This window comes from Chaetodon auriga, chromosome 24, assembly GCF_051107435.1.
Source record: "Chaetodon auriga isolate fChaAug3 chromosome 24, fChaAug3.hap1, whole genome shotgun sequence".
Classification (NCBI taxonomy): domain Eukaryota; kingdom Metazoa; phylum Chordata; class Actinopteri; order Chaetodontiformes; family Chaetodontidae; genus Chaetodon; species Chaetodon auriga.
The window spans coordinates 1,259,019-1,331,107 of NC_135097.1; the positions used below are offsets into that span (position 1 = coordinate 1,259,019).

At 46.7% G+C, this 72,089-nt stretch overlaps 1 protein-coding gene across 2 annotated transcripts; it reads left to right on the forward strand.

The window, feature by feature from the left end:
• Window positions 1–17,215: 17,215 nt before the first annotated feature.
• npy2rl (neuropeptide Y receptor Y2, like) lies at window positions 17,216–55,353 on the forward strand. Of its 2 annotated transcripts, none has more exons than XM_076724835.1 (6): window positions 17,216–17,784; window positions 36,480–36,731; window positions 36,985–37,117; window positions 47,073–47,238; window positions 49,692–49,845; window positions 49,961–55,353. In XM_076724835.1, the coding sequence occupies exons 2-6, from the start codon at window positions 36,549–36,551 to the stop codon at window positions 50,531–50,533; spliced, it is 1,209 nt and encodes a 402-aa protein (XP_076580950.1). In that variant the 5' UTR covers window positions 17,216–17,784; window positions 36,480–36,548; the 3' UTR covers window positions 50,534–55,353. The 2 variants fall into 2 exon arrangements, with proteins under 2 accessions (XP_076580950.1, XP_076580949.1); XM_076724834.1 differs by having other exon boundaries at window positions 17,216–17,778.
• The last annotated feature ends 16,736 nt before the right edge of the window (window positions 55,354–72,089 follow it).

The window sequence follows — 72,089 nt, forward strand, 5'->3', positions numbered from 1 at the left end:
AAGCGGGACCACACCTCGCTGTCCTGTGGGCTTCATGCACGCTTCAACAGGCTCCGTTTAAGAGATGCTCTGCACTGCATAAGCTCCACGTTCTGCCTATTACACATCCGGACTCCTCCACAAAGCTGCAGATCTCTGCTTGTTATGAATCTGAGCTTTTTCCTCAAGGACTCGCCGATCGGCGAATATAACCGGATAAGAACTTTTATCTCCTGTGCTATTAACATGCATGCAAAAAAAAGTTAACCTGAGCACTTTGACACAGTTACAGAACAGTTTCTTCTTCACTTGGATCACAGCCCAAACGTACTGCGGGTGGACGGACGAGTATTTTTAGTCCTGGTCCAACTTAAAGCCTGACTTCTGGCACTGATTCTCATGTGCTTGATGAGACCAGAACGCTCAGCAGGAAGACCAGGGTTTAGCTACGCCAACACCTTCGCTCTCTCCACCCACATTCACAACTCACACACAGACACAAGTTCAAGCCCTCGAGCTGTTGCAAGGCATTCTGGGATTCCACTATCAATGACTAGATGCACTGTAAAGTAAATAACGTTTCATGTGGAATGAATTAACATAATCAATTGATGGTGAAAGGCAGCATAGCATCCACACAGTGATCGTGGCTTTAATTAAACATATTTCATTTAATGAAAGACAATCTGTGGTCGCTGTTTGATGTTTGTAGATTTGGTTTAAGTGCAAAGAGAATTCCCCACAGCCTCCATTCGCTTCAGTCGAATTCAGCAGCTCACTGAATGCTGAATGTATGTATGAGAGGATTTTTTTTATTTTGAGCAGACGTCAGAGCAGGTGGTGTGAAAAAAGCACCAGGAATAAAGACCTTTGACCAGATTACTGTCAGATGTTCACAGGTCGCGCTGCTCCTTCCATATGGGACTCCAGCATGCTAATGGATGCTAGAAAAGTATTAACGATGAGTATTAGGAGGGTGTAGAAGCAGCTGAGCAGAGCGTGTTTGAAGTCCATCTGTCGATCATGTGGTCAAAAAAGAAAGTAACTGCTGCTTAATGGCCTCAAAACATTTTCCCATAAGGACACAAAGGGGCTGCCGTTGGTTGTTTCAATAAAGGTCGACCAGTAAAATGGAGGAAACGCTCGCTGAAGTGCAGCTTAAAGGGCCAGCGTGTAGAATTTAGGAGGGTAATATTCCTAATCATGTTTTCCTTCTCCGCCATGTTTCTACAGGAGCCCAGAACGGACAAAAAAAAACTCAGGAGAGGGACGTTCTTGCACTACGGTAAGGAGGAATCCCTCACTGACTTCTCCTCTAGCGCCAAAATCAGGTCGATCTTTGTGCTTTTTGGTGAAGTGCCTCAACAACTATTGGATGGACCGCTACTAAAGTCTGATCACGCATGTTCCCTCAGAATAAGGCGTAATAACTTTTCATAAGCCTCATCATCAGGACAGCCCCCCCCCCCCCCCCCCCCCCCCCGAAGTTGGTTTGATGTCAGCTGCGTCAGTCAGAGGGTGTCGTTCATCAGAAGCCTCAGTCGAGTGCGTTCGCTTGGCCTGGAAACAAAGTGATCCAACACCTGCTGGGTTTTGAGTGTTCCTGTTTTTAATGAACTGACATATGAACTCTTAATCACACACAAACACATGCACAAACATATTCTCTCATCATTGAGAAACATTGTGTTCATGGTCTTGGTGAGAAACACCTGCACTGTTTTGAGCATCCTTTGGGTCGGCTGCTGCATGTGTGACAAAACGGCTTTTGTTGGGATATCTTCTGGTCGGCATCACAACACGATGGGCTGAAGGCCAGCGCAGCCTGGAGGACGTTTCCTGAGCTTGGACTGTTGGTTCAGCAGAGCAGCCAGCAGCCTTTAGCTGCACCTTGTGTTCATCATCAGCTCTTTGTGTTCCACATGCAGTCCCATCACACCAAACTGTGTGTGAGGACCCTCGCTGTTCAATGACAGGTTATTCATGAGCAGGTCCAAATACACGTTTGTGGTTGGTTCATACTGCTGGAACCTGCTTTTAGAGGCCTCAATGAGCCTCTGTCTCATCCTCAGGAGTTCTGTCTGTCTGTGCTGTGCTGTGATTGGAGGAGTGGGATCAGGTGTGCAGGCTCCAGACCTTCTCTTCTTAAATGCTTCAGGTCCACCATGCTCCCAGCTCTTAGCTCCAGCCTGTTCCAGCCTGTTCCAGCCTTCCTGGTCTGAACCTGCCTCAGACCCACTCCTGGACTTCCTGAACCCTCTTTGGATCTGCACTCTGAACCCCTCCTGTTCAGTCCTCCGTCACCAGTTGATCCGTCTCACCTTGATTATTAAATCACTGACAAAACCTTTTATGAAATCAGTTCAACACCATTAATGACTGATTTTGGGTAAAGTCTTTATCCTTTCTGTTTGTAATAATGCAGTTATAAATGCATTAACAAAGAATAACTTGTTCATACTTGTATTTGGGTCAGATCGCCTGCAGTCCTCTCCCAGAGGGTAAGCGGTTGGATCTGAAATTTATTTTGGTCTGTAGCTGTTACGTAAACAGTTTGGGATAAAATTACTTCAGACACAGCGGTGTAGGTGAAAACAATGCGTACAGAAATAGCTTAAAGATGCCTCCCTCTGGACGGCACACTACCTACTTAAATGTGCTTTTCTGTTTTAATCATCTTACCAATTTATTGTTCTCTGATTCTTGACACTCAAATATTGTTTCTGGCCTCAGAAATCCATCATCAGACAGGATCCGCTCTGTAGATACACAAATAAGTCCAATGACTTAGAAAGTGAACCTGTGGAACGAACAGCAGTAAACATCTCACAGTCACTGAAGTACGACTGTGTTTTCTCCAAAGCTCGGGGCCAGATTGGAAGTTGTTTTCTCTAAACGCCACAAAGGCCGTTATATAAGAGAAGCAAGTGTGCCAACATGTACAAGTAGGACGCACAACAACGCTTTCAAATGGAAATTAAAGCTCCCACACATGTCTTAACACACACACACACACACACACACAAATAATTAAAAACAAGCTGGTGGCATCCTACCGTCACATCGTCAGAACTGAGAAAATTTGGCTGCGACACACCAGCGTGCTCCAACGCTGACTGATGCAAAACATGACAGGAAATGAAGTGAAATGAATGGGCTGCATTATAAAAACACACGCTCCAGTGCGGCGAGCGACACCTCTGCTGCTGCTTCTCTTTTGTCTTCGTCTTCCTCTTGAGATAGCTGCAGGAAATACACACAAATGCACAGCACCTTCGCTGGTTTCCTGGAGCTTTATCCTCAGCCTAAACTTAACCCTCCATACGAAGGACGAGTCCCCGCGAAGTGACCCTGTCGTGAAGACGCCGTCCGTCTTGGCCTTCTTATCTGCTCTCTGTACTTCTTTTTGTTTCACCCTCACTTATTGTCTCCATCTCCTCATCTCTTTTGTCTTTGTCCTCTTGTCTCCTGTTGTTCCCGGTGCAGGGGGAACGTCCAGAAAGACAAAAGCTCTCTTATCAACTCATTCATTCATCATAACATCTGCGTGTTCGACGCTGCTCAGAGAGAAAAATTACTGGCTTTGTGTAAACATCAACATAGAAATGAATAAACTGCTTTTGCGACTTTTTTGAAACTACGATCCGATCAATCCGAAAATCAATTTTCATTTCAGTTCATATTGATCACCTCAGCAGCCACAAAGGCCCCTCTGGAGTAAAGCATGCAGCATTATTCACTTGACTCATTAACATAGGACACTTTATCCTCCTTCAGCTTCTTTTAATGTCGTGTTTTCTTTAGTATTTTCCTGAAGTTTTTTCCATTCATGCACCCAGCCAACTAAACTTAGTGGGAAAGTATTGACTGCAAGCCAAAGACTGCACCGGCTGAACGCAGCCAGAGCAGATTCAAGAGCAGCTGAACAGGCCTCCAAAGGTTCAATGTCTCACCTTGATCCTGTGATGCAGAAGTGTTCTCGAGAGCGTGCCAAGAGAGGTGCAACAGAACGCCAAATCTCGTTTCAAGGTTACACCAATCGTTTATTTGTTTGCCAAACAGGCTAGCTAGCCTTCGCTGTAGCTATCACCTTAGCCAACGCTGGGACCGTCTGTGATGGAGCGTGCCAGAAGACACCTTTTACTCTTTGGTTCATATGTTCCTGCAGATGCAAAACTTCCCTGAAATCCAAGGCCAACCACAACAACTACTCCACTAAACTGACCACACTGTGTTCATCCTTTTGGATCTTCTGGTTCCTGATTTTCAGTCAGCAACTGAGACAAGAACCCAGTTAAACTCAAAGATCACACTCATTTTTTTCTGCATAACCAAACACATTGATGGAAAAACGTTGGGAACCTTTGCTGTTCAGTAGCTGCTGTGGCGTTTTTTAGTGTCAGTGCACATTGGCTTGGCGGGATTTTTTCCCACTTGTTTAACAGAACAGCTTCAGATTCAGTTCCTTCAAGAGCTCATGTCAGGTCTTTGAAAACAGACGAAAGTGAAAACCAGGGAGATGAGGCAAATCCAGTCGGATCAGGCTGGAGAGCAGGAGGGGGTCATAACATCCAAGACTCAGTTAGGCAGAGAAAAGGGCTGGACCACGACCAGATGGGGAAGTGGGAACAGGTGTGAGAGGTCAGGTGAGAGGGAGACCGGAGTTCAGAGGAGAGTTCTCCATCAGTGCGCTGAGGCGAGAATGGTAGTAATGAACAGACAGAGTAATTACAGCAGAGGCCGGGACCTCCACATCCTGCTGCTGCAGAGAAGCAGCAGTGAAGATGAATCCACCTATTAATGCCAGAAATGATGAAACAAAAAACCCTCTGAGCTGAAATGTGTCTCTACGTCCACTCGTGTCTTTGCATCGTGCAGTCGTTCAAACCTTTCGTGTTCCCTCTCTCCGCTGCTCGGCTTTAAATACCAGCTCCAAGTGAAAGTGATGTTTATGGTTTAAAAGTGCTCAAAAAAGAGAACAAAAGCAGAGCAAAGCTCCCACATCAGTGGCACAACACAAACATTTTCATATTTTTATCACTCTAATCCTTCTTGCATTTTCCAGTGAAAACCATCTTATCCTTCATGCATCTGACAAGAAAACTGTAAACCCAGCAAAACATCATCCATCACTGCATCCTAACTAAGCTGCTTTTCTTCAACTCAGCCGAGCATAAAGCTGCACACGCATTCAGCCGTTCATTTGCATTTAATCTATATTTTCAGCTGATGCACTCAGAGTACAAGAATAAGACGAGCGTCTTCTGCCCAGAGCTTCACTGTCCCTGAAGAGCAATGACGCTTTCTATTACATTCTACATATTTTGTATCATCAGCAGCATCAGTGAGAAGTGTGGGACAAATCTGTGACCCAGCCATCACGTTACAGAATCATACCAGGGATTCATCGTAAACAGCACCTCATCAGCAACAGCGACTCAGAAATGCATCATGTATTTCCTTCATCCCGCCCTCGGACTGATGAACGTGAAGCCCTGAAGACGGATACGCTTACTTCTGATGGCGAGGCCTTAAGCTGCAGAACCGTCCATCCGTAGGATCATTCATCTACAGACGCTCTCAGTAAGCGACTGACTCGCTGAAGCAGAAGCCGACAAACAGTATGTGTTTAGGAAGATGAAGGCCTGTGCAGTCTTCTGGCGTATGGTTCCATTTGTGCAGGAGGGAAAAGAAAATCTGCGCTCACGTCGATGGGACATATCATCAGTCTGTGTCTTTACACTCTGTGAGGATGTTCAAGATTTGTGATGAGGACTCATCAAACTCCACCAACATACGTAGACACACTTAGACAACACACTTAGACACTCTGCTTTTCGTCGGGCTTCACCTTTTGTGTTCGAGCTGATGCTCATGCATCAAAACGACCCTCTGCTGGTCTGAAGCGACGAAAGGTCGTCCGGGTTAACGCAGGTCACTCAGCACGAAGAGCAGCATGCAAGAGAGAGGAAGTGACTGAAGGAGAGAAGGAAATGGAAACTGGAGTCCAATATGCTGACCAACCAAAAACAGGGCTGCTTAATCTCAGCCATGACGTGGGCGGTCCTGAGCTGGTGTCATTTGGAGCACGTTTGGGTAACCTGGAGCTACAACTGTGTGGTTTCACAGTATTAAAGGACAAACTGGACTGGACAGTCCCTGTGTGTGTGTGTGTGTGTGTGTGTGTGTGTGTGTGTGTGTGGCTGGATGGGCATCAGTCTTGCTTGTTCTTATATTTCATTCATTTTATTGTCATTTCAAGTGTTGCTGTATGCACTGTAACAGAAAGCACATTGACAGGCTGTTGGCGCCTCGTCCAGATGTTTGGATCCACACCGCCGTCTCCCTGGAGCTTCAGCCTCCCCGTCCTCCCTCCCTCGTTAGTATTCTGTCATGCCTGTGTGTGTGTGCGTGTGTGTGTGTGTGTGTGTGTGTGTGTGTGTGTGTGTGTGTGTGTGTGTGTGTGTGTTCGTGGCCTGTCGTCCTTCCAGGTCTGCATCATCTTCATTCAGGCTTTACAATCTATGCATTTCTGTATTTTCTCACCAAAACACGTCTATTAATTCCATCTGTTTCCTGTCTGTCCATCCTGGCAGAGGAATCCTCCTCCGTCACTCCTCCTGAGGTTTCTTTCGTCGTGTGAATTGCTGGTCTGAGGACAGAGTGCGTTGCATGCTGCACAGATTGTAAAGCCCGAGGGGAACTGTGGCTTGTGAATCTTCTATATAAACAACGTCGACTCGACTTGTAATGAAAAGCGATTCATGCAAATAAAAAGAGAAAAATATTCCAGCATCACTGAACTGTGTTTGGTGTCATTTGGAGAATTATTTGATGAGCTTCTGTGATTTAATCAATGCTTTTATATCAGCTTTGTCTCTGAAAAAATGGTTTTGCAAACATGGATGCAAAGAAATGAACATCTGAAGATCCTCAAATTAAAAGGAAAGACTGTTCCAGTGCTACCTGTGTTGAATATGCACCAAATTTTTCCTGTTTTGTGAAAAGTGATGTTCCAAAACATGATGGAAACGTTGGCAAAGTGGGCTGTCACATGCTTATGAAGAGCGCTGGTCGTGAATCACAGCTTGCATGTCGCAAATTTAAAGAAACAGACTTTTAATGACGATCAAAAGAATGTTTTGATCTCTTTGAATAAAGAAACGGTGAGTTTTCTGTTGTGCTCATCTGAACGTCGCTTCCCTCATAATAATCCAAGTGAAATCAGTTGCCTTCCTACGTCGCTGGTGCTTGAATACAACAGAAGGAAAAGTGATGGAAAGAAAGAAAGAACAGGGAAGCGAGGGATGGGAGAAATGTCATTTCACTGCTTCTGGTTCTATGTGATACATCAGCTGTGAGTCAGTGATGATTTTCCACAGGAAAGCTTTTTACATACATGTTTGATGTTGGAGGTAATTTCACCAGCAGACCAATGGAAAGGCAGTGATGGACAGGAAAATGGATGGAAGGCATCAGAGTGGAGGGATGAGAGGGAATAATGGGAAGCCTGAGAGAGAGGGTGGAGGGATGGGTGGTAATGTGAGGGAGGAGGTGGAAGCAGTGAAATGACAGGAATCAGGAAAGTGATGAAGCTCAGAGTGAGGAGGTGTGACAGGCAGGAGAGTAATAAAACAGCAGTGGAGGAGGAGGAGGTTATTAAAGGAGAACAAGACCAGGAACACGAGGAGGGCGATGTGCAATTAAAAATTAAGAGACGTGTAATTATTTTCAGGCGACACACTTCCAACTCAGGAAAGACAATCTAACACAGACATCAGCAGCAGTGGGATCCCCAACGGGCCTCGCATTGATGCAGCCGACCCTGGAGAGCCCCAGAGGGAAATCAGCTACCTGAGCTGCAGGTCCAGGTGTTAACGTTAGCACTAGCATTAGCATTAACATTAGCGTGGCTTATCCTTTCAGTGCAGCAGAGACGAGCAGATGTACTGTGAGACAGAAAATGTCTCCCTCAGTTCTTCTTTATGTTAGCATAGGAGCTAGCCACCAGTCAATGCTACACACTGAAAAAAAAGAAAGAAAAACTGATTTATGGTTGGATTGAACTCAGTATTGCACATGACAGTTGTTAATAGTGACACTTCAGTTTTTCAAAGTCTAGTTTATTATAATGGTTAAAACTGGCAAGTTAGTGGCAGAACATTGAGCTGAAGCATCAAACAAATTAGCATCCATCTGCTGTCCTGACCCACCTGTGCCTCCAGGTCAGACGTCGTGACAATCGGACTTGTAAATAGCATCTCTGTGTGCCATCGCTGCCTGTGATTCATTGTTTCCTCAAACCCTTCCAACCGTCCTTCAGCGAGACGAAGCCATCAAGGGCATCGGCAGTGACTGTCCAAATGTATGGAAATCTATTTAAACCAGTGAAACCCGGAGAATATTCAATGAGTCTCGCGTGTCTGAGGACATGATTAGTTTTCTCACTGAGCGTCACGGGGATGAAGATGATTATGTTCCAGTAATGCTGTGAGACACCTGCTTTCATATCGAATGAAAACAGTGGATTTCCTGACAAAGTGAGAGTCTGCCACTGACGGAGAGCATCCTCGTATGCAACGATTAACAGTAAAAACTAATAAATAAACAGAGACTTTTCAAGGGGACAATTACAATCAGTCATTTGTATCAGACTTTTTTTTATCCACAGCGACATACATATGGATTCACACGGCGATGGCGCAGCATCAGGGGCAGTTTTAGCGTTCAGTCTCTGCCCAGGGATACTTCGGCAAGCCAGGGATCGAACCACCGACCTCCTGATTGGCAGACAACCGATGTGGTGAAATTAGGTAATTTAAGGGGAGAAGCAAACGTAAAAATGATCAAGCGGCAGCAGTTGGTGTTTGTCTGTATTCATTTGGTGTCTCATAATGTTTGACACGCTCGCTGATTAATGGCTCCACACACAGATGTTGACATGCGCAAATGAGACAACTTCCTCAGAGTTCTAACATCTTACTGTGTTTTCCACACAGACAAACCTTTGCATCCAGTACCTGAATATTTCAGTGCAGAGGTGGAGCACAGCAGGGTGCTGAGTCTCATTAGTACTCTGCCACAGTCTGCGACGTCTGAGCAGAGCTGCATTTATCACTCGACCTTGTGTGGAAGTTGTACAAGTTCATATTTGATCCATTCCTTATTGTGATTCAAGACACCTCCTGGAACTGACTTCTAACTCACAGGCGCACTTTAGGAGGCTCCACAAGGAGGAGGTGCAAGCTGCCTGCCAGTTTTCCTGTTGTATATCTCAGCTGATGCCTTTGGATCCCCCAGGAGGAGCCGGAGAACACTGCTGGAGGGAGGCACACCTGGACCACCGTGCTCAGTCTGCTGCCACCTTCAGCCAGTCCAGGTGGATGGATGGATGAATGGGTAGATGGATGGATGGATGGATGATGATGATGGATGGGTGGATGGATGGATGGATGATGATGATGGATGGGTGGATGGATGGGTGGATGATGGATGGATGGATGGATGATGGATGGATGGATGGGTGGATGGATGGATGAATGATGGGTGGGTGGATGGATGGGTGGATGGATGGATGGATGGATGGATGGATGGATGGGTGGATGGATGGATGGATGGATGGGTGGGTGGATGGATGAATGATGGGTGGGTGGATGGATGGGTGGATGGATGGATGGATGGATGAATGATGGGTGGGTGGATGGATGGGTGGATGGATGGATGAATGATGGGTGGGTGTATGGATGGATTCATTGTGACCAGTCAGGTGTGTTTGATAAGTCGGTCTTATACAAACTCCAACATTTTGTGTTTTATTATAACATCAGAATATATAATTCTTTCTTGAAGGACACGTCTGGCATCATTCTATAGTTTTGTTATTGTCAAGAAATCCCATCAAAAGACCAACAGTGTGTCCATCTCTCAACACGTTTGGACTTCCTCTCCTGTCTGTGACACTAAGCCCGCTGGTTGTAGCTGAATACGTAAATCTATAAAACAAAAACAGACACGTCTGTTTTTTTAAAAAAGGCTCAGAAATCCCTGAAACAGCTGCCTCAAACAGGAGGAACGAGCATATTTGCTGGGGACTATTTCCAGACACAGTTGGTGTTGTTGTGAGTAATTTTGGCAGCAGAACAGTTCATGTTTGTCTTTTTGTGGAATTCATCGACAAGAAGAAAAATTTGGAATGTCATCACATGATGTTTGATCATCAGTCCAAAAAGCGTGGCGTCGTCCTGAAAGTGACACAGCTGCAGTGTAACACTGCAGATGTTGATGCTGTCTTCACGTCTTTGAAAGCCTCAACATGTTTGCAGTAGGTGTTGCATCCTGTGGAAGCATTGTGAGAGAGGATGCGTCAGATGCCGTTGCCTGGAAAAAACACAATAACCTTGCAGCGTGAAAAAGAAAAACCAGGTTTCCTTTTCAGAGTGCTCTTCGCTGTGCCGACTGCTTTTCGCTCCTCCTCACCGTCTTTTCTCAGCAGGTCAGAGTTTCCATTCCACAGCCAAACTCGACTCCCTGCCGCTGCCACTAATGATTACGGCTCTTTAGACGACGTTCACAGGCCGGCTCGGATCTGACAAACGCTCACAAAAGGCTCGAGAAAAGACTCTCATTAACTGGAGTTTAAGACGTGTAGAAGAATTAGTCTGAGCTTTGGATCGTCTCCGTTTCAGAGGGGTGACGATAAACTCAGAGACAAAGAGATGAAAAGCCTATAACCTGATCACGTCTGAGCAAACAAGGCTGTAAAAGTCATTATGCACCATGAAACAATGAGGAAAAGGCCCAGATGTTTCCTACAGCAGCAGGGTTTATCGTCTGTATGGTGGCCTTTTTAGGACATATGTACAGATGAGTCTGCTAACGTCGGCGTGTTCAAACACTGTTTGTTCATTTGTATTCTACGCACCAGGAACCAGTGGAGGCACAGTCAGCTGACATTTAGATGATTTCCTCATTTAACTGTCAGCAGGGAGTTAACAAGCTCATTTACAAAAATGTCAAACATTTCGCTGAACTCTGCTGAATTACTCGGCCAACGGAAGAAATCCATGCATATGCATGGGGAGAGAGCAGGTGTTGTGCTTTAACCCTCAGAGCTGCCAGCTCGAGTATCAGGGAGAAGCCACCTGTCCCATGATCAGCCTGAACATGGTACCATCCAGTAACAACAGCGCACACACGAGCCAGCAGCACAGTTTGTTCTAAACTCATCCACACTGACAGGACCGATCCGCTCGTCTGTATTTTGTCCGTTTGGCAGACTTTTTAAAAAAATCCACATCCGATTCTCCGTAACCAGAGCATGATGTACGATGTGTATGTGAAACTCTGGTTTTATTGTTTCTCGTGTCGTTCCAGGTGAAAATGTCGAGTGTGTATTCGAGCAGGGTGTGGACAGAAATGCTGGACAAATTATGTCCCGTGTTGATTCAATAAGACACAGAGCATTTTGATGATCCCGTCTTGTTGACGGGACCTTTCATAAAGTTAACTGTCACATTTGACCGTGACGAAATACACTGAGGGACTCAAAGTTAAAACATGTGGTTCCCAGGGTGGCTTTTCATTCGCTCATCTGAGCGCAGTGTAAGAAGAACCGGTGAGCCGGCTCTGCTGATTGGTCCGTTGAACCTGACATGCTGGATTTGATTGGTCACAAAGGAAAAAGAACTGACCATCATCAGTGTCAGGAACAAGTCGTGAACATATCATCAGCTGACAGGCCGAGCCTGTTAGCGAACAGTTGTTTATTTAAGCATGCAGCAGCATTATCATTCATTCTCCGTCTCTCCAGCTCCTGAGGGAAATATCTCCAAATGCTCCGCTATGTTCACGTTAGCCTCTAATCGTCTGTCTGCTGTTTGTGTGTTTGCTGCTCAGCAGTTGTGTTCTGTGGCTTTTTACTGCCTTTTCCCTGAAAACAGAGCAATGAGTGCCGTGTCCAGACGTGAGGTCGAAGTAATGCTGTGGAGAGGAGAAACAAGAGCAAAGAAAGCCCCAAAATGAATGAAGAAACACGAGATGTGTTTTTCTTATCATTTAATGTAGTTCACCTGAAGCCGTCCTGCACGTCCTTTAACATTCACTCGTCTCGTCTGCAGTGTTTTCCTTCTCTGTGCTTTTCTTCCTGTGACAAATGGAAGCTGGAAAACGAATCATCCACCTCAGCCAGCGACGCTGTGCTTATTTGAATATAAGACATGAAATGAGAAAAACCTGACTAAATATTTGGAGTACACTCTCAGGACATTTATTCTGGTTCTGACGGTCTTACGTTCTGCTTCTTCACATCACTTTCCCCCCTTTTCATTTACTCTTATCCAAACAAGTCGGGCCGTGCTCTCTCTGTCGCAGCATCTTGTGATTGAAAAAGGGGATGATGGATGACGTTCATGTAACCTTTGTATTTAAAATGTGTCCGAAAACAACACGATTTTGAAAAAAATCTAGCCTCTGTTAGATGAAATGTCCCTTCAGACCCACTTATGTGATCATGTTACAGTTATTCTGTGACAATATAGACACAGAAATGCATTATTTCCAAGAGTCATAAGACTAACAGCCTGAATAAAAGTGGAGCATTAAAACAGAATATTGTGTGAACGTTTTGATGAAGGAAGAAAGAGCTCGTGCTGTCGCTGAGCTGCTGCATCGTTGAAATTTTGTCAATACGTTTCCAAATTCTATATGGAAAGTGGACTCAAAATTGGACATGTGGGGAGCTTGGATCCTGAAAAGCCGATCAATAAATGTAAAAGTGTCACTGTTAATGCGAAGGCCAGCAGCCAAAAGCACCAAGCTGATCCCTCCTCACACACGTTCAGGCGGCGCTGCTGGCAGCAACATTAGCAGCTGTCATTCAGTGAGAGACAGAGTCTGGTCCTAAATTCAATGTGTTGGAGCTTTAAAACGTTGGTGTCCTGCAGAGGACGCCAGGGAGGACAGATGCAGTCAGAACAGCTGACGTTGGATCAGCTAAGGCTTGTTGAGGGTACATTTTCCACGTTCCAACGTGACGAGTCCCCACAGTGCAGCGTGCGATCAGGGTCCCCGTCAGCCATCGGCCTGCAGACACTTTGAGACACTGAACATGACGTAGAGCTTGACATGGTGCAGCAAAACATGAGCTAACAGTGGCGTCGTTAGCTGTGATGTTGACTGACAAAGCTACGCCGAAGGCAGCGCTAACGTCGTCAGGACGGCGATTTACTGTCACTGAACACGACGCACGGTGTGAGACGCAGCACAGAGCGCTTTGTGATGGACGGATCTTCAGGCTAATCCTGCACGCCGGCAGCACAGTTTGATTGTAGCAGAGGAAGAAAAGCTCCATCACTCACAGACATGCAGCTTTTCTGCGTGTTCACCGTGTGTCCAGGTTTAGCTCCCTTTAATTGTGTGTGAGCTTTAGAAAACTGAACACGTCTTCAGTGAGAGCGTGGGCGGATCGGCATTCGCTGATGCCGCTTCACGTTAGCCGACACGCCACAAAACAATGCCGGCTTCATCCTCCATTCATCCATTCATCTTATTTTGATATAATAGTTCAGGGAGGATGTGTGTGTGTGTGTGTGTGTGGGTGTGTGTGTGTGTGTGTGTGCATGCTTCTCGGAAACTGCGCGGCTTGAACTCATCCATCAGATGTGACTGAACGCCAACACAAGACAAGCAGCCATTGAGCTGTCATTGGTTTGAAAAGCGAACATTTCCCTGAAAGCTCACGGCTGACGTGCAGCTTCACACGAACATGACAGCACCGGCGACACGTGGGACGTTCACTTTACACGGACGACGAGCTCTTCTGTCTTTTCAAATCCTCCTTTTCAGGGAAACTTGTTTGGCAACGTTGGGCTTCATTCACAGATAAGATTTATTCATTGTGCTGCGTTATTGTACAACTGGACTGCTGGACAGTCGAGACCATTTCATCTGTCCCACGAGGCCGTTACTTTTGTTCCAGTGATAAAATAAAATAAGAGAAAATAGCAGACATTCTTCTGAGCAGTCCCTGAACGCAACATGAAAAATGTATGCAGAAGCAGAGTGCAGTGCTTTGAGGTGAAAGGTGAGCCAACGTGAGGTCTCCGTTGGTTTGTGTGGACAGATGTTAAACTGGACGAGCTGCAGGGTGCAGAGAACGCTCTTCAGCTCAGTTTGATGCCTAACAAGCAGCTTTCACAGACCTCACAGAGAACGCTGCAGAACGCTGACAGACAGCGTTCTGCAGGCAGGTTCGTGCTAAGCTAACAGCTAAGAAGCTAACACCTCCTTAAGAGCCTTAAAGCAGACGTCTGCACCACACCAAGGAGCGAGAGTAAACAGACAGCATCAGCTCAAAGTCCAGCTTTCATGAAGGTTGGCCCAAGTCTTCCACAGTGAACTTGTGTCTGACAGTCTCAGTAGAAAACAGAAATACTCCAGAAAAGTACCAAAGATACTGAAGTACTGAAGTGTACGACATGACGGTGTTGCTTCACATCCAGCGTTCTGTGCTCCGGACTCGAGCAGCTCGCTGCCTGCAGACAGGAAGTTTCACATTACAGCTCTTGAAAAGCAGTGTTTGCCTCCATCTTTCCAGCCTCTCTGCTCTCCCAGGCAGCCGTCACCATCGTGTGTGCTGCGTCTTCTCCGGGCTTTAATCCACATCCTGGGACTGGCAGGCTCATTACGGCCGAGCCTCAGACGCTGCCGCTGAAAGAATCCGCTGCGCTGCGGCGGCCACAAATATAGATTACAAAGTTTCAACCAGAGCGGATTTCTCTGCGCGCCTATTGAAGTGTGTGTGGAGGTAGAGTGTGTGTGCGTGACAGTGAGATGGTGCTGGCGTGTGTGTGTGTGTGTGTGTGTGTGTTTGTAAGCAGAGTCTTATGACAACCGTGAGAAATGAAACTCCCTCACACTGACTGATGGATGTTAAAGCATCCAAGAGTCTCAGTTTAACGGAAAGAAAACTCTGTGTGTGTGTGTGTGTGTGTGTGTGTGTGTGTGTGTGTGTGTGTGTGTGTGTGTGTGGAAATGAAGCCTTAGGTCTGTCATTCACACTCTGCTGGTGGTGCAGTCCTTCTGACAGAAAGGGTCCAGACCACCAGAAGGTCGTTTTCTGTGTCTGCTGCTCGCTTCGGTTCAGAGGACACGTCAAAGGTGCAGCTCTGACAGATTTGAACACCTTCGCTCTTTAACTACAGTCCGTCCAGTTGAAACCGACATGTCTCCACATCTTTGTCCTCATGGAATACAACGCAAAGTCACGGCTGAACTCCTTCTGGTCTTTTTTAGTCCTAAATGTCCACTTTGTCCAGTTTCTGTAAATGCTGCACTTTCTCCTCAATTGGCCACTTTTAGGTCACTTCCTGTTGGCACGAGGCGGCGGCGGAGCAAATGTTCCAGAGCAGCTGGACTGTATGTGGACGAGATCCCAGGTTACACCAGTGTCCTCTCCAGCCTGCACTTGATCATGTCCACATGTCTTCAGAGATGGACAGAGGTGTCTCCACACTCTCACTCTGCTCCTGAACGCTCCGCTGACTCCGTCCTCAGCGACACACACACACACACACACACACACACACACACACACACACACACACACACACACACGCTGACATGCCAAGACACCGCGCACCTCCTTCACTTTGCATGAGCTCCACGCCAACAAGCACACGCTGTCACACGTGCACATGACACCTACATAACACACACACACACACACACACACACACGCAGCAGGTATGGACCAGGCCCCCTGACACTGTGACCACAGCAGCTGGTTGACCCCCGAGTCTTCACATTCCTCAGTGAGTGTCGCGTTGACCTTCGTCAGCAGCCTCTTCAGGCGACGCAGAGTGGCTTTAATCACCCTCATCCATATTCATGAGCGCCGCTTCATCCTGGGCTTTTACACGACGTGTGTGCATCATGCATGTGTGCTGCTTTCATCTGACTCTTTCATAACACGTCTCAGTCTCATTCTTATCTTTTAGTTGCTTTTAGTTCCTTTATGTTGTGTATTTCAGTTCATTGGTGAGTTTTCTCAGAGGAATGATTTTGACTTGATGTGAAGTTTACGATGTGTGTTTTTCCAGTAAAACCAGCAGAGACGCTGCGTCAGACGATAAACCAGAATCGATCGTCAATAATCAAACTGTGTTCACTGAGTTCATGTGTTCATCTCCTTCATCCAGTCATGTGTTCACAAAGTGGTGAACCTCGCTCCATCCTCTGTGATCGACTGAGCCTTCCTTTCCTGTTTCTGCTCAGACCTCCAGGACGTGCAGGGACAGGAAGCTCAAACAAAGGTGCAGCAGACAACAGGAGCGCCGCGCCTGGAGGCGGTTTCTGCGCAGGTCTTCGCCAAGACGTGGTCGTGTGCACCGAGGCAGCCATTTTCCTGACTCGCTCAGATTTTGCTGATTTGGTCATTTTTCCTCGATGTTTGTGCGTCAAAAACGTGTCTCAGTCACATTCTGCGCAGGCTTTTATTTTGCCTTCCTGTGTCTGACTTCCTGTCTGGTTCGATCTGCTCTGTGCAGACTGACGCGTCGTCTGTAATCACATCATAGACTTCCATTCATTTCCGGGGGACTGACCCCCGCCTTGACCCCAGCCCCCCGTAAGGGTGGTGAGTCCCCATGATGTGAGGAACACAAGCACACACACACACAAAGTCTACTTTAGCTGAGACATGAGGACGTTTTAACACCTGAATGTAAATATTTTCTCTTCTTCCTCTGTAGCCGTCATCAAATCCTCTTCCTCCTCCTCTCTCACCTTCCTTTGCCACCTCTTCCCCCCCCCTTCCTCTCCTCTTCCTGCCAATATTCTTCCCTCCTTCCTTTCCTTCATACGCTCCTCTTCTGTTCTTTTCTCATCTTCCTCCTTTCTCCTCTAGCTCCCTCCGCTCACCTCCTCTCTTTCTCCTCATCATCCTCACTTATTTCCTCTCTCTTCTTCTCTCCTTAACTGTTCTTTCATTGTTTCCTTGCCTCCTCTTTCCCCCTTTCCTCTCATTCCTTCCTTCTTCGCTTTGTATCCTTTTCCCTCTTGTTTCCTTCTCCCTTGCTTCTCTATCTTCTTCTGTCTTCCTCCCTCTTCTTCCTTTCCTCCTTTCCTTCATCCATCTCCCAACATCTCTCTTGTTTCTGCTTTCTCACTCTCTCTCTTCTCCTTTTCCGCAAAACCCACCACCTCTTCCACCCATCCCTCAGCTCCTCATCCTCTCTCAGCTCCTCCCTTGCTCCTCCACTCGGCTTCCACGCGCCACGCGTAAAGCGCTTCACTCTGGTGTCTGTGTCCAGAGCGCACGGACGGAGCAGAGAGGAGGGAGAGGAGGAGGACGTCGCCGTTTCTCTCCTCTTTTTCGCCGTCGATGTCGTCTAACATTTCTTTAAATCTTCGGATGCTCTCGGGTCCTTCGTTCGAGTCCCGCTGATCCAGAGTGACAGAAACGTGGACGTCGTCGCTGCTCTGAGGCGGAATTTTCTAAAAACAAAAAACAAAAAACAAACAAACAAAAAAACACAAAAAACGGGAAACAAACTGAAGACCTGGCAACCCGCTCAGCTGCGAGTGTTTTTGACAAATTGGACCGAGAGGAGCGCGAGGAGAGGTGGCTCAGCTGGGGCGGAGGATGGGGATTTAAACTCGCAACCTTTCGGCCATGTTCAGCCCTCAGACTCGTTTTTTATTTTTGTTTTACAGTCAGTTTTTAATGGCGACGACGGGCGCGTGCGTGTGAGCGTCCGCACACCGAGAGGAGCGAGACGGGATCTGGAGGCACGCGGAGAGGTCAGTGTGCCAGCCACACACACGCACGCACACGCACGCGCACACGCCTGCTGTAGGACACACGGCGACAAAGAGACACATGCGCGCAGAGTTGTGAGCACACGCGCACCGACAGACGCACGTGCATCTGTCAGCTATCACTTCCGCACGCGCGCACCGTGCACGCCTCCCATCGGCGCGTGCACGGGCAGACACGTGGGAAAACGCACGCGCGCACAGAAAAACAAAATACGATTGAAACGTCAGATGAAAACCACGTACAGCCGAGTTTTTTATTGGATTAGATTTTTGATGGTCAATATTTTACATGAATGAATCCCAAATCTAAACTCTGATTCGTAGTACACACTGACAGTACTTGGTAGTACTCTGTACACAGTCCAATATCTGCACGTGAAGGTGGACGAAAATGTTGGAAAAGCATTTCAAAGTGAACAGTCATCAACCAAGCAAACAGAACAAGTTGGACGTACGAGGTTTTCACAGGGAGAGTTTAATACGCTGTTTAATGAGGGGGAAATAACAGAGTGCACACACGCACACACACACACACACACACACACACTCTTATCCTCTCTTTGATAAGTGGAGCCAGAGGACGCTCTTTAAACATTAAACGTCATTTCCAGCAGAAACGTCCTCGTCTCCTCAGGTGATTGGCTCCTCAGGTGATTGGCTCCTCAGCCACAGCTGTTGATGCATGGCCATGTGTGTCCAGCAGACATGAAACTCCTCAAAGTCCTCTAATGGCGAGTGAAGATCAGCCTGAATTCAATTTCAGTTTGGAGCTCTTATCTTAAAAAATCACATCACAGGTGTAATGAGGTGTGACGCCTCCCCCGAGCGGACAGCCGCTGACCCACTTCCAAAGATTTATCGCTCTGATGCAATTTTAATACCTTCACCCTTCAAACGCTGCACTAGAAATTGAATGTATGACTCGGGCGTTGGGAGGATCATCTGTTGGATGATATTACAGTAAACCCAGACACCCGTCATGTGACTCTTTCTGTCCGGACAGTTTCCTCACAGCCGCGAGCTCTCAGTTCTGCTGATTCAGACACTTCGCATTAAAAGAATGTATTTTTGTACTGTAAGTTTGGTGCAAGTCGTAGTTTTCAACCCGCATTATTGTGGCTGTTCCATTAAAGCCATGTTTGAGGCTGTAGGATGTGGAGTGAAGCTGTGGAAAAACAGATCGTTTTTGTTCAGCTTTTCTAATGTTAAAGCACTCAGGCTGCTTTCCACAGGGATGAGTTTTCCACTGATGGATGTGTGTGTGTGTGTGTGTGTGTGTGTGTGTGTGTGTGTGTGTGTGTGTGTGTGTGCGGATGGAAACCTGGATCGAAGCTGCACTTGTGTGTGTGCTGTGCAGAACATGTTGTAGTTCTACGGTTGGTGGTGGAACAAATACAACATCAACAGACTCATTGCAGGCCATTCAAATTCCATAAGCAGAATCAGGAAATTAAAGTGTCACAGGTAAAAGTACTCGGTCCCTCTGACTGTGAGACGTAGCTGCTCCGAGTGGAACTACTTCATGTACGGTTAAGTAACTCAGTCCAGTGGTTCCCAACCTAGAGGTCCAGAGGGTCACCAGATAAGCCGGAGGGGTGGAGAAGAACAACACGTCCTCAACCGAAACGACCGAACAGGTCGCTGGACCTTTGTTGTGAAGCAGTTAACGCTGTCGCAGTTTGCTGAAGTTTAGGCACCAAAGCACTTTGTTATACTGAGGAAAAGAGTCAAGCAAGATGAATTAAGGCAGTTTTGATGGGACACAAACAGCATTTTGCAGCTTGGCGGGTACGTGAACAAAACACGCCGTGTTTAGTAGTACATGAACGTGACTTCACGGAGACGTAATCTGCCCACCCATGTCTTTACGAACAGGAAGGAAAAAAGTGCATAATGAGCTTCTCTGGACAGTCATGTGGATCAGTCCACCACTGTGGTCCAGACTGAAGTATCACAACAATCATTGGACAGATTGACCAAATATCTGCAAAGCTAACACTCCCATGAGCCTCACGCTAAACAGATGTTAGCATTTAGCTCACCTGCGCTAAAACAGAATTTCACTGAGTTAGAACGACTGGAGCTGGAACTCTTAAGACATGTTAGCATTTTGCTAAATTACCAAAATAATTTTGTGCTCCTGACAAAATCTGGGCGTCGGCTCCAGGATGTGACCAATCAGAAGGCGGCACAGTGTGTGAGTGGTGAATGGATGGCGTCACATGACAGCCGTTCTTTCTCCTAGCAGACGCCCAAAAAAGATGAGTGAGTCTGTTTACTGCTTATGTAATCAAAGGCCTGCAGCCGTCCTGCTGCGCCGAGGCTTCGCCGCTAATCACCGTTTAATGGCCCCCCGCCGCGGGTGTGTGTGTGATGAGATACCAGCTCACACACACACACACACACACACACACACACACACAGATGCATGCAAAAACACATACCAGTATTCAGGATGTAGAAATGACACCAGTGTCTGTCCCAGTTTTCATTGTCTCACTGTCTCTAGGAAAGGTGAGAAGGAGACAGAAACGGATGAGCAGGACAAACGTGTCTCCTCCAGGAGTCACAAAAGTCTTTTTGGACAAACACTGAAAAGGACGCTTGAATTGTCTCCTTTCCTTTCTTCATGTTTCTGGCCCCAGTGAGCTGCTGTCAGGCGCTGAAGTGAGTCATGGCCCCGAAAACAAAGACAGTAACCACAAGAGGAGGAAGAAAAGGTAGAGCTAAGAGGGAGAGGAGGAGGTGAGGAAGGAAAGGAGGGGGTATGGGAAAGAGAGGTGTAGGTTAGAGGAGGACGTGGAGAAGGAAAGTAAGAGGTAGGGAAGGAAAGGAGACAATAGGAAAGGATAAGAGAATATAGGACAGGAAATGAGGAGGTAGAGAAATGATAGGAGCATTTAGGGAGGGGAATTTGGACGTAGGAAACGAACTGAGAAAGTAGGAAAGAAAAGGGGGACATATGGGAAGGAAAGGAAGTTGGAGAAGATAAGTCATCAGGGAAGGAAAGAAGGAAGTAGGAAAGGAACTGAGAAAGTAGGAAAGGAAAGGAGGAGATGGGAAAGGATAGGAGCAAGGAGGAAAGGAAAGGAGGAAGTAGAGAAATGGAGGGGTGGGTGGGTGGGGAAGGAAATGATAGGAGCAGGTAAGGAAGGGAAGTGGGAGGTAGGAAAGGAAAATGTGAAAGTAGGAAAGGAAAGGTTGAGCTATGGGTGGAAATGAAGAGCTGAGAAAGAGTAGGAGCACGTGGGGAAGGAGAGGAGGGCTAGGAAAGGAAAGGAGGAGGCATGGAGGTGGAGAAGAAAAGGATTAGACAAGAAAGCAGAGGTGGGGAGGGATTCTCTCTCTCTCTGCCTGCTGGCCTGTTGTCATGTCTCTCGCCCTCCTCTCCATCTTCCTCCCCCACGTCTCCTTTTCCTCTCCGTTTTACTGCCCTCTGACTGTTGATAACACATGTCCTTCCTTTCCCTGTGTCTCGTGGCGAACACACACACACACACACACACACACACACTGGCAGGCATGTTTGTCACTGGTTTCCATTCTGGTTCGACCCTCTGGGGACTGTAAAGGTTTCATGGGACGAGATGCGAGTCCTGCAAGGATTTACAGGAAACATCAGAGGAAAAAGGTGCTGAATGTCACATTTTTAAGCACATGCTAATTCACCGCCACGCCTCCGTGTAACCATGAAATACTGCAAAGAATTCATAGACGTGGTGGACGCACACGCTGCTTGAAGCTGCAGCCTGCAGACAACAGTGGACGTAAAGTCCGTGAAGACACCGACTTGTTTTAAACCGGCTTCCATCTGGTCGAGATAAATGCTAACGGTTATGTCAGCTATGCTAACAGTTATGTTAGCATACCTGTTTTGCATAATTCCCTCACAGTACAACCTGGTGACACACATCAGTGTTTTGTTTACTAACTCTAAAAACCATACACAATGACAGTTGTCACTGTAGTAGTACTTTTAATGCAGCATACTGCATGTTCTACTTCATTTTGGTAGAAACAACCTGCAGCTATGCTAGTGGCTCCTTGTGGCCGTACTGTGCTGTGTTCTGAGCTAAATGCTAATGTTGGCATGCTAACGTGCTCAGAGTGACAGTGCTAACATGCTGATATTCAACAGGTGTAATGTTTGCCATCTTAGTTTAGCTTGTTTGCTAACATTTGCTAATTAGAGTTAAACAGGTGTTTTGAAGGCGTTTGGTCGTAAAGCAAACTGACTTTGTGTGATTACGGTTCGTCCTGAAGGGATTATGAATGTCTTGACCAGAAAGAAGAGGATTCTGTCCTCTGGGAAACGTGACTGTGGATCATGGTCAGGTGGTGGTGGACTGACCCATATTGCCGTCCCTGAAGCCTCATGCTAGCATGGCTAATAGCAAACCTTCGCTCATCCGTTAAACCTTCGGGACACTTGTTGCTTCATCTGTTTATCCTCCTTCTGTTTGTTTTGCGGTCAGAAACCTAAAAGCGGCCGAGCGTCTGCTTTGACTCACAGTTCCAGCAGCGGGACGATGATAGCGGACGGGACGGTTGAGGATCCGGAGGTGGCAGACCTTCGTCTTGTTTACACTGAGCGGGGATATGACTTGGACCACATAAAGAGAGCTGACAGTGTGCAGTTTAAACACCGTATGTTTCATAGGTGTTAATGTTCAGCTACACCTGCTTTGTGTACATTTTGAGTCAGCGCAGGAGTTGAATCAGAGCGCAGACGTCTCCCTGGGACTGCTCATTGTATCGCTGGACGCCTCCTGGTCATTCATGTACACAGTGAACAGAAACGCCGTCCTTGTTTAGCTTCTGGCTGCCAGAAATAATAGAGTCTCACTTTGAAGTTTCTGCCCGCTCGAGTCGTTTTTTCTTTTTAACGTGATGCATCATCGTTGAAGACGGCGGTTTGTGTCAGTGTGAGCTAACAGCGTCTTCACTTTAACATCTCTGGTGTCAAATACGTAAAACGCTCTCAAAGGCAGGAAGTGATGAGAGGTGTGGAGGACGCAGCTGACGGAGCGTCGACTCTAAGACTGTTTCTGTGAAGTGAGGTCAAAGACGTCTTTCGCTTCCCGTGTGGACGGACGCTTATGGTTACGTGCACTGCATGTTGTTCTTCACCGTTTGACAGGAGGTCCTTGTCTCACGCATGTCACCTGACAGAACGAGGAGAGCGTCGGTGAAACGAGGTCGAGTTTAATGCTGTCCAACATGTCGGCTCATTATCACGATGCAAAGCGTTCGCTAACATGTTCCTCTGTCTCCGTCTCATCTCTTCCTCACTGACTCATTTCTGTGCGTCTCAACATTTTTCTTTTGTTTTCCATGTTTTTTGTGATTCATCTACCTCATTCCTCTTTAAAGAGAGGCTTCATATCACACGTCACCCGTCAGATGAACAGGACACCTGGTACCTAAAACAATAACTGGCAAATCATTTTCTGTCCGTTAATTGATGGTTTCATCAGAAGTTTGTACCTGATCATGTACATGTACACTGAACACGCACCTTTTCCCACCGTTTTGACTTCAGTCCAACAGGATGCTTCTTTTATGGGAAAACTGTAAACTTAAAGGTGCAGATATGAGTATCCAAATACTTTTGGCCTCGTCGTGTACAGTGTGGTCTTCTTCTCCTCTCTGTCCATCTGTCCCCCGATGTTTTCCTCTCACTTCCTGTTCCTGTTTTTAATAATCTGAGCTCTTCCTAAACCCCCCCCCCCCATCAGGAGAATTAATTAAAGCTGACATTATTATTGGAGTTAAAGCCAACTTGGCTTGACTGTTGAGCCATAAAATACCATGTTCATCTCCTTATCAACAACCTATTACCTCACACACATGCACGCACGCACACACACACACACACACACACACACACATATTAGCCATATGGCCACTGGCTTCGCTTCAGTGTTGCATAAGTCCAAATATATTGACTCATGGTGCTTCGTGGAAGAGAGCGCACATCAAACAAACACACACACACGTATGTGCGTGCATACACACACACCTACTTGTATTTCTATCCTTGTGAGGACACTCATTGACATAACGCCATTCTTACCCTAACCTTAACCATCACAAATTAATGGCGAACCGCTAAGCTAACCGACAGCTAATTGGAACCTAGCCTTCAAAACCAACCTTCAGACAGCCCTTTGACGTTCTGAGGATGGCCCACTATGAAGCCAGAGGAACACCCCACACACACACGCTCATTGGTTTCCATCACTTGTGGGGACATTACTCAGATTTATCTTCATTTCCTGCAGACCCACCCCGACCGTAGCCGCTACCTGCCAAGTTTCACCCTTAGAATTTAATGATTAACTTTATGGGGTCCGGTGCTGAGGCCAAGCGTGCAGGCGCACACACACACACACACACACACACACACACACACACACACACACACACACACGGGTGTAATGTCTCTGCTATAAAACTCATTAAGCGTCCACCTGAGACCTCTGCCAGGAGGAAAATCCCCGTGTGCATGTGTCCATTATTGATGGTCTTGTCTGGCGAAGGGGCTGGCGGTTTAATTCGGTCTAAAAAGACCACGAGCCCACGCGACCACGTCACGTTCACGCTGGACGTAATTCTTTAATACGTGATTTTGCGTGTTGTTGGTGTAGACAATCACATGAACCTGTTTCCTCTCGTCTTCTTTGAGTTTGAGGGATTCCTCCTGGCAGGTGGAGTTGACATTTACATCCAGAGGCTGAGATCACACCTGTTCCCCCCGCCTTTAGTTTCACCTCAGTCCATCTCAGCTTTCTTGCCTTGATGAATCCCAGTTACGCAGACTGTCAGGTTGCCTGCAGGTGAGTTAGAACTCACAGGTGTGCTGGCAAACAGCTGCAGAGAGACGAGGAGCTCAGACTCTTTAGAGGCTTTTGTTCTCGGTTTACTGAGACGTCAGTCGTCCTCCTTTTATTTCGTACCTTTCATTTCCGCCCACCTTCCTTCTCCCTCTCCTGAACTTTGTCTTTCCCTTCCTTCTTCCTCTCTCCTGTTTCTCTTTATCCTTGAAGGCGCTTGCGTCACTCCTCCAGTCACAGTCTTCAGTCTCATGCAATTTCTGCAGAAAATGTTGGTCTCACTTGCATTTTGATGGTTTCTGTGTAATTGTCTTCTTTTTCTTCACTTTTAGTCTAGAAGTCTAGAATTAGCTTTAGAGTCAGCCTGTGTCTGCCTGCAGCAGGGACACAGAGTACGCTAACATTTCACGCAGCGTCCCCTCAGAGTCCATCGTTTCCGTTTGTGTTAGGACCTCGTCTGGGACGCATCAGGGCGAGTTAGCATTTACACTACAAAGGATCGAGTGATCGGATAACAAATGACACAAACACAAAGTGTCTGTGACGTGTTGGATTTGTTGCAGCTGTCAGACGGCCGCAGAACACCTGAAAACACCTGCAGAGCTGTGTTTCAGCAAACTTAACTTTGACTTTAAAGTTTAGCGTCTGGCAGTTTTTTACTTTCTGAGTTTATTTCAGGAGTGTACAAAAGCTCGCGCCCACAATAACAAACGGGCGTCCCTCTGACGCTCAGCGCTGACCTGCTCGCTCTCTGTAACTCGCTGTGATTTAGATCTTCAGCTTGACGCTCCAATTAGTCCCTCTGCTGTGAATCAAAGTGCCAAAAAGGCCTGGAGGAAGACTTACTGCTGTTCACTCACTGTAAAGCAAAGTTGGACCTTATTAGTCACTGAGGGATGACTCCCCAAGTGAAGTCACGTTTATCAAGTTTGTCCAAGAAGCTTCAGCTGCACCACTTACAGCTCAGTCTACCCACGAATGCTTAGTTTGGATAAACGCTCCATGCTAAAGAAATGTGTGAGAGTCTCCTCACACTGGATTTTGCTTCCCATTCATTTCAATGACAAATGGAGAACGTGTTCTTCTGCTTTCTGTTTATTCATGTGAAGTCCAGCCTGATTGAACTTTGAGATCTTGAACCACTTTTAGAGGGGAGGTGAGACCTTGGAAATATTGTTTGCTTGTATTATTTCTTTATAACTGCAAGGCAAAATACCACAAGGACAGTGAGGTCAGTGGCAATGAAGAAGCTGTTTGATATTCATCCTGTGCGATGCTGTTATTCGCCTGTATTTTTACAGCCCTTCATGCTCTAAACCTGACCCGCGCTGCCGTCTCTGTATGTCTCAGTCTGCTCTCACTGCACCATAACACCAAACGTGCACGTTTGACGTCGGAGGAACCTCCAGAAAAACCTTCCGTGTGTGTTAAACTCACTTCTTTCGAACTCCACACGTCCAGACTTGTTTGGGTTTCAAACTCGTTGTCTTTAACCCCAACCAACGCAGGTGTGAGCTATTATTTTATGATTTTGCACATTTTTACCTGATCTTGATTTTAACAGCATGCTGCCAGCTCATCAAATATGGCAGCTTGGTCAGTGGCCTTCGAACCATGATGCTCTACTAGTGTCAGTTTAGCATATGTAAAGATCGCAATAATAAATATGTAACAACATCCAGTTAAGCTTTTAAAATAAAGCTCATTGTGATACGGTCAGTTTGGTTAGTTTTAGGCACCAAAACTGTTTGGTTTAAGTTTAAGAAAAGAACCAGGGTGAGTCCTAAAATGTCACACTGTTCCTTTAATGCATATTAATATCAACTGACAGCTGCCTTTCTGAACCAGATTTTCCATAAAAACAACTGGAGTCATTAAGTTTTGATGGACTGTTTCTTGTCAAACAAGAACATTTCAGGTTGTCGTAGTTTTGTAGTTCACAGCAACTCTACCAGACAGCAGTGCATGACTCTGCTTACAAAGGCTGAATATTTGTGTCTCTTTTTTCATACATTTCACAAAAGAACCCAAAGGTCCTCCGTCAGCTCAGCTGCGTCGACTAAATCCCTGATGCTTTTGTATTTACTGGCATTCACTTGTAGTCACTCAGGCAGTCTCTCTGTAGCTCGCTCCTCTCCCTAATGCATTCCCTCTCTGAGTCCATTTAGCGTCGCATCACCATGCACTGATTTATTCATCACTCTATTTTCTCACTTCTCTGTCAGTTGCAGCACCTCTATTTTTGTCCTCATCCCAGGGAGCACGAGCAGAAAGAGGCGAATCTGAAACGAGCCTCGCCGAACGTCCTCCGCACGGAGACGAGCTGCAGCTGCTCGAAATGAGTCATTTGGTTTTCATCCCTGTCGCTGAAACCGAGGAACAAAGAGCGGCTGACTGATGATTCACGTGATGGCGGTGCTAAAGGTTAGCAAGGCCAGCTCACCGTCTCACCTCCAGTTGTCACTGTGTAACCAAGACTGCAGCATCACTGCACAGCAGGAAGTCCAGTTTTCAGGATTGCACTCGTCAGAAGTTCATAGTCCCATGAGCAACGTTTTCTGTCCGGATGGACTTTTGGCTCTTTTGTTGCTCACTTAGGCTCCTGATGCTCCATTTCTGTTGGATCTAATTGTCTTTGGAGCGGATGTCACGGAGTCCAGTCACACTTTGCCGTCAGGGTTCATCATCCTCAATCGACCGAGGCGGCGTTTGCATTCAGTGCGGTTACTTTGAGTGTTTAAAACCAGTATCTGGACGACTGAGCTTGAAAGGTTTTGTCGGCTGTCTGTGCTCGAGGAATGGATGAGGAGGGACAGTCCTTTCATTTTGCACCATCAGGCTGATTTTTCACAGGTGATTTTCTGTTGAAGTGAATGTCAGTGCTTGTGTAGATGAGAGGCTGTAGTGTGTCAGCAGCAGCTCGTCTGTCCATCTGCAGCCGTCCGTCTGACACTAATCCTCATTCTGTGAGGCTCACATTGAAAAACTGAAGGGCCAGAGTCGCTGGTTTTTGCTGTCTCAGCACAAAGGGAGAATGATTTACTCCTGGTTGAAAGTTGGACACGGCTGAACTGATAACACTTCAGCGTGTTGAACTGCTTCTCCGAAAAGACGTTTTTAAGTGTCAACCTGCAGTTTGTAGCTTTCAGTTCTTCCTCAGCGTTATCTCTGCAGCTCAGAGCTTGTTATGTTTCTGCATCACATTTCAGGCATTAATCAACATAAATGACCCTGCGTGATGTGCATCCACTTTAATGTAGTAGTTTAAAAAGGAAAATGCCCTGTATGCTCATCACCACCCCAAACTTCAGGCAACAAAGTTAAATGTTTATGGCTCAATGCTCAGAAACCTCCATGTCTGATAACCAAAAAACCCCTGCAGAATGTCAGTGCGGAGCATATCCCATCATCCTCTGCTGCACTTCCTCTTCCTGTTGGCGCTCTGATTTCTGATCAGTTGATGCTTCGAACTGTCCTCACCGTCTGTACGTCTCCGCTCAGTGTTCATTTCTAAATCACATGACTGTCTCTGTGGTTTTTGGTTTAGAGCTGCCAGACGTCTAAAAAAAAAGGTTATTTATTCAGTGACATTAAAATGTCACAGATAATTACTTTAATTTCACCTGCAGCTGTTTTCTCTCTCCCACCTGCATCTGCATTTTGACATTTAAACAATGCTGGCATTTGAAATCACTGATCGTGAAACGATGATTGTAATTATTAAAATCTATTATATCTGGCTCGTTAGCTGCTAAATGCTCCGCTGTAGAATTAACTGAACAGTTCAGCGCCGTAAAACCTAAACTAGGATCTGAAATATGCTGAAAATCTGCTTGTTTTTCTGTGTCGGCTTGCTGGTCTTTCCCGGAGGCTTTGTGACTGACAGCCTGCACTGGTTGGATTTTTAGAGGAAGCAACAGCATCAACAACGTGTTGGTGGAGTGAACGGCGGCTCGTCTGGCCCCAGAGGCTGAACTCCTCAGCCTCAGCCACGCGGAGCTTTAAACATTTCATCTTTCATGCTCTCTACTCTGTGGTTTGTCTCAATAATTAAAATACAGAGGGTGAGCGAGCTGCTTGGAAAAGGTTTCAGAGAGGGTCAAGCAGGCAACTGAATCAATTCGGTGAAATGAGGGTCAGATGAATGAATCTTGATTTAGAGGAAAATACAGGTTTTGTTTATATCTGAGGGTTTAACATCAGTTTCCTCATCATCAGCTCTTCAGGACAGAATGCAATTCAGAGGCTCGTGCTGCCTTCAAGGTCCCCTGCGCTCCACTCTGATTGAATTTACAGCACCTCCTGCCCTCTGCAGCTCCTGTTGGCCATGAAGGATCAGCAGATTTAAAGGTGTTTAACTCAGACGTCATGTTTCATGTGCTGTCCTTTGGCTCCGAGACAGATTCAGGGTGCTGAGAGGTCAGAGGTCAGTGTCCACCTCAAGGTGAAGGAGGCGATACATTATCACACGTCAGACTTCACAGCAGGATTCTCCCCTCTGCACCGCGACAATGACAGTGATCCACGTCTGTGAAAGTTCAGAAATGAACAACATTTGTTTATTTATTCAGTTTTTAACCTTCTTACGTCTCAAACCGATGAAAGGAATCAGAAGTTCAAACCTCTGCAAAGGCTGCAAAGTCATTCAAGGCGCTCAGGGGATGAACCGGAGTGACTTTAGAGGTCGAATGAAATCAGTTTCTCCAGTAGAGCTTCTCTTCATCTACTTCATGCATTGGCACAGAGTTTGAGTCACGTTCCACAGAGGATGAATCCTGCTGTGTTTGCAGACCCAGTTTCTCTCTGGCGCCACCACGAGGTGAGCAGGAGAAAGGAATGAAACGCATACTTGAAGTCCTGTATCTCACTTTGAAGTCAGCACTCAGTTTTAAAGATGGAGTCTTATTGAGTTCAGTGTCTATTTTCAGGAGACAACCTTAAAGAAAATAGATTTAAATAATAAACTGAAACCTTCTGAAGGAATTGAAGAACAGTGGAAAGGGATGAAACAGCTCACGTCTGTCTTTCTTCTGTTTTCGTCCATGAATCTCCTGACTGAGGTGCACTGAAGTGGACATCTGGCCTCGGCTTTGGCAGCCTGACTCCGTAACCATGTGATCTCATTAAATCCACTTTTGACGAGCAGATCGAGCATTAATTGCGCTGTTTCACGGTTGCTGTCCTAGACTCTCAGTAGAGACTCGGTTGGATCCCTCAGCTCACACCTACGTGACCTTGGACAAGCTGCTGTGCTCCTGATTGGTCCAGTGGGACATCTGGGTGTTGAACAGTGGAGGTCTCAGGTTTTATTGGACAGTTTCACACACAAGGCCATCAGCTCGAGTCAGAGCTGCCTGGTTTTCTTTCCCTAGACGCATAATATTTAGAAAAACTGACCTTAAAGATGATCTTGGCCTGGATTTTGATTCGACTCGGGCCGCTTCGTTTCCCGCCTGCCAGTAAAAGTAAATGGTCGTTCCCCACGCGGTGTGACTTCCTGTGTTAAAGCGCCGCGGGCTGCATGATGACAGAACCGTTATCGCCTCTGCCTGACTCTTTTCTCCTTGCTCCAGCTCCTGTTCCACCAGGCTGCCGACAAATCAGCCACGTTTGATGAGGTGCTGCAGGCGAACGCTTCCTGCTGATGTCCAGAGCTGAGAGCTCAGTGTGACTCTGAACGGCACAGCGCAGGACATTGTTTACATTTCAGGAAAGATTCTATCCACCTTCCATCTGAGAGACTACTGACAAAAGATGAAAGATGTGAGCAAAAATACTAAAATCTAGTTCTAAAAAACACAATTAACGGGTTTCAGCGTGATGTCTTTGTCACAAAATATCACGTTACATCGTTTCATTTTGGGTTTAATCTGTTCAGATCTCATGTCAGCAAACTCAGCATTTGTTTTAAAAGCCAGATTTTTTTTTAAAAGGACCGGACTTACAGTAAGTACTTAATGTTATTTGGCAGTCAGGCGAAAACCTGACAGGGTTAACTGGAGCCTTGTGCAGACAGCTGTGGACCTGACGGGCTTCCATACGTGTTACGATCGAGTTTGTGGCATCTCGTTTCACACGTGCAGACTAGAGGAAGTGGGTGCAACTTAGTGAGAACAAGACCAAGGATGCTGATAGTCCGCGCTGGGATCTTCACCCACGCAGCCATGCAGATGCTGCAGCCGTGAACTTCTCGGCCTTTACCCTGAAATGTTCAGCTAATTTGGAGCTGCAGGGTTTACAGCAGTGATTTGTTTCAGCGGGCTGACATCATGTCTGCTTGGCCAAAAAGTTCCAGGGACTAAAGAACTAAACTCCAGAATGAAAAGTCCCTGTTGTGCCCTCCTGTTCGTGTTTCCACTGCGCTGAAGAAAAAGCTAATTAGTCCAACAGCAGATTAAAAAGAACAATGGCAGCATTTAAAACACTGTTTTCACTCTGCAGGAAAAGACAATGCAGTCACCCCGTAGTTCTTTTGTTTGGACGAGCTGCTGAGTGTCTGCTTGTTCTTTGTGGAAATCAGATAACGACGTCTTCCCTCTTTTGTTCGTGCACACTCGGTTTCCCTTCTTTAAACTAGTCTGGAAGCTGACAGATGCATTTACTTTTACTGCCAGTAAACACGGTAAGAAATGTCTGTAACCTCATCACAACTCATCTAGTGGCACTCAGAGTTTGTTCACTGTGTGAATGAAGTTGTAGCAGCCTCAAGGCTTGTGTTTGACTGATCTGTGAGTCCGCCCTGATCGGAGCGATGGCAGGGATTCTATTCAGACCCTGTTCCTGTGGCGGAGGAGATCAGATTAACAACAACGCAAAGACGCAGTCTTAATGTGAGACATGAGCCTGAGGAAAGTCTGAACTCTGTGACAGACGGTGATGGAGCTACTGAGTTTCACATCTCAGAGGGAGGCACGTCTTCATCACCTATTAGGCAAGATGCTGAAGAGGAGGACAGAAACCTGGCTAAAAAAGTGTATCTGAGATGATAATCATGTGGAATTGCATCACTGTTTTCCATCTGGGGCCATTTGTTTCTGTCGGCTGTCATGAATTTCTTCATAACTGACTTACCTGGTTAAACGACACTTAAATGACTGACTCAGAACCACATATGGATACAGTAAATTAGGCACATCTTATACCCCAAATCAATTAAAATGTAGCTGATCGCTCCATTACATTAAACCACATCCGTTCAAAGCCACTTAAATAATTAGAGCTCTTTAATAAAACGAATGGAGATGATTAGGAGAGTCAAAGCTCAGTCAGCTGGTTTACGGCCCATTATAAACCACTGGAAATAGACAGCCTGGTGGATAACCCAGTTAATTAGACAATCAATTAAGCAGTGAATTAGAGACACACCTCACAGGGGGCTGCTGAAGAGGAGGGGAAACGTTCAAACCGCAGCGCTGCTCGATCCCAGAGAACAGGCTTTCTGCTCCTCAGTGGCCTCAAAAGGAAACGCTGAGTGTGAATAATGGCAGCTGAGAGCTTGATTAACCTTGGCTCCAGTTTGGGTCACTTTGCTTCACACTGCTGAGAACCACTGAGCGATTAAATTAAAGTGTTCAGCACTTGGTTTGTTCTGGAGTGGATACATCGCCATGTGTGCGTTTCCATGTCGGGCGTCTTGGTGTTCTGGAGTGATGTTCTCTTTGATTTGCCTCGACTAATCACTCAGGCCAGCTGGTAATCATAATCAGCAGTCGTTCCAGGAGAGAGATTCAGCAAGAGTTCAGTCGGCCGCTCAGTGTCGACGGAGCCAAAAATGACAAAAATGGAATGAAATCAAAGTGTTCTTTGTGCAGCTCAACAACCTCAGCTGTGGACAATCAAAGCGAAGAGACTGACGGACATCACACATGACGTTCGTACCATGTAAACAAGGTGGAAGCAGGACACACAAATGAAAGGATTTGCTCTGTTTCTACCAGAACAGGCAAGAAAACAAGGAGTGAGAAGAGGATGAGGAGGGATGAAGTTCATCTGATCTGTGGGCGGAGACGACTGATTCACAGATCTGCAGCCATCAATCCAACCACACAAAACATGAAGCAAAGCTGAAGTTATGCCTGATTATGAAAAGTCTGTTTCGTGTTTTCTATGTCGAGAGCTCGACGTCATCATCAAATGAAAAATCACTCAAAGCTAAAGCAGCGTGTGGTAGCTAGCTCCAGTAGCCTCTCGATCGTAGCCTGGTTCCAGACCTCTGAATCGCTGGTCGTGGACATAGACTCCCTACGTAGCTAGCTAGCTACATTTATAAACAACACTAAGAGTCTACAGCCATGCTAGCAGCTCCGTGAAGCTTCGCAGTGGTGTTACTTTTAGCTAAATGCAAACATCTGCATGCTAGCATGCTCGCAATGACAATGCTAACACCAGGAATATAAGCAGATATAGTGTTTGCCATGGTCATCAACTTAGTTTAGCATGTTTGCATATGAACATTTTCTAGTTAGCATGAACACAGAGTTTTTGCAGGTATTTGGTCAGAAAAGAACTGAAAAGCAAACGGCTGACAGTGAAATGGCTCAGTTCAGTCTCACTGTCATAGTTGTAGATGTCGTGAGATGGTTCCTTCACTGACGCCCACGTGGTTCTCCAGGAAACTTAAAAAACAGCTTTTTCACTCTGTTCCCTGCTGCAGATGCAAGATTCATGGTGGTGGTGTGCAACCACAAAGGCACGTCAGATACCCGCTCGTGCACTTTAACATGCCGCTCCTGAGGCAGGACATCACGAAGCGGTGGTGGAGACGATAAAGCATCTCGACTCTTCTCAGATTAGCCAGTAATTTCTACGCTTAGTGCACAGACGAAATGTTTCCAATCAAACCAGAATCAATCATCAATAATCGAACTGTTCACTGACAGCAGCTTCCTGAAGTGTCTCTGAGTCCATGTGTTCATCTCCTTCATCCTTCATGTGCTCACAAATCGACTGATTCTTTCCAGGACGCCCCTTTAACACCCAATCATGATCCTCTCACCTGTGACCAATCAGCTTGTTTACCTGTGGAATGTTCCAAACAGGTGTTTTTGGAGCGTTCCACATCTTTCAGTCTGTGAAACGTGTTGCTGCATCAGATTCACAATAAGAGATATTTACAGAAATCAATGAAGCTGATGAGAGAGAATACGAAACATATTGACTCTGAGCTGATCTCAGGTCAGTTTGTGTCACAGAGGATCAGATCAGGTGATCACACTCTGTTTCTTGATGTTTTTAGTGTTTGGATTCTGGCTTGTATGTGTGGCTCTGATGGAGGATTCATTTGCTCGTGTTTCTTTAAAACGAGCCGTCGATGGCGTTTATTTTTAGGTCAGCAGTCATTATGTGGGGCAGGGAGCAGGTGTCAGCTCTTCACGTGAACTCCTCACATCACCGCAGAGTCCAAGGCCATCTATGAATTATTTTGTTTAGTCTTTGATGCAGATTTTTGCAGCATCAGCTCTTTTCATGTTAAACTTGTGCTGGTGATTTGCACCCACAGCAGCTTTAATCCCTTTCCTTTTATTAATATCCCAGAGTGCACCATCATGTGCACGCCAAGGTCAGGCACCTTGGCGTCGTGTTGATGGGCTTCACGCGGGGGTCCTGACCTCCTGTAGCTGTCACCTCCGTCTGTTTACAGAGATTTAAATGTGCAAAGATGGTCTGAGAGGCCTCAAACCTTTCGTGAGGTGAGTTTGCAAAACGCTGTCTGGCCTCGTCGTGTTTCTCTCAGCGAGCGTGAGTTGGCGCCGTCGCTGATCCTGACAGCGGCGGGCGGGAGCGGGAAGGAGCTGAACGCCCGCAGGCGACTTGTTCAGTGAATCAGCTCACTGGAGCGTGTGTGTTCACTCCCGTGTCCGTGTGTGTGTGTGAGAGTGCGTTTCCATGTTAGCATTCCTGTGCTGATGTCTGCGTGTGTGTGCGCTGACGTGTCCCCTGAGGACGACGGACTGGCCTACATCACAGAGCTGTGAAACGGAGAGGTCGCAGCTGTGTGTGTGTGTGCGTGTGTGTGCGTGCGTGTGTGTGACACAGCTGGTGTGTGATATTCTCCCACCTGTGAACCGCAGAGTTTAAGTGTGAGTCTCTGCACTGTGAGGTGCAGCTGGTGAGGCGGCGGCGGCGGCGTCCTTTCATCGGAGTGAACGTCGCTGTCGGGGTGAACGTGTGTGTGAAGTGTCCACGTTTGACAGGTTGCAGCTTCTCTGCAGCGGCGTCCATATTTGAAGCCTTGTAGTCCATCACAAGCTGATGGGTGTGCTGATATTGACTGTCCTCAAACACTTAGTACCTTTTATTAAATCCCTTCAGAGTCTTCGTCAGGTGCAGCCTGAGGGTGTGAGGTCACTGGGAGCTGCCCAGTACAACCAGACTGAAGGACTCACTGGGTTGACGGCAGTTTTTAAGGAATGTTGAGTCTCTTATAAAGATGTGAAGACGTCAGATGGATGTTTGAGCTCATTTTTCAAGTCAAACCAGGTTTCTTTTGTTCTCAGGTGATCTGCTTTGTTCTGTCTTTCGTGGTGATTCTCTCACTCAAGACTAAAGAGTCTGATCTTCTTATCACAGGAGCTGCAAGTTAAACTGAAGCCGATAGAAGACACCCGCCTGGTTCATTCTGTGAACTGGAAATAAAGGCGCCTGGTTGAATGTTGGTGTTAGCAGGATTCACATTGAGCCAAAGTTGTTTTCATTCTGGCTTTTCAGAAACGCCACAGTGGAGTCACGGACAGTGTGGAGTGCTGATCTTTGCAGACAGGTAGCGAGCAGGTAGTCCATTACTGCAGCTGGTGAACCTTTCAGAACGTCATGTCATGGTTTTGAGCGTGAGGGAGCGTCTCCTCTCAGCTGATGGAGCTCAGGCGCAGGGAGCTCGGTCTGATTTTATTCATGTAGCTTTTTACAAGCCGCAGGTGTTCTGAAGGACACCAGTGAAAATCAGCATTCATGAATGTTCAGAACACACCTGCAGTACAATATACTTAAATATACTTCAAATGAAGTGAATTTAAAGTACACTTTGGTAAAGGATGGTAACGGAGTGTTTCAAAGGATGTTTTTCATGAGTACACTTTGTTACTATTAAAAGTATTTGTAATCTGTACACTTTACTACATTTAAAATACACGTACAACACAGTACACTTTGGAACACCACTGTCAGTACTGCAGAATTAAAAAATATCTTCCTGTTTGTTCAAACCTGAACGCAGCCCCTGCTTTTCCACTGAACCATCATCTGCAGTTGTTCTGTGGGTTTACACGGACGGGAGATTATCTGATGATTCCACAGTAATCTGATCTCGTTCACACACATAATCCAGGTTTCTTTCCAGATTAGGGCCTTTGAGAATAACCCAGTAACACTGCTAGATTTCTGAACGAGTGACCTGATTATTGGACGAGCGTGTTTCAGTCAGTCTGCTGCTCAGGCTCCTGATTCAGAGACAGTAACTCCACCTTTGTTCGCAGCAGCGTGGAGGCGAAGCCTGACCATCTCCACGGGATTAGAGTGATCAGCCTCACGTAACATCATTTCCTGCTTTAGTCCGAGTCTGAGACTAATTTTAGAAACACAGTGGATCATTTAGCAGCTGAGGAGTCGGATCTTTCCCTCGTGAGCTGCTGGAGACCAAAACTGAGCTAAAAAAGGACGAAAGTTGAAGTTCAGCAGGTGACACGAACATCAGTCGCTAATGCTAATGCTAACGCTACACCACATCTGCTAAAGCAGCTTTAAGCACATGAGGTTTAGCTCCAGGACTGAAACCTGAAACCTCTCCACTTGTCTGTCTGTCTTACCTGTTGCTTACCTGCGTGTCCGTCCATGTTTCTTGTCATCCCACAGGCTGACTGTGTGTGTGTGTGAGTGTGTGTGTGTAAGATGCCGCTGCTGGCTGAACACATGTGATCGGACATGGAGGCCGTGAGCACAGTCAACGCCACGCAGGACGATCGGCCCCCGCGGGACGATGACCCTGGCACCCTCGGATACCATGACTACGACCCCGGTGCGGGCGCCAACCCGACGGCTTCGGCCACGTCAGGCTTTGAGGGGGTTAATTTCCCAGAGGACCCCATTAAACTGCTGAGCGTACAGGTAGAGGCTTCACGTTCTCGTCCAAACTTAATTTAGAAGACTGATTGAATGTATTGATCACAGCGCTTGAACTTCAGAGGCCTGGTTCTTCCTTCAGCTGCTGTGACGCCGCAGACTTGACGATAACTCACCTCAGTTATTTCAGTGTTTACAGACGAGTCCACTGAGCTGAGCTGAGCTGAGCTGAGCTGAGCTGAGCTGAGCTGAGCTGAGCAACTGCCTCTGACAGGTGTGCCGTTGCTGCTGTTTGCAGGTGGTGCTGATCTTGGCCTACAGCACCATCATCGTGCTGGGGGTTCTGGGTAATTCTCTGGTCATCTATGTCATCTACCGCTTCAAGACACTCCGCACTGTCACCAACTTCTTCATCGCCAACCTGGCTGTTGGTATGTGTACACACACACACACACACACACACACACACACACACACACACACACACCGTCACTTCTGGGGACATTGCATTGATTTCCTGGAGACTTACTCTCACTCTAACCTCAGCCTTCATCCTAAAATGTATTGATTTACATTATGTGGACATACAGTTTGTCCCCACAGTGTGACTGTGTAAACAGATGTATGTCCCCACAAGATCAGGAATACATGGCCACACACACACACACACACACACACACACACACACACACAAACAGGTCATGCTCTTTGGATGTCAGAGAGGATTTCCTGACTCTGAAGAGTCGATGGTGTCAAATTAGAAAACAACACAGAGCTGCTGTGTGTGTGCGTGTGTGTGTGCGTGTGTGTGTGTGTGTGTGTGTGTGTGTGTGTGTGTGTGCCCCTGTAGGTCGCTGTGATGGTGACTCAGACATCTGTCAGCTGTTATAAGCTCTGTCTCTGTGATGTCTGGGATTTGTCTGCTGTGTGGGAGACAGATAGGCGGACAGGCGGACAGACAGACAGGCGGACAGACAGACAGGCGGACAGACGGACAGACGGACAGACGGACAGACGGACAGACGGACAGACGGAGCACTGAAATCAAGCATTCATTGTTTGATGTTGGCATCTGACAGAGAGAAAGGACTGCTGAGATGTAGAATGTGAAATGTGACTGTGGTGAGGTGGAGGACAGGTTAGAACATTCAAAGACGTCCGAGGCTCAGAGGACAGTTTCAGGACGTCATCCATGTTGTACACACACTAACCCGACATTTCCACTGTTATTTGATATCGACCAGGAAACATTGTTTATTCATCATAAAAAACACACAACATAAAAATCGTCGTCATCGGTTTCTGTTGTTACGATGATGTCGAGCTCTTCTCCATCTGTGTCCTCAGCTCTCTTTGTGTGTCTAGCTGTTCTTTGGTGTTTGCTCCTCTGATGTTTTGTCCTCAGATTTATTAAAGGGGACAAAAAGCTCTCCAAGCTAACAAGCTGCTTAACTGTCCGTTAGCAGACCTGTTAGCTTGTTAGCTCATTTGCTAATGAGTTCACATTAAGGTGTGTTAGGTCGATGGACTCCTGTCTGCTGCGTGTCAACCAGGTTTCATCTATTCTGGACTCTCACAGCTGGTCTTGTCTTGTCTTTGCTGACCTCCAGCGGTCGAGCCTCTCACCTTGCTGCAGCGGCGTGCAGGTGTGCTCCCGCTTACCTTGACGTCGGCGTTTCACCAGGCGCTGCTTTCAGCCTGTTTTCAAGTTCCTGTGCTGTTTGTGCAATATTGACGAAGCTGGATCGATTTTGATGTTTGTCCTCCAGGACTGAACGTGTTGCTGCAGAGAGTCTAAAGTTTTATGATGTTTTTTTTGGACGTTCTGGCCTTTGGAAACATGTATGTTGAGCACACACAGTGATGAACCAACATGTGCTGATGATGTCAGTCCACCGACGCATCGGCTCGACTCCAGACGCCTTTTCTCACCTTCGTATGAAGGATTTAAACGTGTGTTCATGAAGCTGCAGAGCTTCATGTGTTTTCACGAGCTGGAGAATATCTCGACTTTGACCCCAAACGTCAGAGAAGGATTTAAACGACCGGCACTTCGCCATCATCTGTTCAGAGCTGCAACGTAAATCAAGTTCTCAGTGAGCACCAGCCTCGGCGCTCGGCGCTCGGCGGGCGATGTCACCTCCAGTCTGTTTATCTCTAATTGGACGAGTCTTCAGCCTGAAGTGTCACACGATGCTCATGTGAAACTTCATGCTGGTGTACAATAAATCACACTTTCACTGCCTGTATCATCTTTGTTTTTAGAGTTTGAAACAAGTGGATGCAGATTCTTTAAAGGTGTTTCTGGGAGTGTTTTCTGTCTTCAGCGGACAGGATGCAGTAATGGATCAGACCAACAGGATCTCAGTGTCAGTGTCTTGAACCAGCTGCTCACAGGTCAGTTTTAATTCCAAAACATCATAAACTGAAATCACTTCCTGTTTCAAACCTTAAGAAGTCCGCTGAAGAGTTCAATTACATTTGGAATGAATGCAAATGAAGCGAGAACATGGAGAAGAAAACATGAAAGAACTGAACTAATAAACCGGGCTGTTAACAAGCAGCAGACAAACGAATACGAGACGTGAACAGCGAGAAGTAATGAAGCGTGAAGAGGAAACCATCACCGCCTCCTGATGAAGATGAAGATGAACAATAATGCATGTGTTCATACTTCAGCACCACGGACAGCGACGGAGAGCAGCCTGCAGTGAACCCAGACGATCGTGAGGCGTGTTTAAAGAGTCACGTCTTCAGCAGGAGCCAATGGCCTTCGAGCAACGAGCCGCAAACAGGAAGAAGAAATCTGTGCAGAGGCACAAACACGCTGTTGGTTTTTAGCCTTTAGAAGAAAACATGCACTCATGTCCTTTACAAAGAGAGGACAAGAGCACGGTATTTGTAACAAAGACATTTAGTTTAATGTTCAGCTGTTTGTCCTCTGATGTGGGACGTGGACGTCGGTTAAAGAGCGTCGTAACATCCCACTGACGCTCGCTCGCAGCCCTCATCACGCATTCACAGTGTTACTGTCTCCAAGGAGGAGTGGAGCGCACAGCGTGATGAGCATCACATTACCTCGTCCTCCGGGGACGTTCGGCACGCTCCGCATCATGTGTTTCTGCCTAATGAGTCATGTTATAGTAAACTAATGGAAGCGGCCGTCAATGAACGCTGTGCAGATGTTTTTGCTAAAATTCATTATGTGGAAACATAATTTGAAAAATCACATTTCTCAAAAGACAAACACGCTGCTGCATTTCATTCGCATTCAAACAGAATTTCCAGGACGAAGAACAAAAACGTTTAGAAAGCGCTGCTTTGATAGCCTGAGATGATCCTCCAGTGCGACGTGAAGCCATCCAGTGTTTGACGAGAACATTCACCAAATCCGCTCCGAACGTCCTCCGAAAGGAAGAAGCTGAGCTGAAGTTTGGCAGTGGAGTCGGTTTTAAAGGCCTCGTTAAGTGTGACTCATGAACCTGCGTGTCCTCCAGCTCAGGCTGAGAGGAGGAGGTGGGAGGAGCAGCGATCAGGAGGAGGAGGAGGAAGAAGAGGAGGAGGAGGAAGAAGAGGAGGAGGAGGAGGAGGAGGCCAAGCTGCTGCTTTGTTTGCTCCCTCCACTCCAAAACAAGAAGCACTTAAACAAATACATTAATAAAGTACAAGATGGAGTGGCACTCTTTGCTTCTGTGTGTGTGTGTGTGTGTGTGTGTGTGTGTGTGTGTGTGTGTGTGTGTGTGTATGATGTGCACCACCGTCATTAAACAGCCTGAAGTATCAGGTGCTCTAGAAAGTGTAAAGAAAATGGAATGCAGAGAAAAACTTCCCACTGGCTGTCATTAATTAACACACACACACACACACACACACACACACACACACACACACACACACACACACACACACACACACACACACACACACACACACTGCCTGTGTCCTGGAAAAAACATCATTAAACTCTTTTTGCCTTTGGAGTTTTCTAAGTTTTGAGGTGAAATTTTAAGAGCAATTAAAGTTCCTGCTAAGTTCCTTCTGTGGCGTGTGTGTGTGTGTGTGTGTGTGTGTGTGTGTGTGTGTGTGCGCACCGAGCGAGCAGCTGCTTCCACGCTCTGAACCACGAACACTCTGCTGTCAGAGAGGAAGAGAAAAAGACGTCGGCTTCATTCAGACAAAGACAAGAAAATAAAAGAGGCCGGAAACAGATTTTAAATTTTCACACGAACAAATCTTTGATTGAGGCACAGCAGTCAGAAGACGTCATTTAAACCATTAAGATGAGCTGAGAAGTTTCCACTCTGCAGTGTTTGGCTTGATAACACACACACAGCAGTGACACACACAGGTTTAGGTGGTTGTTAAGGTGAGTTTCCACACCTGTGGCTCGTCTGGGTGTAATTAGTGTCTGGGTATAAATAGTCACTGAGTGTCTGAGCTCTGCACAGACTCATCTCATCCAGAGCTGCTCTCACTGTGCTGCTGTCAAAGGAAAGCCGGCCGAGCTTTAGAGATGAGTGAGGGGGTCTTTGCAGACATCCAGAAATTTTAAAAAGCCAATCAGACGAGTTCAAACTCTGATAAAGAAGAGAAACAGAAACAGGGAAGAAACAGGCTGCTGTGCAGAAAAGAGCCGTTTGAAGATGAACCAGTGAACCAAGATGAGCTGCACGGTCGAGCGGTCAGAGAAAAGCTGCTCTGCACAAAACAGCCTGCCCACAATAAGCCAATCAGACGAGGGAAGTCCTTCAGAGCGATGAGACCGGCACTGAACTCCACGTCCATCAAGCATAAAGACCTCTGAAGAAAAGTAGACCACGAAGCCTGGAGGTGGAGCTCTGATGTGTTTGAGCTTCAGCCTGAACTGTTGTTTGTTGATCCTGAAGCAGACCCCTCAGAGGCCACAGCAGAAACCAGCGAAGCTTCTGGAGGAACCATCGCAGCCTGCTGACCTCAGCACCACCGGGCCTCTTTGAGGAGATCTCTGGCTTTTTGTCAGAAGAGAGAAGCCGCTTCAACACCTGAGAAAACAAAGAGCCTCATCCAGAACCATCCCTGAAGGCTGCGAGTCGAGCAGAATGAAGAACCACGAGCCGTCAAACGTTTGGCTCTGCTCCGCCTTCGCAGATGGCCTGTAGGTCTGTGACCTGAACGCTCGCGTCAGTGTGGATCAACGCCTGCAAGGCTGCACCAGCTGTTAGACATAAACTCCCCTAATGGCCATTTTAGAAAGCTGTGAGGGGGCGCAGCATCATCTGTCTTTATGTAGTTCAACTGCTGTAGTTTGTTTTTTGCCTTCTTTCCCCACACACCATCCCAGGAAATCTGAAATATGGAAATGTAGAAAACCCTCTAGTTCATGGAGGCGCCTGGTTCTTTAACTGATCCTTGGTGCTTTTGCTGTTCAAAGGTCTGCGTGTTCAGTGATTTAAATGATCACATGGAATATAATGTTCGATCAGTAACTCATTAAAGCTTTTGAATCAGCTGTTAAATATGTGCTGGAGCTTCATGATTCCATTTATGACCTTATGGTTTACAGTCCAGGTTCAGTCATGGATGGAGCTGTGTGTGCGTGAGCGTTCTGGGTGAAAATGTGTTTAAATTTGCATTTTCTTTTGTGGATTTTCAGAAAATTCGGTTACATTTGGACGGAAGCCAAACAACAGCGCGGTGGGGTTCAGTTAGTTTTGTTATCTGACAGTCAGACAGTTGGATTTAGGACACAAACGCTCCCTGTGAGGAAACTTTTTAGTCTTTCCGAGTGTCAAACATTCACTTTCCTTTTAGCTCTGTTTTGGTCTCCACCAGCTCCTGAGAGAAACGTCGCTGCTGAACGCTCCACCTTCTTCACTAGCTCATTCCTAGTGTGGTCTGTGTGGTTTATCAGCTGCCCGCTGAGGCCGGAAACAGCACCGATGTGAGCAGTGTGGACGAACCACGACCAGAAAAATGCCCTAAAACCAACACAATGAGCGGAGAGACGCTAAAAAGCCGAAACTCTCTGTGGACAAAGAATATAAAGACGTTACACATGAAGACGTGAGGCTGCCTCCACCAGCCTGGCCCGCCACAACACGCCATCATTTCTCTTCTCATTGGCTTCACTGTGTGTGCATGGCTGCATTTTCCTGTTCAGCGTCATGTGAACCGTCGTGTTTTATAGATGAACAAACATCACTTGTATTAAACAGTAATACAGAGGAAGTGGCAGCTGTTCATTTTGTACCTTTTCATTGCATCTTATATCATGACAAAAGACGCCACACTGGGAGCCGGCGAGCGAATATTAATGCATGAAATCAAGTGTGAGAAGGTCACGATGTGAATCAGAGCGCTTTCATGGTCGCGGTCAAGGTTTGAAAAGTTGCTGCTGATGGCTGGAAATGAAAAGTGTTGAGAATCAGAAAATAACAACATGCTCCTTCAGAGATAAAGAATTACAGAGAGAGGAAGAACATTTAAAGTGGTCAAAATCCATTAAAGGGAGACTAAAGGTCTTTGTGTGAACTGACACACTGTAAAAAATGGAAAAATAGAAAAATATATTTAAAGGTGCTTGAAGAAACCCTTCACACATGACGAGTTACTCAAGTGTCCAGTTTGGTACTCAAACAACTTAACATCAGATTGAAGCTTCGAGTAACCTTTCCATAGGACGAGGTTCTAGGAAGAACCCTCATCAACCTGTAAGCTCCTGCAGGAAACTCTGAGCACCACAGAGGTTCTAGCGAGCACTTTTCTTCAGCTCCCAGCTTCTGGAGGACCCCCTTTTAATTTGTCTTGGATCACATTGGAGGGTTCCCAGAAGAACCCAGCTCCTAAATGGGTTCTTTGAAGAACCCTGGACTTGTCAAGGGTTACCTGATGGCCTCTGTATTATTGGTTGGATTTTTGTCCTGTGGGTCAATAGTTTTTTTTTACATTTGGCTGCTGGACGAGTTCCTCTTCCACTCTAACGTCCTCTTGGACGATGTGTTCCTTTGTATGTTGTCCCTCTCACATGTGACCTCTCTGACGTGGTTCTTCCCGTGTCCTGAATAAGAGAACATGTTTGGTACATTAGTACATCATTATTGTTCGAGATCTTCTTTTGGTTTGTTGGTTTCAGTTTGTCGTGTCGTCCAAAGTGTCTCCACACCTGGCCAATCCCTGATGGACTGTGTGTGAATGTCAAAAAAATCTGAAGACAAACATTCAAGACAAAATGTACCAACTGTTCTGCTCGTAAAGCTGCGACTGAACTAAAAGATGCTGAGAGGAAGAAGAAAAGGACGGAGCGGAGATGAAGAGAGCAGCGCTGTGATTGATGTGATGTGAAATGTGCAGAACGACGGCAGCCAGAAAGTTGTCGGCTCAGTTCCCCCGAAACAAAGCAGGAGTGGGCAGGCGAGCCGACAGCTCGTGGTAAACAAACAGAAACTGGACGAGCGAGCTGCTGTCTCTCACGTTATCTCTGTCCGTTCTGTCTTTTTGTCTTGGTGAGAACGATGGCAGCGCCTCTTTCTGGGACAACACAGATGATATTCTGCTGTTTAGGATGATCAGTGATCAATGCGCTGCCATCGACTGCTGCACGGGTTCTTGAAGTACGCAGAAGTTTGCATGGCCCTGCCTCCGCCAACAAAAGGCCAGTGAGAAATAAAAAGCGTTAGGCGATCAATAAACTGCGCCACGGTCACATGACGTGAAGTTTCTTACGACGCTGCACTACGCACACTGAACTATAGACTGACAGATCGAGCTGGAAGGTTTGAGGTTTGCAGGAAGGAGAGTATAAACACGACGAGGCGTGACGACCACGTTCAGCGTGAGGACGTTTAAGGACGTAGTGTTGATCAAAGGCACCAATGTGCTGTTTGACGTTTCTTTTTGCATTCTTAACGTAGGTCACCGTCCGTTTGTTTTCCACCTGAGGCGACTCGAGCCTCATCAGTGTTGTCATGTCTGAAATTCTCATTGTTCACTGGTTATTTTTTGCTTTTTCGCGCCTCACTGCTCCTTTTCATCTGTTCCTGTTCATTTCTTTCTCTCTGTGAGTTTTCCAGTCAGTCGTCCTCATCCTCGTCTTTCACGCTCAGTATCGGTCTTTGCTCCTTTTGTCTCTCACTGGTTTCTCCTTTGCCTGCTTTTCCTCCCTCTGTCTTACTGTCTCTGCCCCGAAGCATCACAGGAAGCAGACGGCCACATTTTGGGAAGAGGAGGGGTTGGAGATCAGGCTCAATGAGACCCTGCGCATTTTATTTTTATCTAACACAATTTGGCACCGTGCCCTTATTCCAGCCTGAGCATCCCAGACTGACATGATTCAGAGGGTCGCAGACTTGAACTGCCCCCCTTCCAGGGAGATGGGTCCAGTCCCTGCCGGGTCCAGTCCCCGCTGGGCCCTCCTGTATCAGACAGACAGTCTCGTCTCATTGGAGGTCTAAGAGGGAAGTCGGTGGATACAGCTGGTGGTCCAATCAGAGAAGAATAAGCTTCCTGACTGTGTTGTTGTTCAGGTGAAGAGTTCAACTGTTCATCATCGAAGCCTCAAACCATTGACTTTATGCTGGGATGATGTCATGCACTTAAAAATAACATTTACCAACTGACTAACTGGTTCCTTTTAGGGATCCGATTAGAAATGCTTGACTTTATAAACTGAAGGTCGTCAGGAATGTGCAGCCTTTTGTTTACGAGCAAAATCGAGCGAATGCTGCAGGAGTTGATTGAATTTGTGGACATTTCTGTAGATTGAGGCAGATTGTCAGACTGTGACGGAGGTGTGCTTACAGATGCTGACTGATGCTCAGCAGCAGATGTCGACGCTCACGCATGCAGAGGTGCGTCTGATTGAACCGGCCATGCGACCTGCAGTCTGCCGCAGCCCTCTAGCAGATGGCGTCTGCCTCCCTTTGATTGGGGACGGATCTGACGCTCACCAGTTGTTTTCGCTCATCGTGGCCTCAGATGACTCGGGACAATCAGCCACAGCTCAGTGTTACAGCTGCTTCATCCGCCGTCACTCATGACATGTAAAAACATTCGACTCTGCCAAAGCGTGAAGGAAAAGAAGCTCGGCGAACGCAAACTGGCCGAACAAGTAGAATTGATTGTGTTCTGTGTCGATGTGCGGGTGGCTGCAGACATGTTCCTTTGACACTTTCTATGCTTTCAGATAGATTACAGGTTTGTGAAGCAGGACGTGCTCTCGGTCCGTGTTGCTTTGACTTTTCTTCACCTCCTCCCGCTCCTTCAGTTTCTCACTTCCTGCTCATTACCAGGGAGAGGCAGCGGCCAAGTCGCCTCCCTGAGCTTCACAAAATAAGATGAAACATGTACACGGCCGGATGCAGTCACCTGTGACGGAGGGAAAGAGTAAAGATCCCGAGGACAGATCTGCGCTGCTTAGAAAAGACCAGGATTATCGTCATCTTCAGGGTTGTGCATGAAAAGGGAGGCTACTGCGGGGTTGATGAAATTCTTACCAGGGATCAAGAGAAAATAAAACCACACTGTTTGTCAAATCAGATTTATTAAACTCAAATAATTCAGTTTAATTAAAAGCTATGCTTGTTTTGTGTGCAGCTAAAAACTGATTGTTTGAAGATGTGCAGAGGTCGTCCTAAGTATTAAAGAAAAGGTTTGACACTTTGGGAAACGCACTCACTTTCCTGCTCAGAGTTAGAGGTGGAGGCGATCGATGCAACTCTCATGTCCGTGCACTAAACATGTATCTGAAGCCAGCTGCTGTTAGCTTAGCACAAAGACTTGAAACGGGGAAAACAAGCGTGGCTCCAGAGCAGCACATAACCCCGTATGAAACGGTTTCGCATTTGTTTGGTATGCAGCGTTAGAGTTTCTGCTGGGTGGATTATGAATACCTTCAGACAGAGCCAGGGTGGCTGTTTCCACCATTTATGCTAAGCTAGGCTAACCATCTCCTGGCTCTAGCCCCAAACATGAGAGTATTATTATTATTGTTATTATCAAAGCAAAGTGACGGAGCTGCAGCCTCTGGAAGAAGTGAACCGCCACAGGATGCCTCACCAGAAACATGAGCGGTCCAGCAGGTGTGATTGATGAAGACACAGACGGCCTGGGGGCGTGCTTACTTTTTTATCTATTTTTTTGGGTTGGAGTCGATACAGTGATAAAGAGAAGAGCTGATTAAAAGCGTCCTCCTGCAGTGCAGAGGCTGCATCAGCAGTTCAATACTGTCACACAGCGTCAATGAAACACTGAGCAGTGTCTGCACTCAGAGCAGCTGATTCCTAAAAGTTTGAGAAATGTCTCGAAGGACGTCAGACTGTTAAAGGTTAAACTTTATCAGGCTACGTGCAGATGTCTGTTGAAACACTGACTTTCTGTCCTGACTGAACTTCCTGTCTTCTTGGCCTCCAGCCGACCTGCTGGTGAACACGCTCTGCCTCCCCTTCACCCTCGTCTACACTCTGCAGGGAGAGTGGAAGTTCGGCGGCACCCTCTGCTTCCTGCTGCCCTTCGCCCAGGGCCTCGCCGTGCACGTCTCCACAGTGACGCTCAACGTCATCGCCCTGGACCGCCACAGGTGGGTGGAGCTTAGAGAGGTGGGGGTGACTGCCGTTAAGCTTTTCATCTTTACATGTTTGTGTAAAGTTGGGCTGATCAGAGGGTCAACTTTAAGTGTCACACACTTCACTGATGGACACACAAAACCTGTTAAAGAGTCATTTTCACCTCAATTAAGCTTCTTTCAGGAAAAGAGGATTATAACGATGATTCTCATGCAAATGGAGGCCACTCTGACGGCCTGCTAACGGCTCAACTCAGCGTTCGGTTGGCTGTTCTGGCAGTTTGAGTGTAGGTGTTAAGAGAAGTCGTGGCTGGTTTACATCATCCCCACCTGCCGACCTGAAGAACAACTCGAACGTGTGTGTTCACACATGAGAAGATTGAACAGAGTTATTAAAAAGCACCAAACTTTAAACACCTCTTCTGTGAACTAACTTGAGATGTACCTGCAGCGTCCACAATCTGTCGTCACTGTTTGTCTTTTGCCTCCATGTGTCCAGGGAGCACAGATGGAAATCTGGTTCAAAGCGCCGCGCACTGTTTGAAACTGATGTTTTCGGCAGATGGTTGCTGACAAATACATTAAAAAAAGAACATTTTGAGACCTGAGCATCTGAGTTCTGTGTTTACCTATGCGCTGTGCTGCATTGTGGGACGACAGTGTCCATTAGCAGCACAGGCAAAACACCAAGTGATCACAGCCTCAGAGCCTCGTTAACATTAGCTAGTTTTTAAACGAACTCAAAAACTGTGAAATTGATTTACTGAATTAATTTTGCTTTCTTGCCCGGGGTTCTCCACTTTCATGTACACTAAACATGGAGCTCAAAGGTGGAGACAGGTAGCTTAGCATAAAGCCCGGAGGCAGCCGAACTCTGGAAAGGGCTTGACGTGTTGATCACTGAGCTTTGAGGAGCAGGTCGCTGTGTTTACTGGTGCAGCAAACACAGCTTTTACAGCTTGCTGAGGCTGAGTCTAAATAAAGAGCCGTGCTCTCTTTGCCAACAAGTTGTTCAAAGATTTCTGAAGACATAACAAGCTGCGCTGAAGGAAGCTGCTGTGCCTTCTACTTAGCATAACACATGGCAAACAACCAGGACTGCTGGAAATGTGAAGCAAGCAGGCGTAAACTGGCTGGAAGTGTGAATGAATCTGGTGTCCTTGTTTGGATCGAACAGACTCATCATGTAAATCACTGTAGTAACACACAAACGCTGGGTGATTCATTCATTTTGAGACACAGTGACATCCCATATGTGAAATATGTTGGAATAAAACAGTGACTATTTTGTTGCTTGTGATGCCACGCCCACTTTAATGATGTCATATCCATGTGATGCCTAACTGTCCCAATGTCACAGCACTCACAATACCCACATAAGCTTTTCCCAAGAGGAAGGAAAAGTTAGAATCGTCCTTTTGAAGGTTACACTGCTCAGGTTCCCACATCTTAAACACAGCTAAAAGCAGCTCGCCAGCTTCGATCCAGTCTGCACAACAATGAACAGACGGCTGCCAGAAGTCCACACAGACCCACTTGGATCATATCTGGTCAGCAAAAACAAAGCACAGCGTGCTGCCAGGTCATTTACTGCTGTCGCTGAATCTGAGTCAAATTTAACGCTAACTGGAGGCCACAGCTACAAACATGAGGACCACCGTAATGAGTAGCCCACAGTTTTCCTTCGGCTTGTCAGCACTGCAGCTGAGAGTTTTTACTTTCGTGAGTCGGACGAGGTGATCACCCACGTTAGAAAAAGTGAAACTGACAAAAGTTTTTCAGAAAAGTCGAGTGTACATTCATCAGCCTGTTAGCTTCAGGCTGCTCGGTCGTGTGCACAGCTTCATGGTCCTCAGAGGATAAATCCCACCAACTCTGGTGTCTTTTCCCCTTGAGGATGATATTTTTGTATTTTGAGTGACATATCTCGGTCACCGTTGGATGAGCTGCTGTGGATTTTGTTACTCATATTCAGTATTTGGTTAGTACGTTCGCGTCCACCTCAGCTGTACTTCGTATTGATTGCTAATCAGCAAGTATTAAGATGGGCAGCATCGTAAAAAGTAGGCTATACCTGTGAAACATTAGCATCGTCATTGTGAGCATGTTAGCATGCTACATTAGCATTTAGCTCTACAGCCGCTTGTGTTTACATTTATTTTGGATGCTTGACCACATTTCACTGCACTTCAGTTTTATTTTACCAGGATGTCACCTGAGATACAGATTTCCTTCCCAAACTGGCAGCTAGGAGTAGCCAAACCTCAAGAGTCACATGAAACATTCAGGAGAGTCTCAGCTGCATGACTCTAACCTGCACGCCTCACCACTGTGCTTCATGTGAAGATGAGTTCCATCATTCATTATTGATCTGTGACAGTCAAGGTATAAAGGTGGACTCATACCTGCTGTACAGTCGTATAACAGGAATGCATGCGTGTGCGTGTGTTGGTCTTTGTGTGCCTCAGGTGTATTGTGTACCACCTGGAGACCAGGATGCGTAAGGATGTGTGCTTCGGGGTCATCGCGTTGACCTGGGTGCTGAGTGCTGTGCTCGCCAGCCCTCTGGCCATCTTCAGAGAGTACGGCTCCTTCACTCTGGAGCCTGGACACTCCATACAGGTACACACACACACACACACACACACACACACACACACACACACACACACACTAAACCTAACCTAAACTATACTACACTAAACTAATCCAAGCTAACACCTGTCCTGTCGCTCAGGTGTGCACGGAGAAGTGGCCAGGTAAAAACACAGACGGCACCGTCTACAGCATCTCCATGTTGATCCTGCAGTACTTCCTGCCGCTGTCCATCATCTCCTTCGCCTACGCCCGCATCTGGTCCAAACTGCGTGGCCATGTCAGCCCGGCGGACAGCGTCGCCGGCAGCAGCGCCAGTTCTGAGCGCCACCGCCGGCGCCGCAAGACCACCAAGATGCTGGTGACCATGGTGGTGGTGTTCGCCGTCAGCTGGCTGCCCTTCCACGCTTTCCAGCTCGCCACGGACATCGACAGCACGGTGCTGGACATGCGCGACTACCGCCTGCTCTACACCGTCTTCCACGTGGTCGCCATGTGCTCCACCTTCGCCAACCCGCTGCTGTATGGCTGGATGAACCGCAACTACCGCGCCGCCTTCCTCTCCGTCTTCAAGTGCGGCAGGGGAGGGGAGAGGGGGAGGAGCGGCCGGCTGGATAGCATTCACCCCATTGGAGGAGGAGGAGGGAGGGCGAAGAAGATAGTGCTTGAAACCCAGGATGTGGTGTCCACCCACTTGAACGCCACAGATGTGTGAAGGCCTGAGGAAGGTGGAAATGAAGAGGATGATGGAGGCGAAGGGGGAGAGGTGACGAGAAAATGATGAGACAAGGGGGACAAGAAAATCATTGTCATGAATCTTTTGTTGAAGACAAAAGACGTGAGAAGAACACGAGATTCCACATGGAGACAGAAGCAGCAGGGAGACAAAGATGAGAGAGAAAATAGAAACGACGGAGTGAGAGGAAGGCGACGGGGGGGATTAAAGAGGTTTTGGAAGCCCAAAATAGAGGAGGAGGCGCAGACAAGCAGGGATTAGAGGAAGGATGACAGGAGAGGAGAGGAGCTGCTGAATGACACGAGGTCTCCTCGACCAATCGAGGAGCTCGTAATGACCGAGGAGCTCGCCGCTTGTTTGAGGTTCAAGGGAAATTCAGCTTTTTATGTCAGATTTGTGACAGAGTTTATTTCACGAACAAGTAAAAGTGGTTCTGATTTTCTCCTGACAAAACTTTGACACTTGATGAGGTTGGTTTCCTCAAACAGACGAAAAACACTGATGCTACGATCACCTCGGACTTCAATGCACATCTTGTGAAAATAGGGCTTTACTCCATCCTCATTCCACATGTGAAACATTTATCTTGTACATTTAACCCAGAGTGGCTTACAAAGGAGGCACGACGACGCATTGAGGAAGCAGCGGCTTCCTTCACAGTGAGGCGAGCTGATTGTTCACGTCAGCCCAAGTCAGAGGCTGCTGGGAGCCGCGGAAAAACGTTTCATCAGCTGAACGAAACGGCAGAAAAATGAAGGATTGTTGAGCTCAGACAGAGCCGAGGAGGACGAGGGTGCATGATGTAAGCTTTGTGAAATCTCCGACGTTGTTATGTTATGAAATTGTGTGTTTAATGTGGATTATGCTGCAAAGAAAGCCTGGGGAGGTGGACAAGTGGAGACGGGAGACGTTACGTCTGAACGGGGAAACAATTCAAAATACAAATGATTGAGATTAAAAAGGTGACGCTTTGTTTTTTCCTGTTTTCAGTAGATGAAGGACAGAGAGTAAAGAAAGAGAACATGAGAGGATGAGTGAGGGGAGGGAAAGAGTGAAATGTGGGATAATGAGGCAAAAGAAAAAAGGATTTCAAAGGTCCAGTGTGAAGCGGCAGAGGGACGGTCCTTTCTGGACACATGAATGTCTCAACTGAAGTCATCCGTTGGTTTTCGTTTGTCAGCTTCAAAGTGGAAAGAAACTAAACGATTGAGGTTTGACACCCCTCAAAGCATGTCTCTCTGACTTCAGATCAGCCTGTTAAAGCCACGCGAGGAGCGAGACGTGACCTTAATCTGAGTCGAGAGCTGATTTGTCGTATTTGAGTGCCTGCACGCGTTTTGAGTTACACTGTGTGTTTGACACTGAGAGATTCAGTTCAAACCGCTACCAAAAGTAAACATTCTGTGTTTCACATCCAGAGCTGGTGACCGGCAGGCCTTTATGGCCCTGAAACGAGCCTCTCAGGCTGCTCTGACTCATTAATCGTCTGGGAAAAAACGCCTGCACATACAAAAAATCAATGTAATGACCATGACCAGCAAAACGACTGCAGCGCTTTAGCATCACGCTCCAGTTACACTGTCAGACTCACGATGTACAGCTAAAAAAAAAACTGGCAAAAACACAGCTCTGCAGTTTGGGACGTGGTTTGTTTATGATGGTGGAAGCTAATGCTAATGTCGCCCGGAGCCTCGATGGGAAGATCTCTGACTCCACATGTTTTTATCCAGGTTTCACACGGCGTCCTCTGGAGATGTGGGGTTTTTTGTGCAGTGCAGTCATACGAACCAACACCTGAAAACACACTTTGATGTGTAAAATCGGTAGAGTTTCCCTTCAATCGGCTCAGACAGAAAGCTGGAGAGGCGTGAGGAACATGAATGAATTCAAGAGTAAATTCAATTCCAGCAAGCAAACCAGTCAAAAGGTTAACTTTAGGCATGCGTTTAGGTTCAGGTGTCATTTAACACACCTGTGCACTCACACAGTAATGATTGATTAGTGATGAACCCTTCATGAAGCCCTTACCTATGGCTGGTGGACCTCTAGAAGCGGTGCCTTGCAGGCGTTTTCCACGACAGAGACTAACTGACCCTTTAATTTAAGGCGTATGTGTCCACTGTTCTTCCACTCGAGATCCTGAACCTGAATCCATCAGCGCTCAGGAGGTTGTCCTGAACCCACGGTCCAATGGAGGACTCGGGGTCGCTTCTTCAGTGTAACCAGTGTAACGGGTTTGTGCAGCGTAGTGGAAAAACACGGCGGAACGTAGAACCAAGAAGGTTCCTGCGAGGTCTGTTGGTGAAGAGGAGCTGCTAAATGACACATTTACAGTTTGATGTCAGGTGTCACTGAAGATTTCCACCTCTTCCTCTGAGTCGTATTGATTTATTTCCCACGCACTGTCTGCCGTCTCTCTCCCCCTGCTGTCCCATCATGCTCCAGTGTAGGTGCCGCCTGACAGATCGATCTCATTCACCGTCCGTGATGATGCCAGCTCTGTCTGCAGCGCCTCCGCTCAGCTCGCTGCTTTCACACTCGTAATCGTGCCCTCTGGTCTTCATTTCCAAATCAGATTCACTGTTTAAAATGTTGTTTCATTACGTGTCAACATCTTCGTTTGGCGTGAGCGCAGCAGGCTGAGTGGCACTTTGCATAATGGGAACGAACGTGACAGCATCCACCAGTCGACCAATCAGGAAGCCGATCAGAGGCCGAATGCAGTCACACGTGTTGTAAAGCCCTTCTTTTTGGACTTTGTGTCCCTCTCTTGTCTTTTCCTCTTCAAATCCCTTGATCCTGACCCGCAATCCCACAATCCCTCTGTTTCCTCCCACTGAGCCTCAGCGGCTGCTCATCTCCGTCCTCCTCCAGCTCCTCTTTCCCTGTCAATGCATGCCTCAGACGACTGAACAGGAGATGATTAGATGAAATGTGTTGTGTTTTGGTGCAGAGTCACAAACTTTGTGGAAAAGCTTGTAAATGTCAGAGCAGCTGAAATGTTCCTTCACTCACAGCTGACTGGATCCACCTCAAACTTCACAGATTTCTCAACAAATGACTCCAGATTCCCCGAACAGGAAACCATAATGTGCTTTAGCTTCACAACAGCATCCTGAGTTACAGTCGTGGCTCAATCAGTGTGATACTTCAGCAGGTTCAATGATGGTTCAGAGATACAGTCAGTTAGCTGGTTAGCTCTGAATTCCCAAAGCTATCCCATAATGCAATGCATGTGTTCGTCATCGTCCACTCTTGTCAACAGACTTGGGACTTGGAGTTATTTTGGGCGTTCAGGGTTCTGAAGTTAAAAGACATGAATCTCTCCTGACTGAGTCGACAGCACAGACGTGTTAGGAAACACCTTATTCCATCATTGGACATTTAAACTGAACCCAACTCCAACATCACGACGCTCCAATATGTCCGATTTCAACAATCCTGCAGGTTTACTCACTTATTTCAACTGTGTTTCTGAGAAATTGTGTTTTTGTTGTTTTGGCATGATGGACATCTGAAAATACTACAAGACCCATGAGAAGCTGCCAGCAGCTGTTTGAGCTGTGCTTGTTATGACGAAACCACGTATTTTAAGCCAAAGCGTCATCTTTTCCTAACCAAGCAGTTGTTGTTGTCTTTTTTTTGGCCTAAACCTAACCAGACCTAAACCCCTGCGTCTGACAACATAAAACTGAAAATAGGAACGTAAAGAAAAGTAAAGTTCATGAACTCTTCTCTGCAGAGATGTCAACATTCTGCTGATGTGTCGTCAGTGGTGAACTGCATAGTTAAAGAATTCCTCCAAGATGAACCCAGAGTCCAAAGGAAGCTGATTTAAGACGATGCAGATTGTAAAACGTTTAAAAAAGTCAGATATTTCCTGATACAACTGTTAATATTTGTACTGAAGACTCAACCAGCAGAGTTTTATGCCGATCCAAGCTGCAGAAGTGCTGCGACTTTGAGAGCGTCTTTTTCTTCTGGTGATTCCGGTGATTAATGATCAAACGTCTTCATGAACCTCACCGTTCTGCGCTCTCTGCAGCAGATCTTCAGCTCCTCATTCGTGCTGTCCTGATGTGTTCTGGTGAGGTTTGTGACGGGAGAACTCAGATGCTGCTCAACCTTTAGCGAACATGAATGTAAACTTCTTTGAAACACGGCTGTCATGTTGTATATCGTATCGTCTGGTGTAAATATCGACTCTGTGAAAGAAAGACTGTAACCTGGCACAGTCTGTCGGCCTTTACCTCTGTCCAACAACAGATGTACCTTTCTCAAGCACAAACACGCCTCTGCTTTCTTTCTTACTCTGTGTGTGTGGTTTATTCTCATCGGGTCGTAATTAGCCGTAGGTGAGGATGTGTCGGAGTTTGGAGAACTTTCCATCCTGACGCCGGATGCATCGCAGAGAGTTCAAGTTCAGTTTGATTTCCACCTGCGGCACAGCATGAATGTTTCTTCAGCAGGTCTGTTTTGCATTTTAAACAAAGAGACTTTGTTTCACTGAACCAACAGTAACGCTGAGAAAAAATAGAGACAAACAACAACATCACGCAGATACATGACGTATGTGATGACCTGATAAGAGAGCAGAGATTAGATTAAGTGTGTGTGTGTGTGTGTGTGTGTGTGTGTGTGTGTGTGTGTGTGTGTGTGTTTGGATGTTTGTGTGGCAGGAAGTGATATGCATCTGTGGACAGGTTGGTGTGTTGACGATGTGTTATAATAAATATGTGAAAACAACAATATGACTGATAACATCACAACAAATAATGATCATAACGTAATGATACTATGATAATTCTTGTGTACAATACAACATATCAGGAGTCATTTTTCATTCAGGCTGTTCAGAAAATAAAATACAATACAACACAATAAGCATTTGACATCTAATCTAATGATCTCATTTTCTTTTTTTTAATTTAAATGTTTGAAAAAACAAAAAAAGGAAATGTCAGTGAAATACGTGCGTAACGTACTTTAAAACGTGAGCCCAAAAATAACTTTGAAACAGTCTCATCATTAACCGACTTGTCCACCAGAGACCAAAGACAAGTTTATGTTTTTTAATAACTGAATGAATGAGAGTCTTATCGAAATGTTTGTTTATGTTTAAAAAAAATATGGATTTTTGAAGTTTCTAACTCTGCTCTGCTCCAAAAGCTGCTTTTTTAATCTAAATGTGCTCGTCTGAAAATATTTATCCAACATTTCTGAGCTTAAATCACCTTTCAACAACAAACTGTTAAAAGTGCCTCAAAACGAAGAAGTCCATACAAAAAACAACAAAAAAAAGATTGAACTTCCCTCTCGTCATCATCGTGTTTCTCTGAACTTCTCATTTTAAGGGGACCTTTGTGTGAAGTTACGTCGTCTCGCTGTAAAGTATACTTATGCCCTTTATTTACTCCCTTACTGGACTCAGATCAGGGACTTAGACTGTGGCGGGTTTCTCTTAGACCTGCGTCCTAAAATGTGTAAATCATCTTTGAAAAGTTACATGACAAGCTGACGTCTCATCCTCTGATTTCATCAAGTTTCGCTAAAACGAATCAGCCCGCGGGTGAATATTGGTGCTTCTGGACTTCCATACACCAGATGGTCATTAATTGACATTCACGGAGGATTGATCTGGGAAAATGAATCTAGATCTACACAGCAGCTCAGCAAGCTGCTTCCCCTGCTCCAGCGGACCTGGAGACGGCTGACTGAGCCAAACTGTTGTTACTGTGCCGAACGTGTCCGATTCCGACGGCTGTACGGGGAGTCGAGACGCGCGCTCGCCGAGAATACACTCAAAGGTCATTACGAAACTCTCTGAAGCTAAAAGTCAAAGTTAATTAAACAGTTGGAATTCAGCCTGCAGATTTCTGACGTCGGGGATGAACCGGACTGAATTACCGGGTGACTCATCCGACGCCTGTGTGCACAAACTCAAACACACACCGTTGACTCACCAGCTCACTCTTCAAACACCCTCACCCACAAGAGTCCCTCTGTAAGAGACAGCAAACCTCATCAAAGCTAAACGTCCTCCGGTGTCCACAGAGGAACTCTGATTTCCACAGCACACAGGGATTAAGTAAGCAAGGGACGGTTCAGGCACGACACAGGAAATGAGATCGGCTGAACGGCGCGTTTGCCTCTGGGGGCTTTGCTTGTTCAGAAAGAAGAGCAGGACTTCACGGGTGTCGATCAGTGAACTGTGATCTGCTGACGCTCAGGTTAAAGGATCACTCCGCCGCAGTCCATGTTTAACACGGTGGGGGAGGCTGAATGGGAGCACCACCCCTCCCCCGCACCACCCACCAGCACATACGCCCATGGACATCTCCCAGAGGACACGCTGGACGGCTTATTGCAAACATCAATGATGCAAACTGTATGTGTAGTCGTGTCTCCCCTCAGTATTCAGCTCCAGAGGTGCTCTGGTCTCAGCAGCACAGACGTGACTGTGAAACATTAGAGGAAGATGAAGGTGACACTAATCTACAGCGCATAGTCTGCAATACAGGACGGATCTCAGCATTTATGGTGTACAGTTTAGAGAATATCATCGATCCGAGAAGAAACAGATCAGAATCACAGATCCGTCCACCGCTTCATCAGTACGCACACTGCTGATGTTCCAGAGTCACGGTCGAGGTCACGGACTCGCACAAACGTCGGTCAGATGAGGGATCAGTGAGTCTGACCAGGCTAACACAGCTAAACGACCCCTCTGCTCCTGCACTGCGCAGAGGGGGGGTAGCAGGTTAACATGATTATTCAACAAGGGGGATGGCGCCCCTCCTCATTCCCCCTCAAATCGCCTGCTGGATGCTGAGCATGTTCTTAACGCTGACTGCTTCCCCACAGCAGAGCCGAGCGCTCCGAGCGAACCACCATCATTCAGAACATTGAGACGGAAGCACAGCGGAGAGGTGACTGTCTGATGGCTGGAAGATCGAGGGGTTGGTGTATTTCTGTTAAAACGAGGCTAAACCGCTGACATCTAGGCTACACAGAGCAGGCAGCCATTGTCTGATAGCCCCCCCAAACCTCTATCTCTGTACAGCCACAAAATTTTCAGAGTTTCTGGAAAAGCAGCCAAAGAAAATGCAGATTAACACTTGTTTCTGTCGACTACTGGTTTGCAAATATAACGAGGTGGTAAAAACAGGTGGATGGAAACACACTTCCTGTCTGTCATTTTCACTTCCTGGTCCATCCTGGTCGTCCAGCCTGCAGCTCAGTTTATAACTGCATTAAGACAGACTGGATGTTTGGTCCGCTAGCAAACACTGTGAGCTGTTAGCATGCTATGCTAACACAGCTAACAGACACTGAGCTCTTCAGGACAGAAACATGTTTGTGGATGCATCAGAGTTTTGTCGGCCAACGCGTCTGGATTAGACTTTGTGTGGCTGCGTTTTGGCGCACAGCTTCTCCTCTTCAGGTGATTCGGAGGCAACAGAGCAGCAGGTGAGATGTGATTTATAATCATGGTTTATTTTTAATACATCCTTTCGTGGGCTTTAGCAGGGTCACTTATGAAAGAACTTTCTATCAAAATGTCCGAGAACAGGGACTAAAATAACCATCGTGTGGCATTAAATCGCCCTGATGCACCTGAAGGCAGCATAATCGTTACTTCAAGCTGGCTCAGTGCTGGTATTGACTGCTGTAAGAAGGACACTAAGAAAATCAAATAAAGAGCAGAATAAAGACAGACAAATACAAAGGGGAGACGAAAGTAATGACTGGGAGCTATTGATCGAGACCGTGGGGAGTAAAGAGGAGGAAGCGGAGAACAGCGACAGTGTTGACAATGAGGAGGGGGAGTAGATGGAGGGAGACGAGGGCCCACACGTGGGAGACACGGAGTAATAACTTAACTCACCCCATATATTCCCAGCTGACGTGTGGACGGGATAATCGCTGGCATTAGGGGACGGAGTCAATGTCTTTGACCCTGGAAACCCAGCACAGGAATCCATTTCCATCCTGAACCACAGAATCACTCAGTCCAGCAGCCAGCGGGGCGCGTTACAGGCTGCAGGGCCGGACTGGCCGAGCTGGACTGTGCTCAGCTGTGTTTGAACGCAGAATGATCTCCTGCGAGCAAATCTTTGAAGAAACAGAAGGTCTGATCGTGACGCTGTGACGAAGTGATCCGTGGGAAAGAAATGATGCAGCGGGCTTTAACGTATGGACGCGAGGAGGAGAGCCAAGAGCGAATACAGACGAGGTGATTATTAGATGTGAGGAATACCTTCATCTGCAAGCCGTCTTCAAGAGAAACGAAGCGCCGAGGAACAAAGAGGACGGAGGAGCTGCAGAGGGACGAGCGTCTTCAACAATCTGAGACATCAGTTCAACAGGTTTTCAAAAACCTGTCCGCTGAGGGTCACAGCGCCGAGCGAGGTGCAGCTCACCTCTGCTCGGACGAGACGCTTCGTTCTGTGTTAGATGTTAAACCAGCAGCTGGATGCAGCAGGTCAGCTGAGCGTCGTCACATGCTGAACGCAGTGAAAACACACAGAAAGTGACCTTTCATTGTTAGTTCATCACAGGTCAGCGCTCCCATGAAGAGCTCGTTTCATGTCATACATAAAGACAGACATGCAGAGATTCAGGATTCAGAGGCCGTGCTGAGCTGGCTGGAAACTCGAACTGCAGTCGTCCACGTCGAAGTCCGACATACTGTTGACTAATAATGTCCTCGCTGAGGGACACTTTGACGTCAGTGTGGAGGAACAGTCCCTCAGCTCTTCGTGCTGGTGCATTAACGAGGACGCTCTGACGGGTCAAACTCCAACACGTCAATGTCCCCGAACCCGTCGCCATGAGACGAGCAGTCCGTCTGCCAAGGAAACAATGCGTCTGTCCATCTGGACTCGTGATGCTGGCGTCCACTCATGCTGTAGAACAAATGTGTCTTTCAGTGTGTCTGTCTCACATTCAATGAGCATCAGTTGGGAACTGTCCCCATTTTCCAAAGTGCACTAATTTCCACACATGTCCTCACTGTCCAGAAATCCAGCGCCTTGCCCAAGGACACTTTGACATCAGTATGGATGGACGTGCAGTCTTCAGTCAGCTCGTCTCGCCTCATCAGTGCTTCGTGCTGCCGTCTCTTCGCCGACATTCATTTCTCCAGATCGCACCGAAGACTGCTCAATGCCAACATGTCCAGCAGCTCATACCCGACATCAGCAAGGACGCTCTGACGTCCCTGTGCACAGCTGCCGCTCGCTGACATGAGTCTGTCCTCCAGAGAGACCTGAAGTGAGAGTCTGCCAAGGAAACAATGTGTCCGTCCATCTGTATTCACTCTGCTGTGATCTGGGAAGGCGCCTGCTGGCTCTCGCACTGACACACACAGACACACACTGCTGCTACACACGTCAGGAAGTCCTCAGCAAGCATGTCTTTCAGTGTGTCTGTCTGCGAGAAAGACCTGCTGAGGTGTCCTCGCTTTCCAAAAATGTCCCAACGTGCAAATAACTGGCCGTGGTTCTGAGCGAATGGATGTCATAATCACTGAACAGGGACAGGGACAGGGACGAGGGACAGGGACGAGGAACAGGGACAGGGACAGGGACAGGGACAGGGACGAGGGACAGGGACAGGGACAGGGACGAGGGACAGGGACAGGGACGTGGTGTCTGAGAGGAAACATGACTGAAAAAGTGGACAAACACAGAGACACCTTCAAACAAAGCCGATCCGAGAGACGACAGTCAGCGAGCGTCAAATCATTAAGTCTTAATGAGGCGGATAACAAGGCGGAGGGTTAATGAGACGCCTGGCCGTGATGCTCGGCTCGCTGCGTGGCCAACAGGAAACGTGTCACTGCTAACGTGTCGGCGTGAAGTCACACAGCGGGACGTCCGATGGCTGCTGAGGTCTTCATGTCTCCTCTGTCAGCGGGGAAACTTTAATTGCTCCGTCACAGTTGGTGGATGTCTCTTGGGTGTAAGACAATCATGAAAATGTCATTTATTTGTTACTCAGCTGTTCACGTTAATGTTCCCTCGTGTTTGGATCGTACGGCGCGTCGAAAGGCTCATGAGGGGTGATGAAGTCCGGAGCGTTTATCGTTTTACAATCTACGTTTCCTTTGTGGAAACATCGCGTTTCGTCTTTCCAGAAAATTAAATTGTTGCATTTCGTCTTTGTCTTTGTATCACTTGTCCCTGTTTTATGTTCTCATCATATCTTCTATCAGTCAGTGACATCATGACCTCGCTGCTGACAAACAGCTAAAGTTCGTCTACCGTTCGTCTTGAACTGTGCCGTCACCGTGAATTACATTTACTTCATGACTGTGTAGCGCCCTCTAGACGTCCCGCCTATATTACGAGGTGCGCTCCCCAGATTCTTTAATTTTAAGAAATCACTTTCTTTGTACTTCAGTAGTACTGCAGGTAAGTAACTGTGCTATTTATTCTTTTATCACAACTACACATAAATGAACTAACAATGATATATGTTTTTACTTACCAACGTGCACTCTCTCGCAGATAAACTCTCTAACAAAACTCACTCAAATTCAGGTTAAAGAGCAATATAACCAAAAGAATGGCAACTGGTATGAATTTCTTATTTACTCAACAGTATTCAATAATAAAACATTTGAATGATGAAAATAAAAATAAAAACACACACAAAATGTAATTTCAGTTTCTCCCAACGTTTCAAAGAAACAATCAGCACATATCAAATATGGCACTTATTATTCACTGACCTAAAGCCGGCACTCTTTCTTTAAGTAAATGTAAATAGCATGAAAAACAATGCAATGAACAGGGTACCCTTTAATCAGTTCAATCGTTGCAGGCCTGAGTCGATGCGGAGAGTAGAGTAGCCTCAAACCAACATGGCTGCTTCGCGCATGGCGCAGATAAAAAAAACCATCAAGCGGTGACATTGAACTCACTGCACTGGAATCGTCCAAGTCCGTCTGCTCCGACAGCGGTCTGCTCGAACACGGTCCCTCGACGACGAATCACTCCAGCCACACGTTCTGTCTTTTTTCAAACACACTACGATGCAAGTAGCTCCTGCAGCTCCGTTACCACGGGGACAGCCGTCGACTTCGCCGAACAAGAGTGCTGGGTTAGCTTCTCTGTGGCTACGTGACTTCAGGCTAACCTTAGCTAGGTTAACTGTAGCTGTGCTGCGCGCAGAGTATTTCTCTCCGCGTCCGCCCCGTTTCAACTCGACCACAGCTAAATTCACTGCACACTTACTCAGAGATGTTCTGGCTGATATCTCTTGTGCGCCAGCTTCAACCACTGTCAAGTTCAGTTTTTTTCTGGCCACCATGAAAGTTTGTCCGCTCTGCTCTCTCCTCCTCGCTCCCTCGTGTCGTCTCGTCCTTCTTTTTCGGCCAACTCCCTTGCCGAATCCACCTGACCTCCAAACTCAATTACCGATTGGATACAACTTACAACAAGTAAACTCAAAATAAAATATATCTTCACTTGCAAATATTACTTTTCACATTCTTTTACACAAAAATATACATTTGTTACATGAAATATGAAAATAAAACAATTATGAAAAATAAATAAAATGAATGCTTTTCTTTTCAAATTATTTATCTATTTATATTTTTAACCGGGTTACAACTGTTTATGTGTGCAGAAATGCAAAACAAAGTGTCCCTTCTTGTTTACACAACTTGTCAATGATGTCGTCTGTGAATTCAACAGGACTCCCTGAAGCTCAGCCAATAATAACCATGAGGCTCCGCTGCTGTCTCTTAATGAGATTTATGAGTGCTCGTTAAGCTGATACGGAAGCGTTCGGTTCTGTCTCCAGGGTTGAATACTTGATTCAATGCAAACCGTGAAGAGGCATTTTTAACAGTCCTGACATGTATGTACAGATGAACTCCTCGTCTCCTGCAGCGTGCACTCAGCGCGCCCTTCACTCATGGCCGCCGCGGTTCTTACAGATCAGACCACACACCATCAGCCTGAACAGCAGCCTGGTTCCAGCTTGTGTAGCGCGTCATGGAGGACAGCTGGCACAGCGTCTGGGAGGCCTGACGGCGTCCCAACAGGAAGGATTCTTCACATTTCTCGCTTGTTTGTCCTCCTATTGGTCAACGTCCTGGACACGTCATAGACGTTGTTAGCGTGCTCGTCAGCTGTGACCATGGAGGAAAGACGGAGGAAATGCTGTGAGGTGTCGCTGTGGACGGTCAAGGTTCGAGCTTTCTGTGGTTGGCGTCACTCGTCCTGGTGAATGACACATTCATCACATCATGTTAAAGCCAGTAATTCAGCGTGAACAGCCAGTTACATTCACGCTGCCAAGGTCAAGACGAGTCCACGGCAGCGTCCAGCCCGTTTAAAACGGAACGTATATCGAGAAATTCAGACCTTTCTCATCTTCATCGCTGGACAGTCTTTGAGTAATTCAGTAGATGATTCAACACTACGAAAGCACAAAACTCGAGAAACTCGAGCTCCGATCATTTTGTTTGTGCGTTCGTGTGGGTCAGCTGTTCATCTGCTGTCCTCTGGGACGAGCCGCTGTCCAGCCCAGGAAAAGGGAATGTGCAGCAGAATGTGTCAGAAAACTGAACCAAGGCAGAAGATTAGCCGCAGGCCTGCAAAGCAGAGATTAGAAACACGGTGTCAAACATTTGAAATGTATTAGCAGAACTTTCTTTATCCCAGCCGGCCTTCAATGCCGTCAGCAGTAAACACATCCTGCCCCACATACGCCCTCTCCCAGATGAGAGGCCATTAAACGGACACTGACACTAACCTGATGAACACGGCGAGAAACCACAACAGAGTGAAAACAAGACGACACAGCGGACAGAAGACAACAAGGGCTGAGACAGAGACAGCAGAGACAGAGACAGCAGAGACAACGGCAGCAGAGACAGAGACAGCAGAGACAGAGACAACAGAGACAAAGACAACAAAGACAGAGACAGCAGAGACAAAGACAACAGAGACAAAGACAGCAGAGACAGAGACAGCAGAGACAAAGACAACAGAGACAAAGACAGCAGAGACAGAGACAGCAGAGACAAAGACAACAGAGACAAAGACAGCAGAGACAGAGACAGCAGAGACAGCAGAGACAAAGACAGCAGAGACGACAGCAGAGACAGAGACAACAGAGACAAAGACAACAAAGACAGAGACAGCAGAGACAGAGACAGCAGAGACAGCAGAGACAGCAGAGACAGAGACAGCAGAGACAGCAGAGACAGCAGAGACAGAGACAGCAGAGAGATCCTTTTTCACCATCAGTTCCTCGCCCCGATCACTGACGCTGCATCTTTATTCCTCCTTCTCTCTTCGATCAGTCAATCACGACCTGTTGAAGACGGCGGGTCAACCGTACCTGCTCACTCAGGTAAAGTTCACGCCATGTCTCACAGTCCACACCTTTAGGTCAGCTGTCGGCGTTTTGAAGTGGAATGAGGACCGAAGCGGGACAGGTGGCCTCACCCGGCACTGATCCATCATAAATTCCAGATAGATGCATGATGGGAACTGGACCGCGCTGACGTCTGTCCCCTGCAGCTGTGGTCTGAATCCAGGTTGGCGTGCTGGTTTCCATGTTTTAGCCTTCAGCTGTCATCCCTCTGTTCGCTGCTGTCCATCACCAGGCAGGAACATGTCCTCCATGACCTCTCTGCGGTCTGCCTTCAGTCGTCCACGGCCGGCCCGCCGTAAGCGAAGCGCCGCTACTACAAATGCTGCTATTACAACGACATCTGTGTCATTTGTGGTCACAATGAGCCCAGAGTGACACCAAGTGCAGCTGCTACGACGACTGGTACCCCCCCCCCCGGCCTGGCAGCCGTCCCCTCGGGCTCGGCTCGCTGTGAAAGTCGTCCGTCGGTCTCGCACCGGGGCGTCCTGGGAAACATCAGTGGTTTGTCGCTGCACGCCGCCTCAGCAGGGCAGGACACACAAACACGAGAACACACACACACACTGACACACTCCAAAATGCATTAGTCTCATTCCAGCTCACTTCATACAACCAATCAATAAACACTCAGAGGCTCTGATCAGTTCAGCCCTCCACCTACTGTGTGTGTGTGTGTGTGTGTGTGTGTGTGTGTGTGTGTGTGTGTGTCAAATATCCAGTGCCAGCTCTAATGAGTGGAAAATTCACGGCTGTCAACAGCAAACGGTTTCTGTCAGCTTGTCCACTGAGGTTTTTTTTTTTTTTTGCTGGTCATCGATCTCCTCCGTCGCCCTGAGCATCCTGCTGTAGACGCGGTCAGTTTCAGATCAGGTTTAGACCTGAAAATCGCTGTGAATGCAGCTAAATGTTTCAGCTCTCCTCATCTGGAGGATTTCTGTCTTTTCAGAGAGTTTGAGCTTAGCTCCCGACAAACACACTTTGATGATGAAAGCAGCTCAGGTTGAGCTGTTTAAGGAGGAAACACACCAGCGTCATCGTCTGGATCACAAAAAACTGGGATGAAATCGAGACTTTTCTCATCTCCAATGGATTGTGCAGGTTCTGCCTTTCACTTCAGAAATGCTTGTTTTTACTTTGGAGTTTTTGTTTTTTGTAGTTGGTGTAAATGTTTGTGATGAAGCCAAATAACAAGCGGGTTGAAAAAGAAAACCAGAAAAATCTACATGGAAAGAAAATAGTTCACCAATAACATCTGAACCTGCTGGGGGACGTTGTGATGTGGCCCTCGGGGCCCATTTCACCAACAACATAGGAGCAACAACGTACAACATGAAACCAGTTGCTCGTGTTCTTTTCCACACGTTTCACAGACTAAAACAGATGTGACGATGCAGTCATTCAGAATGTGCACGCTGTTCTGTAATTAGCTCCGTAACGACTTTTGTGTGACAGATCCTGAGTGCGGCCCCTACGCTAGCAGTTGTGGCCCCCTGCTCTGCTCACTAATTCTTCCTAGGTTGCCTCCAATGCCTTTAATTAACAACCAGCAGGCAGCACAGCCTCTCTGAGCTGGTCAAGGACTCCCTGAAGCTCTGCCAATAATAACCATGAGGCTCCGCTGCTGCCTCTGAATGAGATATATGACTGTTTGTTGTGCTAATGTGGAAGCCGGGGGGATAAAATGCCTTATTTCTTCTTTTCTCACGCTTAGTTCTGTCTCCAGGGTTTAAGAAATCCACTTTTCTGACTATAAATCAGCATTTTTCACAGTCCTGACGTTTACGTTTATTCTACGTTCAGATTCAGATTAAGACAACTTCCTGTTCAGTGTGCTGAAAGATTAACGGACACACTCCCAAACACACACACTGAGCGCCTCAGCAGTTCATCATCATCAGCATTATTAAAGTCACAAGTAATTCTCTTGCCCCCCCCGGATCTCAGTGGATCTTGGTGGATCTCAGTGGATCTTGGTGGATCTCAGTGGATCTCGGTGGATCTTGGTGGATCTCGGTGGATCTCGGTGGATCTCGGTGGATCTTGGTGGATCTCGGTGGATCTCGGTGGATCTTCGTGCCTGATTGTTTTCCTTCACTGTGAATTCCCTTCAGTAATACAGCAGCTGTGCTCACCTCTCATTGGCTGAAAAATGAGTACAAAGACTCACCTTCTCCAGAGATCCTGTGTGATTCAGAGACAGTAGGAATATTTCCTCCACAGCGCAGACTGAACTCCATTCTCCTCACACAGCAGTGTTTCCACGGGCAGCAGGTAGATACTGAAGCAGCGTGACAGAAGCAGAGAGACACTGGCTCAGTTTTCACCTGGGAGGTTTCTTTTTTGACAGGTCTCTTCTTCAGCGGTGATGAAAACTGCAGCTCCGTTGATCAGTGGCGTGGGGAGTCATGGAGGAAACTCAATAAATCAATCAATGAACCAAGTTGTTCTTACTCTGCCGTTAAAGGCCACCCCACGGTGAGGGCTGCACAAAGCTTAATGCACTCTCATGATGTCATCACAGCCTCCTTTGTCCTCTGTGGAGGACATTTGTAAACCTGAATATCTCCCACTCGCTGCATACTGCAGAATTAACTCCTTTTGCTGTCTACAGGGAACATTTAGGGCTTTTCAATGACACCAGATGTGAAGGAGTGGGGCTTTGGTACCTTTCTCTTTCTCATTAAGGAAAATGGCGTCCATCAGTGCAAGCTCATCATATGGGCGGAGGAAAAGTCAGTGCATGATTCCTTTAATTGAAATGTTGTTGGCATATTTTAGATAAGTCTCTTAACAACACATTAAAACACTGTCTGAATTATTTTAACTGTATTTTAGCATAGTATGTAAGTGTTTAAAAAGTGTCCCAAAAAAAAAAAACTTTGTTTTTCAAAAAAAATAAAAAAAATAAAAATGTTTTCAGTATTCTAATTACCTTACAAAGATTAGGAAATTAAAAAAAAGTGACTGAACAATACTTTTTCCTGGTAGTCAGGAGGATACGCGTCCAAATCTGGTAATAGTGCTGACGCTGATGCTAATGACGATGCTAACGCTGCAGTCTGAAGAGAACAGACGACATCTTTTGATACTGAACGAATGAAGACAGAGCGCAGGCCGACATGTTGAAACAGGAGAGAGACAAACTGCTGACACAAAGTTGAAAGGACACTGTTGTCTAAGACATCATCGCATCCTGTAGCATTAACATTTCCCTCATTGGAACTCGACCCCAACCGGGAAAGACAGAACCAGATCAAGAGGAGCCTGAAGGAAGCAGGTGGGTGTGACGCACTGAAGGTGCTTTCACAGCTAATTCACAACTTCAGCAGCTCTCACAGCAGAAAACTGTAATTGCACTGAAATGCAGGTGACTTTAAGTAATTTGTGGGCTTCTCTCACTCACAGTGTTAAAAATGTGATTTGTTCTTCATCCAGACGTGTGTGTCAGAATGTGCCTGAGAGGCAGCCATCAGCATTTTCAACCAATTTAGTAAAGTGCAGAAGATTCTGCAAATTACGGGGCTGATGATCACATCGATGGGGGAAATTACAGCTTACTGTCTGTAATTATACTCAATCATTTCTCAAGAGGGAAACCAATCAAATGCAAATCTCCCCACGTGAAACAGCCTTCACGGCGTTCTCGGACGTGCGGTTGGCTGCTCAAACGCTCCCGGAGACGTTCAGACGTCTTCTTGCTCGTGGAACTCTGAGATTTTTAACGATTGTGTTTTTGAGCCCTGAATTTTAATCTAACGACAAAAAGCTCTTGGGTTGTTTTTAAGGTTGTTGTCAAAAGGAACGCATGGGGACCACAGAAGAAGAGATGGTCCTCCCAGTCAAAGATAAACTGTGCCCACGTAGGTTTTGTTTAGAGAAGAAGAGATGAAGGCGCTCACGACCCTGTTGCTCAGTCCTGAGCCTCTGTCCCCAGCTGCTCAGCTTATGGCTTAATGGGAGGATTTGTTGGACGTCTCCACATTCAGGACGTCGTCCCCACGAGGCCCAGGCGTTTGGGACCGCCGCCACTTGAATTTGCTTTTAACTTCCTTCACTCTCAGTCTTCAGAGGCACATTCAGGCTTCTCTTTCACTGCTGTACAGCTTGCAAATTTCAGCCTTTTTATCACGCTTGAAAACACGAGTTCGTCTGAGGGGAAATCATCCTCGACAAATCACAGCTGACTTTAAGAACATGGTGCTGGTTTTCGCCAAATTGCTAAAACGCGGTGTGTTGCTGATCGTTTCCCCAAAGGATTCCTGGCCTGCATGACTTAGATTTCAGGCAGCAGCCCCTGGTTTTATTTCTGTTTGCTTTGAAAAACAACTTTTCCAAGACAGAGAATGTTAAAAGAATTCAGGTTAAGTGCTGTTGTGGGATAAAACAATCAGGGCGTCACAGGGGACGAGCATGCCGGCGGTGTTTGGGACGGTTTGACGGAGTTCCGGCTGAAACAGGATGCTGGCACAGGACTCTTAGCAGCAGTTCAGAAGTGGGCGTTTTGGATTAAAGAAAAGAAAATGCTCCATGTTCACTGTGAAGGGTTTGTTCGTCAGCTCCAGCCACCAAAAAACGGCTTTTAAAACAATCTGGGACGTATGACATATTAGCTGCTGTCCCATCACATCTGATTGTTTAAGTTCTGAGTGACCACAGTCAAAGGTGGCGTGAAAATCCGGACACCAGCCTCCTCCTGCCTGCATCCACCCACCCCCCCGCCTCTGCAGTCTGCACACGTGTGCTTTCAGGGTGTTGCACTTGTTTCTTCACATAAAAGGTGATGGAAGACGTTGTGTGAAGACTGTAAAAAGATGTGCTTGAGGGAGAAGTTCAAAGCTCGTCCATTTGTTTTGGACAAGTACCAGACTGCAGAGCCATTACGCTTACATCAGCAGGTTGACAGTCACTGCGAGCATGCGAGCCCGACATCCGTACCAACCACCCTCACCTACCTACATCCACCTCAGCTGCTGCTGAGGAGAACGAGTATGCTTTTGATCACTGTTGTTACTTTAGATTGTATTTTATGCACAGATCGGCCTGAAACACTGTACTGTCACAAACTGTGAGAGTTTGGTTTTCTTTTCGATGAGCGTTCGGGCCTCACAGAGCTAGCAGTTCGTTAGCGCGGCTCCTGATGAACTCCTGTTGGCTCTACGTTCAAAGCTTGTCAAGCAGACAAGGTTTGAGCTTAAGTTCAAACTCACACTGACACGTCTTAGCCTGAGTTAGCGCCACCCGGGACACATGTCCGTCCCTTGTTGTCTCTGAACTGATTTAACCTTTAGTCTGGTTTAGTCCCACCTTCAGACTTGTAACCCACGGATCAGTTCGACAAACCTGGTTTTAACCATCTCAGAGGTGTTTGTCTACCGACTGCTCTCTGTGCGCCTCAGAAACACATTTTCACACACCTCACAATCTTTTTCTCCCACTTAGACTGAGCCGCCGTGTCCTGAATGCTCCCTGTTTGATCCGCTTATTACTTGTGCACACACTTTCTCATCAGAAGGAAAAGTTGTTGAAGCGAAGCGGTATTTTCTCCGTTTGGCAGGTTAAGTGAAGACACAATTATCCCTGACTGTTTGTGTCTCCAGGTGCCTCGGAGCACGAGATGAATCATTCCTCATACTGAATGCTGCTCTTCGCTTTAAATTGCTTTTCTCACACACACAAACACACACTCCTAGGGTTCATACTGTAGTGGCAACTTTCTGCTGAATGTTTGGTGTAAACAGAACAAACTCTTCTGATTTCATTCTGTATTTGACATTTAATGGAAACACAGAAAAGCTGTGAAAGCCTCGTTTTTTGGACTCTCTTTATTAGGAAGGACAGTGAAAGGACGCACTCTTCTCCAGTATGTTGATCACACATTAACTCTCAGTCATCACCTGAGCCTCCACGCCCACCTGCGCACCTGTTTCCACTTCCCCATTAGCCTTTCAGTATATATACCAGCCTGGTCCCATCCTGTCTGCCTGGACTTGTGCCCTTTTTAAGCTCAAACTAGATCAGCTCACCTTATCTTCCCGGACTGTCCAGTATAAACTTTTAACTGTACCTGCCTGGTCTTTCAGTCTTGTTTTCGGGTCCAAACCTTGTAATGCTGAACCGTAACAGTTTGCACTTTCAAATCAGTGATCATATGCACAGACTACACTATGTCAAAAAGAGTTAAAATCCAAAAAGAGACAAGATTTTGTCCTAATTTTTTTTTTTTGCTTTTAAGTGTGCAGCAGAGGCTGAGATAGCCTACAATGGATACCGTGAAGCGACCCTTTGCATTTGGTTAAGAGCATATTGTGCCTCAGGACAGAAACCTCACATTTTGAGGACTCTGATGCTTCGTTTATACGGAGGCAATGAAAACAGAAGACGCAAAAGTGGCGTGTCGTCTTCAATTTTTTATCCGCGTTTAGACGAGCGTTCTCAGCAGGAATTGTTTGTTTATACGAAGACGCAAAAGTGGGCGAATTCGATTGGATATGCATGCCAGGCCGCTAGGTGGTACTGTGATAGAGCGGCAGTATGTCCGCGAGCATTCAAAATTTGACACATGTAATTGTATACACGTCTCTGTTCGCCTGTAGTATCCGTATACATTCTATACAATTGTTGAAATGACTCTTGTATGTTGACTACAGCTGCTAGCACAGCTTGAACATCGGTGGGATCCACGTAGTCAAACATATTGTTTGTTGTTGTTTTACCGGCTTGGCGCGTTGAGTGTGACGTAAGGTGTAGTTGCTATGCGACGTGACGTGACGCGACGTGGTTTTGTGCTTCTTGCCGTTTAGACGGAGACGCAACCCGAGTCGTCTTCAAAACTCTGCACTCTGGAAGGCGTCTTCAGATTTTTGCGGTTTCAGACCTCGACGGCGCCGTCGCTGTGTAAACGAAAGGCACTTCCGATAAAATATTTTGTCGTTTTCATTCGCAATCGTCTTTGTATAAACTGGGTCTGAGACGAGTGAAGTCGTCTCTATTTTCCATCCATCCAGCAGTCTGCTTGTTTTCAGGTGTTTAATGAGCATTGCAGTGTCATGGGACCGTCGGTGTGATGTCTGTCTGGTCACGTTTTATTTGCAGATGTGTTCAAGTCTGCAGTCAAAGACTTTCTGGTCGATCTGTGATTATTATCTTTGAACAACAAACCTATTTGTGGTTTGTGTTGCAGCGACGTGTCATTTGTCCTGCTGATCAAACCTCTACATCTGCGCTGCATCTCACACAGAATGTCAGAACGTCTCATACGAGACTGGAATACGAACATTTCCAAAACACATTTAGTTCAGAAGAAAAAGCATTAAATAAACAGGAGTTGATGGACTGTGATAGACGTGCATGAATGTTTTCCTGAGGCAGTTCCTGTATGTAAAGATGCTGCTGGTGATGGAAAAAATGTGACTCTTCCTTCAATTTGAAATTAAAGTGGGCTGTTTCACAAAATGAGAGCGTGTGTGTCGATGGCCGTGTTCACAGTTTGAACAGCAGGAACGCTGGCTGGAAGAAACACGTCGGGCAGGTTGAGAAGCTGAACGCAGGCGCAGGTGTTGAGGTAAAATTACTCTGAAAGGCTGATGGCTGCGGCTTCATCTTCGCCGTCAGCACAAACATCAATCTCGCGCTAAATTAAAAGTTGTTGTGACTTCTGCTTTCAGTACTTTGAAAGGTCGTCGCTCTCGGCTGCGAGCTTTTTAAAACCTACGTGAATTTTCAATCTTCAAATCAATTTCCTGAACCGAAAGGCTCGTAAACGTCATCGAGCGTTCAGAGATGATTTTCAAATGTTTTCATCTGACTGTCGCACATGTTGGTTATTGAGCTTTTGTCGAGCGAGGCCGGAGGAGATGTGAGGAGCAGGTGAAGGCAGAAACAACAGTTTCACACAAATGAGATCCAAGTTATTGACTTTCAGTCAAATGGAAAAAAAAAAAAACAGAGTCGGGGCAGTTAACTCGTTTCATCAGCCAAAGGAGACGTGCAGGAGGTGTGTGTGTGTGTGTGTGTGTGTGTGTGTGTGTGTGTGTGTTATCCTGATGACATGACTGCATGCTGTGTGATGCATCTTAGATTCACGATCGCACGAGTTAAACCTGATGAAATATTAAGTTTCAGTTTTAAGTTCACA

Bases quoted from the DNA above. Each gene is read 5' to 3' on its own strand.
- npy2rl (XM_076724835.1), top strand. From the start codon at position 36,549: ATGGAGGCCGTGAGCACAGTCAACGCCACGCAGGACGATCGGCCCCCG. The intron at 36,732-36,984 runs GTAGAGGCTTCA...TGCTGTTTGCAG, and splicing joins TTAAACTGCTGAGCGTACAG to GTGGTGCTGATCTTGGCCTA. The intron at 47,239-49,691 runs GTGGGTGGAGCT...TGTGTGCCTCAG, and splicing joins ATCGCCCTGGACCGCCACAG to GTGTATTGTGTACCACCTGG.